Source organism: Anser anser (genome assembly GCF_964211835.1).
Source record: "Anser anser genome assembly, chromosome: 1".
Classification (NCBI taxonomy): domain Eukaryota; kingdom Metazoa; phylum Chordata; class Aves; order Anseriformes; family Anatidae; genus Anser; species Anser anser.
In genome coordinates, this window is record NC_139720.1 from 142,925,014 (window position 1) to 142,985,961 (window position 60,948).

The following is a 60,948-nucleotide window of genomic DNA, read 5'->3' on the forward strand; positions in this document are numbered from 1 at the left end:
CAGGAGCTGGTTTAGCAGATATGTCTCTTTAAGTCATTTCTGCAAATGGGAAATCAGTTTCTCAGCTCCTCCTTTCCCTCTTCTCCTTTAGATTTGTAATAAAACAAGAAGCAGTGTTTAATGAATTCTTTTTTTTTTTTTTTTTTTTTTAAATTGACAGAGAAGCTTATGCAGGCAGGTTATGTAAATATTCCACTCTGGTCACGATCTTAAAATAATTTTGACTGTGCCTTGGTATAGAGCAGTGAAATTTCGTTATGACACAAATGCTTTTATCTCATCCTGGATATTTCTTGTCTGGCAAATAGGTCAACACTGAACTTGAGCAATGGTGAAACAGAGTCAGTGAAAACCATGATCGTCCACGACGATGTGGAGAGCGAACCTGCCTTGACTCCTTCTAAGGAGGGGACCTTAATTGTCCGACAGGTATTGCTTTTCCTTCCCTGCGCAGTGTTGCACCTTTTCTGTGCTCATTAACCCACTCGCTCATTCACCCATGCTGTTTCTACATTATATTCGTTGTTTGTATTATCAAGACACAGCTGTAGTGAATTTCAGATGAGCAAGATGTTTGATGCATGCAAAGAGGAGAGTAGCCTTTCACCCCTTGCTACTGTTTTGCATGCTTTCCAGTGACACCCATGGCAGCACCATGCAGAATACCTCACAGTCTGTGGGAGAGAATGGTAGAAAAGCTACAGGTGTGTGAAGCAGGTACCTGGAGCAAGGAAGTTTAGTTTAGTTTTACTGTAGAACAAAGTGTGGCTCTCAGGAGTGGGGCTGGGAGGGAGTCTGGGGGGAAGAGTTTAGGGTTTTTAAAAAAATTCTTCCAAACCTGTAGCTGAGGGCGTACAGACCACCCAGATCATGCTCTCTCTGTCTCACACACATACACACACACACACAAATTCATGTCACGGTTAGCGTGGGGGAATGGAGAAGCAAAACAGGTGGCAAGGCAGAGAATGTGGACAGAGCTAGAGTGCTGTGTTGTTGCCTTTAATTCTGAAAATACTGCATTCTTCTGCCTGTGAAAGATAATGATTCCCTGCTTTTAAATGAGCTCATGTTAATGAGCATGTTAGCTTATAGGAGTTTCCTTGGTAATCACATTTTCTGAATTTCACAACTGAATGCCAGTTTCTTAATTGAGCCTTCTGGTTTGAAAATTAAGATTTCATGCTTATTGTTTTAAATAGTTAGCTGAAGGCATTCACCAGACAGTCAATGCTCATATCTCTGTAGGATTTAAGTTAGTTTTAAACAAAACAATAGGGCAGAAATCCTCCCCCACCTCCAAAAGTGTGCTTGTCTGCGTTGTGGTGGAAGACTTACCGGCACAGTTGCTCTTCTGTTCATTACTGGAACTGGCTGTGCAAGTCCACCACATGAACTAAGCTTTTGCCTGCCAGAAAGGGTGGAAATTTGCAGAATTCTAGTAGCTCTGCCCACTTTCCCTTTCAATCCAGGCATCAAGGCATGGATTATCAGTTTACTTAAAAACTAAATGTAAAAAGGTAGGAAGAGTGCGAGGGAGAGAAGGAGAGAGGTTGTTAGGGATATAGGCCTTTAAGCAGCACTTGAGCAAGACAAGTGTGCCTGTTTTTTCTACAGAGTACAGTTGACAAAAAGCGTGCCAGCCATCATGAGAGCAATGGCTTTGCCGGTCGCATTCACCTCTTGCCAGATCTCTTACAGCAAAGCCATTCCTCCTCCACTTCCTCCACCTCCTCCTCCCCATCCTCCAGCCAGCCGACACCCACCATGTCCCCACAGACACCCCAGGACAAGCTAACTACTAATGAGGTATGTCTTACACCACAGCTGGCTGCTTTCGTAGGGTTATAGCAGCATTGCCTAGTAGCTAGTTTGCAAAGGAACTCCAGCCAATCTCCCCTGCTTTTTTTTTCTGTCACCTTTGTTCCCACCCCAAAATAACACATTTCAGTTCTGTGTAAAAAGCCCTTAACTCTAGAGCAGTCCCACGCCAAACTTGCCAGTTTACTATTTTTGCTTCCTCTTAGTGAGTCATTAATTGCATGGCATTTGTTTTAAACTAAACTTGACTGCTGTATTTTCTAGCCAATGCTCGTTATTTTTTTAATTCTGTTTTATTCTGGGAGCAGGCTAATTGCAAGCAGTGTGCCTCTTAAAAATTAGTGGTTAATTTTGGCTTTGTCAGTAGAGGCTGGGCTAGTAACTGTGCACGTATAAGGAGCTGCTTGTGGAAACTCACCCTCTGGGAGAGGAAGCTTCCACAGAGGGATTTTGCTCTTTAAAAACTTGCCACGTGGGCTTGGGTGAACATATCAGGTGTTGCCCGGGAGGGTTTTAAAATCCTTGGGTATTACTGTTCTGGAATAACGAGTGGGGAAAAATGTTTGTGCTCTGAAACGCAGCTGTGTAAATACGACTGCTCTCCACCGGTGCTGCTCGTGTCTGTTGGAGAAGCAAGGCTTTGCCACTGGGGAAGCTCCCTCCTGCTGTCCTGGGCCAGTCCCAGGGCACTGCCAGGAACGGTGCCTGCCCTTAGTCACCAAGGTGGGCAAGCCCAGTCCTTCACACACGTAAAGAGGAGATGCACATGTGTGAACGAAGGGCCTCATCCCCCCCTTGCTACTTCCAGCAGTGAGCTGGGAACCCAGCGTGCTTGCTCCGCTCCCACCGGGTCACCAGCCTGGTATTCAGGGAGAGCCTCCGTCTGTACCCAAAACGAGTGGTACAGGGGGAGGGAAGCTTTGTGGAAAGAAGCGGCTGCTTCTCGGGCTAGAGTCATCCTGCCATGTAGGTATGCAAGCGCTGGGCTGAGAAGAATAGATTGTGGTGAGCTGGGTGGGCTCTTGGCAATGCACGTTTTTACCACGGGATGAAAAATGCCTCGAACAGGAGGGTGGGCGGGAGGGTTTCCTCCTGGAAATTCAGTTAGCATAATATTTCATTTTCAGCTATGTTTCGTTCGCCTTTGATCTTTGTAAAAGCACGCTTTTGTGGGTTAGAGAGATCAGTTGATTGATCCACGGATAGGTTTGCTCCTTACTTTGATCTGAGCAATAAATAAGCAGGGTTCATTTAACTCAGTCTGGTAAGTGGAGGCAGCAGCAGCGGCTGGTGGTGAAGGAGCCTCTTGGTATTTAGCTGTGCAGGGGAGTGATGTGCTCATAAGGACCCACCGCTATTTTTTTGTGCAGAGTAGAGGCTTAGAAAGATCAGAGGTTGAAGATTAGTTGACGATGATGAAGTGCCTAACTACATTTGCATAAAGCTGAGCAAAAACCTAGTACTGCTTGGTATAACTCACCCACGTGCACACCCTGTACATATATAATACGATTTTTTTTTTTTACTTGTCCCATTCTGCTTCAGCGTGCAATGTTGTCACTATAATACTAAACTGGCAAGGGTTTTTAAGTCGTTCCATTTCCACTTTTAACAGTTCATTGTTTCACTCGTCTTCTTCCTTTCTTTATGTTTTTTTCATGTTTAGACCACATAACTCAGCAAGCACCAGTGATTTTATCCACTACATATTCATAGCTTCATATCACCGTTTGCTACACCTTCCACACTAATGAGCCCCTTTGTTCGATACAGGTTTAATATTTTGCTTTGTCAAATAAAGGTGGAAGAACCTGCTGCAGCTTTCTGGCAAGAGGCTCAGGTTAAACAAAATAGGGAGAATGAACAGTAGTGGACAGTGAAAACATAAACCATCACAGAAGTGAATGCCTGATCGCAGATGGTTCTGATTTTGTTGCACAAGCCAAGAGATCAAATTTCCTAACTTACTTCATAACTAGCTCATTTTAGAACATGCTTCATAAGTACAAAAGTTGAATGTAGTGGACAGCTTGCAGACGAGATAGTAGGCATACATTTAACTAGATTTTGAAAAAAGAGACTTTCCCTCGCTTTGTGCCCGATTGTAGTGGCCACTCAAAAATCTTCGCTGGCAGCTGAGGTGACAGGGATGGAGATGTAGCTAATTGCATTTCACTGTAACATGTGCAGTGTGCATATGTTCAGGTGTGGTGCCTGCAGTGCATTATGTATCTGTAAATCAAGCTTGGGGAGGCTATGTAGCATAATTCTGTAGTGACTTCAAAATGTTGGTTGTTGTTATCCTTGCTTTTTATTGTCATTAATATTAATAAAGTTGAAATTTACATTGCAGACTCAGTCCGCTAGTAACACACTCCAGAAACACAAATCTTCCTCCTCCTTTACACCTTTTATAGACCCCAGATTACTACAGATTTCTCCATCTAGTGGGACAACTGTGACTTCTGTGGGTAAGTAAAGTAGCTGAAGACGACAATTGAAAAAGGGTTCAGTGACTTCAGTGGCTCTTTAAAGTACTACGAATGTTACCATCATGCTTTTTATTTGATTTGCAATGGATTGCATAGTTTTTCTTTTTCCATTTACATTTCTTACAAAAAAAAAAAAAAAGGCTTGTTCAGTATTCTCAGTTACTGATTTGGGTTGTTTGGTGTATAAGGAATATATGGCCAGAGCTTATTGCATGAGGGATATTACATGCACGTTACTTTTCTTTCTTCAGTAGGATTTTCTAGTGAAGCAATGAGATCAGAGGCAATAAGGCAAGACCCAACGCGGAAAGGATCAGTTGTCAATGTGAATCCTACAAATACGCGACCACAGAGCGATACCCCAGAGATTCGCAAATACAAGAAGAGATTCAATTCTGAGATACTGTGTGCTGCCTTATGGGGTAAGAAAAACCCGTTACTCACTTGCTTCCTGCAGTGTTGAGGTGCAGACTCGCCAGTAGGACCTGCAGTCTTCGAGAACATCTCTCTGAAGACAGCTGTTTCTCTGAATTTATTTAGTGTTTGTTCACTTCTTTGCATTGCAAAAGCTGATTATTATATTTTTATAATATGTTGCTTCTGCTTCGATATAAGTTTTCACTACTGTATATATTCTTCAAATGACAGAGTTCAGACTTTATTCAGCCTACTGTCATGACCTTTTCAGCTCTCTCTAACCCTGACCAGTATATTTCCTGCAGCTTTTGGAAGCTTGTGATGATATTCGTGTTGTGCATCTGATGCACATAGGGTATTCTGTTGGAAAAATAATCATTTTCTTGATGCTAACGTATTATCACAGCACTTGATGAAGATATGTTTCGTAAGATGACTTTCCACCTCAGTCATCAGTTTATGTAGGAAGGAAGAAGGAAAATAGAAGGGTAGGAGGGACGCTTTCCAGTGTGAGAGTTGCCTTCCTTTCTTTAAGGGTGGTTAGTGCACAGAGAAGCTGGGTATGGGATGTCTGCTGATCCTATGTTTCTAGCCTAATTGTCACAAGAGCTAACTTACACCAGTGACAGACAATTAGTCAGAATCCCACACTGGTAAAAGGCATAGGACAGTGCTTGTTGCCTGCTGCCATCTGGAATCACTGCTGCAACACCAGGCTGAAAGCTTTTCTCTGCTGTGTGATTTCTCTGGCCAGGATCCATGGGGCCACCTGAATTTTTTCATTATCTAGATGTTAAGAGGTGATGCTTGTGTATATTATGTAGATGTTTATATAGTATTCTTAAAGTGTAAGGGCATCTAACTTTAAAGACTGTGAAGAAGAGATTTGGCCAGTCCCCTGAGGCACATGATGTGTGTACAGGTAGGACAGGGCACTTCTCTTGTTCCCATTTTCACAGCTCTTTGCAAGGCTTTAGTTATCTTTTGAGCTTATTCCCAGCATTTCTTTTTTCTTGGAACAGCACTGTTGACCTAGCCTTCTTGCCTGCAAAGCCATTTCAGTTAGATAGTTCTTCTGACACTTTATCATCTTCCTATCTGCATTTTTCTTTTTTTCCAAAGTTTACTGGTAAGAATTTTTACCCCGTGCTATTTCTGCATGTATTCATGTGAATAATTCCCTGGTAAAATGAGGAGACTTGTGCAGGTGTAAACTTCCAGAGTCTGAGAGGGTGAAGGCAGAGAGAAGTTGTACGGGATCGGTAAAGATGACTCATAGTTCCTCTGATCTGCCTTGTTTTGCCAATAGCAATTTGTGTTAATGGCTTTACGTTTCTTTGATCTATGTATCCGACTGTTTCATTGATTTAAAATGTAGGTGTAAAATCCTAGAGGTGTTTTATAGCTGTAACAAAGCACTTACTTGTTGAACATTTAGGGCTAAACTGATGGTGGTATAAGCTTGGTGCACATGCTTGTTTCTTGATAAGGTCTAGCTTCCTTTTCCCTTAAGCAAATGAAGGCATTTCGTAGTGATGGTTCCTAGCAGCAAGGAGGGGGCTTGATTTGCTTTGTTTTCCTTTGGTTTTACCAGTGGTAATGCCCTAGTATCTGGTAGGTTGCTGGTTGTGTTAGGCCTGTGATGCTATTTTTTCTAGCATTGTGCGGAGGTTGATGCTAATGACATGGATGCAGTATCACATTTTTTTTACACTCAGCCTCTACAGAGAGCCTATGTTTTTTCAGGAAGCATTTCCATTTGTTAGAAAAATTAGAACGGCTTAATTGTAGGGTGGAGGTAGAAGAGCTTGGCTGGCTGTGAATAAAGACAATGTCTGCATTTTAAAATCCAGGCACAGCTTGCCACCAGCGTTGGTACCTCATTAGTTTCATCCTGAAATGCACATAGCTGAGGGAAGGGGTTAGGGACGGGGCGCAGAGATCAGCTCGGAGCAGAAACAAGGGCGATGCAAGGGCAGCAGAGGAGAAGGGTGAGGTCGGAGGCAGAAGCGCATGAGCCCTGATGCACAAAGAGGGGGAAGAGTCTGTGAGGGAGCAGTGTGCATTTGGCTTTGTTTGAACTGTAAACCACACTGAAAAAAAGCAAAAATATGTATCAAAGCTGAATCATTTACAGCTTTAGTTGCTCTGTCCTGGAGGTGCAGGAATGAGACCGAGTGCTGGGTGCTTCCTCGGCCAGTTTGGTGCTGCTGCACCCTGTGCCTCGCTCTCCCTTCCTCCACTTCCCAGTTTGAGGACGTGTCCCAGTTTGGGAGATGGGCAGTGTGAAACGCACCCGAGGCTTTGGGGTGGGAGCAGGTGCAGACCCGTGTGGGGGATGCAGAGGCAGGAGGAGAGGGGGATGCATCAGCAGCTAAAGGAGGGCATGTAGGGTGGCCGACCAAGACAAGACGAGATCTCCCAAGACAAGCTCCGTGCTGCCTGTGTCCGTGGGCTCTCCTCCCTTTTATGAGGCAGAGAAACAGCAGAGCAGTAAGTTTGAGCAAAGAGGCTTGGTGCCCGTTGGGTTAGGGTGAACGTGCCCTCCCTTTTGCAAACCGCCCCCATGCATGGTAGCGAGGGTGGTGTTTCAGTAGCATGCCTCGTGCCTTGGAGGCGGGCAGCCTTGGTGAGCAATGCTGTTTCTGAATGCTCTGAGAAGGCATGCCACTGCTGTAGGTCCTGAGATGGAGCCTCCTGCGTCCTGGGACACATCCTGCATTAGAAAGACTTCAATATATAACCAGTTTGTACATGACCTTCAGCACCAATCTAGCTATATCTAGGGATTAATTGTCTGCCTAGGGATTAAGGCACTAAGCAATGTAATTATGATTACCTCACGTGAGCTTCTCTTTATTGTTTCATTACTTTATCACGCTTAAGGATACCAAGTTTTACATCGGGATTGCAACACAGAAGTCTAATGGAAATCAAACTGCTTGTTTCCCTGTACTGTATTTTACCTGTCTCTGCACAGTTTGTGGGGTCTGGGACTGAAACACTGTAATAAGTATTGGAAATGGTTATGAAATTTAAGAGCGATAATGTATTTGATGTAAATGATGATTTTTTAAACCTTTTTAATATATTTTTTATATATACTAAAAGAATGCAATTGATTTTAAATACTAAGACTCTGTGTACTCTTGAACAGGTTTCCAGTGGATGTGTGGACTTTTTTCTATAAAGAAACCGATCTACTTACTTTTTTTAGTTTACAGTTGCTTGACCTTTAGGAGAGATCTGTGGAAACATGGGAGTAATACAATTCCTCTAGTTTTAAGATTCAGATGGAAAAGGCTGTTGGGAAGTTGAGGACCAACCCTGTGTGTGTCTTTTTACAGAACAGCTGCACCACCACAATCTGGCCCTCCCAGTGGGGACCAAACCCCTCCCAGTGCTTTATTGCAATGCCCTTGTCTAAAGCCTGCAGTTACAGACCCCCTAATCAACAGCTAACACATCCTTCAGAATATATAATCTTGGGAAGCATGTCATGCCTCATCCCCCCATCTCCAGTGTTTGCGTACCTTTTTGTTTGGAAACTGGTGCACCAGAAAGTTCTTCACGGTCTACCAATCTCTTACTCTCTTGTGCACTGCAATTTTGGTGTCAGCAGTCACAGAGTGCAGGTAACGTAGAGAGCCTTCTAGGTGTGGTTAGGCTTGCTTGAAACAAGACAGTTGCTATGTAAAGCATCGTTTCATCAGAGTACGTGGAAAATCTGCCTACTAACTTGGATCTCTTTTTGTGTTTCATGTAGGAGTAAACTTGTTAGTGGGCACTGAAAGTGGTCTGATGCTGCTAGACAGAAGTGGTCAGGGGAAGGTTTATCCACTCATCAATCGAAGAAGATTCCAGCAAATGGATGTACTTGAAGGGCTGAACGTCTTGGTGACAATTTCTGGTAAAGTTAACTATTCAACATGATTTTTTCCTCCATCTGGTATGGCACAGCAAAAAGCTTTTCTTGGCAGCCTGTGTGTTGAGGGGGAAGTCCTGACTTGACTGAAGTCAGTGGGTTTTCCATCATTTCACCTCTCTTGAGTTTACAGTTTCTGCGAGTGAATCATTTTCCCCACAACACCCTGTGCATGCTTGCCCCTGTCCTTCCTCCTTCTAAAATGTTGTACAGGTTTGGAGAAAACTTCTGGTTCTGTTCAGTGTTTGGGAGCTCTGTATGAATGTTTTGTGAAGTTTGTAAAAATGACATTCTTTCCCTCTGCTGCAGTTATTTCAGCCCGGCATCTTTCTAACCAAAACATGATTTGCTACTGGGGTTTAAAGACATCTTGTGTGTATAAATATGTAGAAAGAGAAATGCTCTTGCAAAGTAGAGAAATAAGGATACCATGGAGAGTGTGTGTGTGTTTGTGTGTGTGTGTGTGTGTGTGTATGGCAGGGCGACTGGAGTGTGTGTGTGACATGGGAATTAACGACATGAGGAGGCAGCTTGGTGCAGCTTTTCGCCTTGCCTCTCACTGAATGCAGCAGCAGACAACTCAGCAATGGGAGAAGAAGGGCGGTGGTGATTGTTGTGTTTGTTTTGTGTGTGCTGATGGAAAATGTGTTTTGTAAAGCTTGAGGTTCCAGACTCGTTGGCTCCAGAGAGTTATTGCATAAGGTTATTCTGCTGTTAAGCAACTTGATGTGGTGCACTGTTAATCTTTCTTCACAGGTGGCGTTGAGCCATTTACATTTCCTTTTGGTTTGGTTTGTTTGGGAAGTCAGTCTTTGCTCTGTTGCGCATGCGAGAGAGGGAATGTTAAATGAGGTTTCGCACACTGGCCCCTGTGTTGTTCATTAAAGCCATTCAAAATTTTGTTGAGGCTCCAGAATCCATCTGACTCTGCTGGAGGAGCTTTCTGGTTCTCCCAACTCTCTTACAAAAGGACACACACCTAGACAATTTAATGCATTAGCTGCATTATGCTAATACAAGTGCAAAGAGCCGTGTGCTGGTATCGTCATGGAGCTTTGTTTCTGTTTAGAATAGCTGCACCTGTCTTGGCTTGTTGCATGCTCAGTTCTCAGCTACAGTTATGCCATGAAATGTGTAAAAAGAAAAGATGAATCAAGGAACATTTTTTAAAAAAACAACCTGTTGCGTGTCCTTTTGATGCTTGACACTCTTAAAAATATAAGCTACTGGAAAGCATCGTTTGATAGAGCTTACTCTATAGTATGCCTTATAAACAAAAATACTGTATAACCCAACTTGTGTAAGATCTGCTGGTTTGAAGCATATCCTATACAGACAAGTGTCTGTGAATAAATCTCATGTGTAATTGTCCTAGGTTTATTTATGTTTGCTTCAGTCACAATCCAAGTATCCTGACACATCCGTCTTCTTTGTTTCCTTCAAAACTATTACTTCCTCCGTTGAGACACGCTACATTAACCCTTAAGAAATCAGCCGATCTTTGGATCTATTTTATGCCTCTGTCTCTGTCCCCATGTCCTGCGTTTTATGGGAGAGTACAGAAGAACAAGGCAGGAAAGAGGCATTTCTGCCCAACCACGGCTCTCGCAGCTTTATGTTCCCTTGTTCCCTTGGCTTTTTTGGGAAGTGGTGTGCTCGTGGTGGTGATACTTGAAAGATGTTATCACACTGTGAGAAGAGGTTGCAGTACATTAGGATGCTGAGGGGATTGTCACCTAAAATTTGCTTTTAATACACACTCTTCTGAGTTTGAAAACCTGAACTCAAATTTTCCCGTTATATATATGTCTGAAATTCAAAATCTTGACCACAAAGCTTTTGATACTGAGCTGATACAGCTGGTACAAGAACACTTTGCAGGTCAAAGCAGAGTAGCTAAACAGTTCATACTGTTGGGAGGCAAAAACATAGTTTTGGGTGCTCAGGGTAGTATACAGTGCTGAGAGTTATAAAGGTGCTGGAAGAGAGATTAACGACGTGCGTACAGAACATGCTCCATTGTGGCTCCCCGAGGGTTTTTAAGCACAACCGGCTGATCGTGGCACTCAGGAAGGTAGGAAAGGTAGACGGAGTAGAAGAACTGGTTGGAATCTGCCTGCTTGGTAATTAAAAACCACACGACAGTACAAATAAAAACTCCATATGGGAAAAGAGACTTTGCATTTGAAATGGTGTCTGTGGGAGAAACAGAGCTGGGAGTTCTCACAGAAGTCACTGCCTGATCGACTAATTTAAAGGCTGGATCAGAGTTTTCTTTCCTATTTCACGGCCATAACAGACAAGAAAAAAAATAAAATCAGATTTTTGAGAGCTGCTTAAGCTAGTGCAGATTTAAAAGCAGAAGGATCTAACCCTCCTCCCCGATATGAATATGAAGAGCAGCATAGCTTGTTGAAATAGATGCATAACAATGTTTATGTAACTAACTGGTTGTGCTTTTTTCATGTCAGCCTGCTGAAAGGCAGAGGAATTTCCTGTCTTGTGACTTTCCTTGTGGTCTAGACACTAAAACAAAATAGGAACACACTTGAAATATTTTTGTTTTGGTTTTTGTTTTTTTTTTTTTTATGTTTCTCGTTGGAGAGAAGTACCCTGGTGCTCATCATGTGAACCGGAAGAAAATAGCCACGTGCTGGGAAGTTCCCATGTGCACTGTCTGGTCTGAGTCTTAAGGTTTACTAAGTTACTGGGAAAGCTAAAATGATGGAAATATCTGGGAGAGAATTTGTCTCCTGGTAGACAGGGACTTGTGGTGCCCCAGCCCTCACAGCTGCTTTTCCCGAGGCGCCTGGCTCCGTCAGGAGTCCTCTGCCATCAGGGCAGGGGCTCGGTACCAGCTGCACACCCCAGGGTGGATCCAGCTGGGAACAGCAGGATGCTCTCAGTGCACAGGCTTCGTGTCCTGCTGTAAGCAGTATCCCCTGATCCCCAGCTCCAAAATGAGATAGCTCAGCTAGCCATGAGCTGGTGCAGCAGTCGGCGTTGTGCTAAAGCTTCAAAGTCAAGTTAAAGACAGTTGAAGAGAACTGCCCCGTAGCTCGATGTGGCTGTCAGGTGGCCCATTCTGCCAGGCGATGGCTTTCTGGTACTGCATCCCTTGGTCAGCCCAGCACCGACTGTGGTACGGTCAGCTGTCTCCTCTCGGCTCCAGGGGCTGAGAAGCAAGTGTCCACAGACACAGGGCATCCTCATAGTGGCTGCTGAAGAGGTCGCGTGGAGCCACTCCACTGACAAATGGGGTCCCTGTGAGCATTTCTGATGTCCTTTCCTTGCACAGAGACCTTATGGAGTGGCTCTTAGTCAGAGCAGAGTTCTCTCTACCTTGCTTCCAGTCTCATCCCTGGGACTCTAGTGACTTTGGACAGCAAAGCAGCTGGAGGAAGGAGGATACAAGCTTTGCATGTCTGCATTAGGGCCACCTTCTTACCAATTCACTGTATGGTTCGTTGGCCATTAGCTGTTAAAGAACCGCTGATAAAATCACTTGTGAACCTTGCTCTGCATTTGAGGAGATGCTTTCGTACTGCGAGTTAGACTCTGGATTGTATTGTAAAGACGGTGGGAGATGTAATGTCAGCTGAAGACAGAGCAGCCTGAGCAGCTGGATCCCTCACCTGGGAAGAAGAAACAGCTCTTGCAGTTTTCTGTGTGCAGCCCTGGAGCAGAAGGGCAAGTCTGTTTGTAAGGCAACTGTTGGCTTTTAGCAAGGGGTTGAATTTTTTGTGAGCCACGGGAAGTTCTGTCACTGCAATTTCAGTTACTGTTCATTTCTGTTTACAGCAGAACTGGTATAAAGCAGTTAGATGCTGAAATTGTTCTTTTGCATACTTTTTGACCAATTAAATAGTAAACAATCATAGTAAAACTTGACCGGTTTGTATCGGAGAGGATGATGTAAGTGATGGAAATGTCCTGGTCACTAACAGCAAAAAAATTGTATAACCCTGTCACCCCACTCTTCTTTGCTTTTTCTTCCTCCTTTCACACCAGCCCTACTCTCTTCTGGCTCTGTAGGTAATTGTGAGCCTCAAATTCTAGCCTGCTGCTCTCCTAGAGTTTTGTGCAAAAAAAAAAAGCCCTTGTTACTCAGCTATGTTTTTGGTTTTTTTTCTTCATCTCCATGCAGGAATCTCTGTTGCTTTTGTTGTGGGATTATAACCTTTTTCACATAGAAGCTGCTTTTGTACTAAGATCCAGACAGCCAAAGAGTTTATCATTTTCAGTTCATGTGGTATTACCCTGCATCTCTGTTATTGATTATCAGGAAAACACATTTTTGGGTGGAGTCTGGAGTAAAGCTGTTGTGGACATAAATACTGGGAGAGATCTCTGGTTGCAGCAGTTTTCCTTTCATTGTTATTTTGGCTTGTTCTGTGGGGCTTTCTGTTTTTGGGGTAGGGTTGTTTTTTTAGTTTTTTTTTGCACTTATCTCCCTGGGGAGATAAACTAACCTTTCTCACTCTGTGGCTAGGTAAGAAGAACAAGTTGCGAGTTTACTATTTGTCGTGGTTAAGAAATAAAATTCTTCACAATGATCCCGAAGTAGAAAAGAAACAGGGTTGGACGACGGTGGGCGACTTGGAAGGCTGTGTGCACTATAAAGTTGGTAAGTGGCAAGTGAGGTAATCAAATTGTCAAGATAAAAGCTGGCTGTGAAAGAGAACTGCAGTGCATGCAGCTTGTGGGTTTAAGATTTGTTTTTGTTGCTGGCTGTCTTCTTTATCCCTAAGCACAAACTTTTCTGGTGAAGTGTCAGAATAGATGGCAAGTTACTGCGGGTTAAACTGAATATGGGAGAGGTTTTGCAACGGGATGCTGGGTTGTGAACTGGAGCAAGCACAGTGTCTTGCTCCAGGAGAAGTCTGTCTCCTTCCCATGGTGGATGCAACCTCCAGGAGAAGGCTGACATGGACAGTGGGGGCTGGTGATGTTTCAGCACCTTTGTTAGACCCTTGAGGTGACAGAGGGACTCGTGTCAACCAACAGCCGTTCTCTCTACCAACAGGTTTCCCTGTTATTTTACCATGCTGAAATCAAATTCTGGAACAGGGTGAATAATATCTCCTTTTTAAAGTAGATTTTTAAGACTGGAGGGGAAAAAAAAAAGAAAAAAGAGGAAAAAAAAGAAAAAGAGTGGGAGGAAAAAGCAAGCCCAGCTAGTGCACGAGCTTTGGGGAGGCATCTGGGAACAGAAGCATATGTTTAACTTCCAGATGATTCATTGATTCCCTTTAGCTCATGAACTTTCCTAATGCTGTCTCAGATCCTCTGCAATGCAGTTATGGGGTTACAGGGATGAAGTGTGTTTTCACTAGGCAGGCACCTTTTGAGTGGCCTTAAGTTTTTTAAATGGGTTTAGATGTGGAAACTTTCACCAAAACTAGTGAAGCACGTCGCGTTTTTGCCATATGCAGTGATCCTGCTGCCCTGCAGGTGGGGATGCAAACTAAGAGCTCTTTCTCCTGGTTCAGTTTCACGATGAATCTTAATGGACCCTGGATGCTGCATTTGATTTGTTTTTTTTCCCTAAGTGCCAGCTCAGTTCCTTTCAAGCTGTGTCAGTCAATGTAGAGCAGCAGCAGTCGGACTGAGCTCGGTCTCCTTCTGTCATACATGTGCTCTTGCAAAAACCTGCTCGTGGGGCGTCATCAATAGCTGCCGCAGAAGTGACTGCTGAACCTCGAGCTTGACCCCAGAAACAATTAATAATGTACTTCCCTGGGATCACACCCCAGGGTGTCAGCAGCGCAATGAAGTGGCCTGTTAACAATACATTAACAGCTATTGAAAGGAGGCTTTCCAGCCGGGAAGTGTGAGAAACAAAGAGCATTCTCTTCCAGATGAAGAGTGATTTGTTGCAGCCTGGCACTGAACTTCCCTCTGAACCAGAAACGTACAGTAGACTTCTTCAGGTGGTGAGGGGCCTCTTTGACAGCTGTGCCTCAGTTCCCAAGAAGGATGAGCCCTGCGAATAGTTGCGCCTGCAGTCTGGTGGCTGCCACCGAGGCAGCTGGCACTGGCTGCTTCCTTGTCTCTTTGATGCAACAGGGGTCTCAGACGTCAGGCTGAAGTGGTATTTATGGATCTTGGTCGCTTCAGGCAACTTTTGGCTCCTCTAAATGATAAATTGCTCTTTTGAAACTTAAAATTTGGGTGAATTCCCAGATAGCACCCAGAGCAAAGAGCGAAGATTATCAAAGGTTCCCTTTCACAGATAAGGTGGTTTTATTCAACACCCCCTTCTTCCCCAAGAAAATATTCCAAGAAGTCTTGCGAGCCAGACAAGACTGAACAAAAGCTCTATTTTTCAGTCGGTACAGCTGTGGAGGTTGAGAGGCTTTTTTTGTCTGCTGAAAAAGTGTCAAGTCCTCTAGCACTTATAGCTCAGTATTCTTGCTTTCCTGCAGAGTAAAAGGGAGCAAGTAGCAGCTTTGTCTCCCTACTGCCTACCAACAGAGAACAACTACAGACTTGTACAATAGTAAGGTACCTAAAAGACTTTAAAATAGTTTTTATTAAAGAAGCGTTATTCTCACAAGTCTGAAATTTTTCGCTCCTGCTCTTTTTCAAAATCAGTTTTGGTTGGGAGGTAATAATGGCAGAAGGTGGAGGTGCAGGGAATTACTCATTGTTTTGGAAAATCATCATATTCCCCTAAAATTTGAGGTAAAGAGAGAGAAGAAATCTCTTGAGCTTTCTAGGTGTCACACAAATAATGCCTTTTTTTTTTTTCTCTCTCCTCCAAAAAGAGCACTAGAAACAGATAAAGAAACCTCAACATTCTGGAAGTCCTCACAATATCTTCCAACACAAACGCAGATGGCAGCTGGAAATACAGATCCAGCAGCATTACGTGAATGGCCATTTCTAGACTTTGTGGGTCCTGTCCTGAAAAAAGTGATAGTAAACAGAGCTTTTTTCGATGGATAAATTTGTCAACTGTTTGAGTGTGGGAACAGAGATATATCTGAGAATTTGCAGATCAGCTATGTAATGACACATTATTATTTCTGATAAATTCTGTGATTTTTTTTTCACATCTTTGCACTAACACTGCTTAGTAACATTTTGTGGCTGAAAAGCAATGATTGCTGCATTTGTCTCTGCCAAAAAAAGAAAAAAAAAAGAAAAAAAAGATTGCTAAGTACTGAATTTTACATCTTTTGTGGGAGAATCTGCTTTTGGGCTTTTGTTTCTGAAATGTTCTAGAGAAACTCCTGACTCCTTAACCCCTCTGAAAACTTTTTCATTCTTTAGGCAGAAGGTAAAATGTGTCACCAGAACTGTCATTAAAGCGATTTGTGCTCTTGTGTTTTACTTGAGAATTAGGGTTAAGGTCAATTAGAGAAAGTTCAGGTGATACAACTTGTTTACATTCAGTCAGCTACCTGTTTCCTTTAAACCATCTGCTGAGGAAGACCTTTTTGGCAGCCACTTAGTCTTTTTCTGTGAAGTTTTTGGAAACAAAAACTTTTTGGCAATAAACAAATTAAAAAAAACAAACAAACAACAAAACAACAGTTGCCTTTTGGTTTTGAAATGGACTTATTTTATTATTTCTTAGCTTTTCATTTCAGTTCCTCCTTTTCCCTCCCTTTCTCTGGGGAATTTTTCCCCCAGCTCAAAATACCACTGCCACAGCGCTGTGATTGTGACTGCCAATAAACTCTACCACAGCCACTGGCTTGTTTTATTGTAATTGTCCCTGACTGAAAACTGATTTCCTGATGAGCAAGCACCGTCTAATGTGGAAAGAAAAGTGTAAATATGTGTGTACTGACTAGGTAATTGAAAGCGTGGTGATGGGTTCAGTTAGTGACAAGAGTAATGATTTTTGTGGCATAAATGTGTCAAAATTCTCAGCTACATAGAATTAGCAATTCTAAAATGCAGTATTACTGAAAACCTTGAAAGGTATTTAAGTAGGGAGAAACACTGTCATTTTCTGCTTTCTTAAAGTAACTGAAATGACTTTGGTATGATTACTGAATTGATTTTTGTTTTGTTTTAATTTCAGTAAAATATGAAAGAATCAAATTCTTGGTAATTGCATTGAAGAGTTCTGTGGAAGTCTATGCATGGGCACCAAAGCCATACCACAAATTTATGGCCTTTAAGGTAACAATATATGTCAGTCACATGTAAGATTTTCACCTACCAAGTTGCACTTACCCCTTTTACAAAACTGTTCTGACATTTTATCATGGCTGTGTTACAAGCTCTTTGGTAAATCTGCCACGAACATATTATATTTTCGTTAAGGGACACGGGGGGTTGGCTCTGAGAGGCAGTGTATACCTAGAACTCTAAGTTGTAACCAAGCATAAGTGAATGATCAAAATGACACGATATCCCAATGCTTTGTTTCCTCTCTGTAAATAAACCATGAGGCCAAGAGAAGTGAACTGAGTTGAAACTTATTCATGTGAGCATCATTAGCTGATGCTCAACATTATTGTGTTTTGAATGCTGCAAGAATGAAGTTAGCTGACTCGGAGTAATTACCAGGCTGATTTGCAGACAATCAGTTAATGCCGGTTGTGCAGGTTGAAGTAAACGCTACAGGAGTGTCAAATGGCCCTGAACTTTGGGGAAAGCAATTCTTACTAGTAAAATGAAGCAGACCAACTAAATCAAACCCCAGGGAAATAGCATATAATAATATGTGGTTGAAATGTAACAGGGTGCTAAGTAAATCTCTCCTTGTCTGTGGAAGATGCTAACCCAACTATCTGGTGAATGGAGGCCAGAGGCATGCTGGAGGAATAGACCTATAATATGTGCATTAAGAGCATATTTTTATAAAAACCCTTGTGGTTCTAAGCAGTAAAGTAAATCTCACTGATTATTGTCTTACAGTCATTTGGGGAATTGGTACATAAGCCATTGCTGGTGGATTTAACAGTAGAAGAGGGTCAGAGACTAAAAGTGATCTATGGCTCCTGTGCTGGCTTCCATGCTGTTGACGTGGATTCGGGATCGGTCTATGACATTTATCTACCAACACATGTAAGAGCTGTTTCTGGGCTGGATTTTTTTCTTTCCTTCTGGTTTCTCCCTCTCTCCCTTTCCTCAGCTGACCAACATGTCTGTCGGTCCGTGTGGATCACTGCCAGCCACTGGCAGTGGAAAAGCAGATGGAGGGGTCCAAGTGAATGTATCTTAGGGGCTTGTGCCTCAATCTCTGTCCTGTCCCCAGGGTCCATATGTCTCCTTGGCTGGGAGCTGCTCACTCAGGTCTGGTGCTGGCCAACATGGCAAGCATAAAATGACTTTTGCCTTACTTCTCTATTTCTGTAGATCCAGAGCAGTATCCAACCTCATGCAATCATAATTCTCCCGAATACGGATGGAATGGAGCTACTGGTCTGCTATGAGGATGAAGGAGTTTATGTAAACACATATGGAAGGATCACCAAGGATGTGGTTCTGCAGTGGGGAGAAATGCCAACTTCAGTTGGTAAGTGCCCTGAGAGAATCAAATACAATTGTGCCATAAGGGAGCGTGAATGTGGGCAGAAGGAAAATGCATTGGGTTTGACTTCAGATTCAGAGGCAACGATGCTGTAATACAGCTGGAAAACAGCTGTACTAAGTGCAGAGAAGTCATATGGATCTATTTTGTGTTGAGTTTTGTAGAACAAAATCCAAACAAACTTGTTGTGGAGTGCAGGAATAAAAAACTAATTTAATAAACACCAGGGCCTTTGTAAGTTGCTACAACAATTTTGCTGCACAGAAACAAATTTATGAAAACCCTTTAGTATAAAGGTATGTAAAGAGGCAGACAGGTAGGATATTATTACGGGTGCTTCTATGTTGATAACAGCCTGTATATCTGATTTGATGGGTTTATTTTAATTTACCTGCACTTTGCTCATCTATCTTAGCACGATACTGTAATCACAGTGCTGATATAGGTGCTCTTGCTATCTGTGCTGCTTTATTGCAGTGATGAGCATAGGATGGGCTGTGATTACACCTTAGTTTTTTGTTCAGACACATTGGGTTTGCTTGTTTGGGAATGGATGCATGTATTAGGAGGTTACTGCTGATAGCTCTTAGAGTAACGCGAACAATAACGGAGGAGGAAATTTAAAGAAGTTTCATACAGTGCATATTCACTCTGCTGGTGATTAGCTCTTGACTAGATCCGAAAGCAAGCAGGTTATATTAAGTGGCAATTCATAGAGGCTTTGGACACTGGAATGCCTGTGAAGTAAATAGCATGGAGGCAGTTGGCATCATCTGAACATCTCATCTGACAATTTTAATAAACTATTTGGTCCACTTAGCACTCACGACATATGTAAAAGTAAATAAATATCCAGCACAATGGTAGGTATGATGGTATAGATGTGCTTTATACTGTAGTAGATCATTTGGTTTAATTTAAATGAAAATTAATATGAAAAAATTAACATAAAAAGGGAGGGATTATGAAATGAAATCTTATAAAAATTTCCATGCTAAGATCTATTGTTATTCTTTTTATTTTTCTATTAAGTATGCATACAAATCAGAGGCAACAGCTTATTCTTCACTAAGTTCCCATATGCTAGTTTTGGCAGAATTCCTAAGACTATCGATCAAATTGCTTGTTGAATATACTTTTTCATAATGCTGGTGCCTTTCTCCTGTATTCAGTTTTTACTGCTATCAAGAACAGATTTTTTTCCTCATTCTAATACTAATCTGTTTCCCCCAGTGATACTCTGAGGCAAAATGCTTGATTTTTTGCTTTATTTATCCAAACTCCTTCAAGTCAGGGAAACAATCCTCTAAGACACCGAACTGATGCTGGGGATGTTCCAGATTGGATAGGCTTAGTCTATTTAAACCTCGGGTTCTGTTTTCTCCTTGTCAACACCTAATTAACCTGTCTCCTTGCCAAACTTGGGAGAAAAAAGACTGTGTAAAACTCAGTGTTCCTTCCATTTAATTGAAGGTTGGAAAGCTTCCATTGTGTCATAAATGCTCAGGCACAAAGTATGTTACTGACACGGAAAGCCCACGTGGAAATAATTTAAATAAAAAAAGGATTTGGGGGCATTGTGAAGATGTTGAAGACCAAAATAGCACTCTGAGTGTGCGTGTTTACTTCCAATATGTACATGCAGGTCATTTCTAAGTAGAGTGTGTAAATATATTCCTCTGCTTTTTCAGTCTCCGTGTTTCCCTCTACCTGTTCTAATGGGCTATATTGGGTTGTGTTTTCTCTCCAAAGCGTATATTCGATCCAATCAGATTATGGGCTGGGGAGAAAAAGCGATCGAAATACGATCAGTGGAAACTGGACACTTGGACGGTGTGTTCATGCACAAAAGGGCACAAAGACTCAAGTTCTTATGTGAACGCAATGACAAGGTATGAGCCACCCACAGTCCCCGTTTCTTGACAAGATGATAAACAGCACAGAGCCGTAATTGCACCGTAAATATCACGGGCAGTGAAGACAAATTGAAGCCTCTGCTGCTCTACCTGTTGAACTTCCCTCTCTCTTTTCTTTGCAGGTCTTCTTTGCCTCCGTGCGGTCAGGTGGAAGCAGTCAAGTCTATTTCATGACCCTTGGCAGGACTTCTCTTCTGAGCTGGTAGAAGCAGTGGGCTGTGGCGAGGGATTGCTGACATCCAGAGTCTGAGATCTTCATAACTCGGAATTATTTTCAACTGGAGTACAGACCTGCACTAATGCAGCAGCACTCTGTGTAAATGTGTGTGCAGGCATCACTGGTGTTAGGTTTCTTTTTGTTTTTCAACTGAGGCTGCAAGGCAGCTGGTGCTGTAAAGATATTGCCATCAGGTGCTACAAAGTCTTTGAGGTTTGGGATCATGCTAGAAAGCTACAGGTCTTTTTTTCCCTTCAGCTCCAGGATTCCTAGGCTTTGAAGGACTCTGTTTGTTAGTGTGAAAACAGAGAGGGGGAAAAAAAAAAAAAGGAAAAATAAACACAGACTTATGAACATGCTGTTGAGTGGACAGGAGGCAGGCAAGAGAAGGTGAGAAGTGGTGTAGAGAGTCAGACTGGCTGAAACAGAGGGCAGATCTAGTCTATCTAGTAATGTTAACAATGTATTTAATTGACATTTCTTTTTTGTAATGTGACAATATGTGGAGAAAGAGGAAGGTGCAGGTTTTAAGAAGTTAATATTTATAAAATGTGAAAGACACAGTGACTAGGATAACTTCTTCTTGGGGACAGGGAGGGTGGGAAGGGGTTGGGGTGGAATTCTTGATTTTTTTTTTTTGTTTCTGCAGTTTTATTTTGGCCTGGCCAATAACTTTTAGTCATTTTCTGTGTACCAGGTATTGCCTGAAACATGTGCAGATGATTAAAAAAAAAAAGGAAAAAAAAAGAAAAAATCAACAACAAAAAATAAAGAAAAAAAAACATTCATTTTCTATAATGATTCTGTGTTAGGCCAGAACTTGGTTATGTCACAGTATTAGCACTGCCTCAGTTAAAGGTTTAATTTTTGTTTAAACCTAGAAGTGCAACAACAGTTTTACCACAGTCTGCACTCGCAGAACTAAAAAAAAAAAAAGAAAAAAAAGAAAAAAAAAGAAATAAAATCCAAACTACATATGTTTATTTTTTGTGCCTACCTCATTGTTTTTAATGCATAAAATAAAAGAGGTGGTTTAGTTTATACGTTTTTAGATGAAAACCATTAATGTCTAATTTAATCTTAATACCAAAACTACCAGATCGAAAGGTTTCTGACTGTTATCGTGTAGCAAGTTTCAGCAGGAGGAGAGAGTGGTCCATTGGGGCAATAGTGGTAGCGTTATGGCAGTGAGACACTGATTAATGTAATTTGCTTACTAAATTTGGAAAGCAAGCATTTTTTGGAACCAATTTCATCCTTACTAGAAGTCCGAATTTAGCCTAAAACCGGAGGTTTCACTCTTCTAACATGTGGGCTTAGTAACAGGCAGGTAAAATAACTAGGCTAGTTCTATAAACTGTTAAATGTTGTAGGAAACGTTTTGGGGCGGTGATGTTTTTCTTTTTTAAGAATGCAATGCACTAAAACTCTTTTAAGAATGTAGTTAATACTGCTTATTCATAAAAAACAGCGTATACCTGTGTTTAGATGTAAGATCCCAGCTCTGGCTTTTTTCTTTCTTTTTTTTTTGTTTTGTTTTTAAGTCAGTTTTATTTTATGAATAAGTTCTGACATTTGTAATAAATGTCTTGAGAGTAATAATTTGTTTAATGGCTACATGTTCATTACTTGAGAAACCTTGAGTGTATAATAATCTGTTGGTGATGTAATAATGCACAGTGTCATGATTCAGCCATTTTTTTTGTTTGGTTTTTACTTTTTTTTTTTTTATTATTATTATTATTATTCCTTTGGTGGGGTACTTTGTTGACAGCTGCCTTAAGCTGTTCATTCAGTGAACAGGCTCTCAGTGTTTCACGGGCTTTGTCTTCTGCTGCGTTTAACTTTCTCTCACGGCGTGACAGGTAGGGCTTTTTAAACACGTCTTCTTCAGTCAGACTCGACCGTTCGAGTGACTGGTCGGTGGCCAGCCGAGAGCACGAGCTGTGCAGAGCTGAGACTCGACCGACCCTTCTTGTGGTATCCAATCCGACTGCTGTAAACCCTGCAAACCCGAGCAGCGCTTCTGCTGAAGACTCTCCTGTGAACATCACAGACAGTTTACGAGTGAGTGGTAAATGCATACCACAAGTGCATGTACACACACACACACACACACAGACACGCTCACACACCCCACACACCAAAAGAATCAAAACTCGAGAAAGCCTTACATTTGCTGGCAGAGGAGTACCTAGAAATATTTTTTTTAACTGTATGACTTTTGGATAGCGTTGAAGGTGAAGGATGTGTTCTTTTCATGCCTGGCACGTTCAGCCAGAAGAACGATCAACTTTTTTTGTACTATAATGAACTAAAAGGGGACTCGGAGAAGCGACGTGGGTGTAATCACACAGCGGCCCCGTAGTGTAGCTTACCGAAGCTGGTTTGATCAAATGTCAGTCTGCGTGATTTAATTCTTCCAGCGCTATGCGGTCCAAAATCAAGTTAGTCCTTGAAAGCCGATGCTATTCTCCCAGAGGAAGATGCTCCAGTACTGTAGGGATTCCCAGGTCACGGATACGTGCTGTTGAAGTTTGGAGGCTCCTGGGGGGAAACTCCTTCGGTCTGGCTGCTCGCGCGGCAGCCTTCGCCTCCGCAGAAGTGCCAGGACAGCAACATGGCAAGGTAAAAACAGTATTACAAAACCACTACATATACAGACATCGAACTCTTCAAACAGTGCTTTTGTAAGCAAAGAAGAAAAGAAAAGCTCCTAGATTTAGTTTTAAGCTTTAATAAGTAATAATTTTCTGTATCTTTAAGTCAAAGTAACCCTAACTTGTATGACTGCAGTGTTTTTATTTTTTATCTTATGCACATGTTATGTTGGAGAAAATGTTTACAAAAATGGTTTTGTTACACTAATGTGCATCACATATTTATGGTTTATTTGAAAGTGATTTTTGTGGGTTTTTTAGTTTTTCATAGTAGTAGTACACTTTTTGTGATTTATAACCCCAAACTCTGCTGATTATAAAGATGCTAAACAATAATACAAAATGACAAACTGCATTAAAATTACTAATCGTAGAGCTGCAAAGCAGACTGGTGACAAGTAAAACACTCAGCCTTTTTTTTGCAGTGCTATCTAACTTGTCTTCTGTGTATTATGGAAATTACTGTTTTTTCCCCGTTTTTCCTTAAATAAAGTCAAATTGACACCTATTGTATGTGGAAAGTATTTTGAGTATCTCTTGGCTGCAGAAGTCAAGCTGCATGATGCCTAGTTGCATGTATCGTAAGAACAAAAGCCTTATTGTCAAATCTCATCATTTTGTAGAGACTTTGACAGTAAACGTGCTTTTTAGGGCTTTTGTTGTTGTTTTTCTTTTTATCTTTCAAGACCTGTTTCCTGGTGAAGTTGCTCTTTTGAGAACTATGGTTTTCCTTTAAAAAGGAAAAAGAAAAGATTAGGAATGTTAGTAAATGGCCAGTGGCTCAGAAGGAAGAAGTTCCCTCAAGGAGAGCCTGGAAGTGTTGTGAGTGTGCCCTCCCACCTCCGTCCAGACCTGATTTTTGGTGGCTGAGATTACTAACTGCTAAGAGAGCACCGTGAGCTGCACTCCCGAGCCAGATTCTCGCATGGTATAAAAGCGCGGCTCCAACAAAAATCAAGACTTTCCAAGTCCTAAGCCATGAGTACTGAGCAGGTTTGATACAACGCCGCTGCTTGCACTGGCGGAGTTCTCGTCAGCTTTTGCACGTGTTTTTCCACCATGGGCTGTGTCTGTTTTCTTCAGTGGAGATAAGCAGTAGACGTTTCCTTCCGAACAGGCTGGTCTCTGCAGGAGGAGGAGGAAGCACATGTTCCCAGCCTCCTGCCTTTCTTCTCACTTTCGTCTTCAGAAGGCAAGGGCTGAAACTTGTTTCATGGTTTTACCTGCTTCCTACAGACAAAGGTATCTGAAATCCTTGAGCCCCGCAGCTTTCTGCCCCTGCAAGTACCAGATACCAAGGGTAGCTCAACTTAGAAAGCTAGCGGGGCCAGCAAGCTGCTTGTCCAGCTGCTGCTCAGAGCTGCTGGTTTTATCCAGTCCTCCTGGACCTGTTGAAGACTTCCCTGAGTTGGAACATCCTCTGGCTAGTCGAGCACCTGAGCTAGCCACCAAGACCTGAGCTGTTGCTCATCACAGGCAAAAGCAGGCAGTATGCATCTGAAACCAGCAATCCCGGGGAGGGGTTGTAGGAGTGTGAGCTTCCCAGCGGGTGCTAGCAGAGGGAATGGAGAATGTGCAAAGCCTTCACCCTCCTGGGCAGAAATGCACAGCTGCAGTGATTTACGGGAAGAAGGAAATAAAATCAGAGCGTTTGAGCAGCAGGTCTCGTTCTTCTGTGGGACTTGTGCAGGTGGCAGTGGTGAGGTGGGCCTCAGTGAGTTCCTCGTGAGGGCAGGAGGGAGGAACACGGGGCAGAAAAGAATAATATGCAAAAAAGCATGTGCATATTTAAAACTGACAACTGCGGCAGTAATTATCGACTGCAGTAGTCAGACCAGAGAAAGGAGTGATCAGACACCAAAAGGAGCACTTTTTTTGTTGTTACAAAGCTTTTAAATTTGTAAGTGGAAATATGAGCAATGAAAAGTAAAGAACACTTAAACATGAGCTTGAAGTTTTAAACGCTGCAAATTAGAAGAGAGAGGAGAAGCAGCCTCTTTTTTATTGCTTTGCTGAAAGACATGATAGAGAATTAGGATTGTGTGGGACCTTAATGAAGGGGGAAAGCTGAGTGTTGTGGGCTGCCTATTGTGCAGAGAGCTTGTTCTTCAGCTTGTGTCTGTGCCATTGTCTGGGAGTACTGTAAAATTTAAAAAAATAAAAATAAAAGTGGATGTTGGAGGAGAAACAATTGCAAATGGAAGAGAAGAGCCTGTGGGAGAGCACATTGCATTCAACGCAGGATTGTGCCACATGAAAATGGTTAAAGGCAACAAATTTGCTAATAGCAGGGCGAATGCATTTCCACTGCAGTCCAGTGCCCTGTCACCCACCTACCTGCCTGCGAGCTGTAGCAGCTCAGCCCAGAGCTGTTTCTCTCCCCCAGGCACCTCCCTGCATCGCTGGAGAAGTACCGGCACTGACTTGTGGCAGTGCTGTGCAGCATTGATTTTCCTTCCCCCCCCCAAACCACACGCAGCCCAGTAGGGAAGCAATCCTGGGAACTTAGCCGTGAGAAGGCTTGCTTTGCCACGTGAGAAATGTGCCTCGTAGCCAGGATCTCAGCTGCACGTGGTGGGCATCCCTGGCCTGCCGGGACGTCGTGGTGCATTGAGGGATGGAAGCTCAAAGAGCCGCGTGTGTGCGGAGCAGCTGTAAAAACTGCAGCTCTGCTCCAGTGGGGGCAAATTCGCTGCTGACTGCCAGCACCCAGATGTTGGCCGGTTTCTAACCCGTTAAAGCAGCAAAGGCTGGAAACAACGGTCATGTTTAGGTTTTTCTTCTTTTAAAAAAAAAAATCAGTGTGGTATTGTGCTGCTCAGACAGGTACGGCAAGGCAGGTTCCTGCCTCAGTGTGAGCTGCTGTGGAAATTACAGGATGGGGGAAGCAAAGACCATCAGGGGCCTGCAGTCACTTCATTTTCGCTTTGTGATCGTCTGGCTCCATGCAGCCTCTGCTCCCTTAAAGGGTAAAAACTGCTCTAGAAATACCGAGATACCAACGGCCTTCCTCCTCCTTTTTTATCTCTCTGGTTTATCCTGCGCTTGTTCTAGGCAATAGTAAACTAGGGAGAGAAGGAGAGAGGAGGGTGTTTTGTTGTTTAAGCAAATACATCCCTGACTCAATAAAAATGTGCTCAGTCCAGTTGAGGAAGTTACAGTTTTCTTTTTTTTTTTTTTCCCCAGTTGTTAAATTATAACAGGAAATTGAGTTTAACGTTTTATTCTCAGGCTCTGCTGGTTCTGTGGGGCAAATCCGAAGCATGGGAAAGCAAGATTAATTTGTTCCAACTGCTGTACACAGCTCAAATATTACTTGCCCTCCGTGTGAAATTTTTATTGCACAACCCCATTTTGTCATTCGACGCAATTTGTCCATTAAAAGGCAGTATCACGCCCCAATTTTATTTTAATATTTGCATTTCCTAAGTGATTTTGTTCATACTGTGTTAGCCATGGGAAAAAAAAAATGCTTTTTCGGCTGTGAAACAGCCATTGGAGTGATGGGATTATAAATACTGTTTGCCTAGGCTTTTATCAGAGAGATTTCAGGCAATTTTCAGCAGAGCCCCGTTGGAATAGTTAGCAAGACTCTGGTTTTATGAACAGGCGAAGCTGAAAGACAGAAGAAAGCAAATTACATGCTTGGGATCTTTTAGTGAGCTGGGGATAGAGGAAGAAAATGGAGGTTTTGGTACGAAATCTTTCACCTCAACCATTAAACCCACTTAGCCCCTTTGGATGGTGCAATAGCAAGGTGCAGGGAAGGTGATGCTTTGCAGCCTGGGGTTCGGGGTGCTCCCGGAGCAGCAGAGCACAGCGTGGAGAGCAGGGCACCCGGCACAAGGAGCCGCAGATGGGCTGAGCTTGTCTGCTGCAGAGCTGGGGCAAGCAGGGGAGGAAAGGTCAGAAGGGAGAAGGGCCTCAGGATGGTCTTTGCATCAGATTTTGTAGTCCAGAGCGAGCTGCTGATGAAGTTGTGCCGGGAGAAGCCAGGACTTTCCGCACCTTCAGCCCTTCTGGAGCTCCTGGTCCAGAAAGGACCGTCAGGTTCCTGTGCTGAAGGTCCACTCTGAACTCTGCATTAACTTGTGTTTCTTTAACTGTAGCTTGTAAAAGGCCTCCTGTGATTTGATTTTATTTTTTAAAGGTCAAATCTCATACAGTTCCTCTATTTTAGTGCTTAAAATGCAGACTACACAGAGTGAGTGGCTGGCAGAGCTGGAGCTGTGTGAGCCCAGAAGCTCCGTCCTACGAGCTGGCTCCCCGGACTGCGTTAAGACCCAAGCCTACCTTAATTCAAACCACGAGAACTTCTGGAAAATCCACGTGGAAATTTTCTCAATGTTTCAGTAATAAAATTAACTGAAAGATAAGAGGAGAGCATGAACTGGCATAGAACATTAAAATGCAAAGTATGTAATTACAGACTCACAGTTGTAATGATTCTAATGGATATCAGAGACGAGTATAAAAGGAGAATAAATTATTTCAGGGCATAAAGAATCAGTTATGGGTAATTAAGCTGCAATTATCATTACTGCGCTGCTATGATAGTTTTTTTTTTTTTTTAAACTAATTTTTCTAAAATAGAATAATGCAAGTTAAGCATGATTTCATCTATTGTCTGCCATTCAAATAAAAACATATTTTTCCAGTGTTTTTCAAAATGTGCCAGTGGAAAGAATCTCAGTTTTCCACTAGCAAAACCACAATTATTATTATTATTTTTATTTTTTTTTAATGAAGTAATGTATTTCACATCACACAGCTGTTCAGTGGCAATGGCATCATTCAAACGTGGGCTCAGTGAAGTGTATAAAACCGTACCTACTGTCAACCGCGTCAACCAGCAATCAGCTTCAACGGAGTTCTTCACATGCTTAAGATTAAGCAATTTGGTAAACTGGTAATTCAGGCCTCTAATTCAGAGCAAGAACAACACAGTTTAGAGTGGCAAGCAGCGTCCTTGGTTCAGTCCACAGTGCTCAGGTGGGTGAGCCTGGAAATCAGCTGCTGAAGAGTTTCAGTTTACTGTATTGAGATGAAATGTCATTGATGGCAATTAGCCTTAAAAGGCCCCTTGTAAAGCATGGTAGGTGACCAGCTGGCTCGTGAGCATCTCCCTGGGAGCCAGGCGTGGTGTGCAAAGGGGCAGTGGTTCTGCTGATGGAATCGGAGACCTGGGATGGCCGTGTCCTGCAAATCATGAGCCGGTGAGGCAGTGGGCCACCTTCTCTTCCTCTTGAGACACTGGAGGCTTCGCAGCTGGTGAGTAACTCCCTACTGGTACCAAATTGCAAACCCAGAAGTTACACAAAATCCAAATAGAAGTTAACTTTCCCTATATTGCACGGTAACCAGAGCAGAAGGGCAAGGAGATGCATTCTAGGTTTGCTCTTAGCACTCTATAGATGCCCCAAAGTAGTCAGGGCTGCTTGCAGAGGGATTCCTCTGGATGCCTAAAACCTGGATGCCCTTTAGCATCCTGGCTGTCTTTCAGCTGCTGCAGAGTATTTGGGATCTCAGGACAACAAGGTGTCTCAGGTGCCATGGCCATCGGGAAGGGAACTGGAAGCTGGTGTTAGGTACCTAAATCCCGTCAGATGTTTTAACACGTTTGTTGTGACGTCGGAGTCTTCAGTGTAGGGCTTGCCTGTTGCGTGTTTCTGTGTGCCACCTTGCGTAACACAGCCAGTTGATGCTGTAACACAAATCTTTAGAAAGAAGACTATTTTAACAGTGCTAAAAATTGAAAAACACCAGGCTTTAATGTACCAAACTTGAACTTAACCCAGACACCTTTTACTACTGTTGAGCATTTAATTACATTTATATAGACTTGTCTTGAAGTGCCATGCTCACTCTACAACAGATGGTCCTCATGGGAGGGAGAAGTGCTCAAAATCTCTTCATCCTCGTTAATTAGCGCTGGAGCCTTATGTATATCTTACTCAGTGCCATCCAAAGTGCTCGTTTTCTCATACATTGTATCAACATAATATGGTTTCCAAATCCTAATGAACCTCTCTACGTTTTGTGTGTGTCTGTGTTATGTTTCTAATATAAGAAGAACTGCAGCAATATTTTGGCTGGCCAGAGCTTTCAGTCTTCATGTGCTCCTTGCCTTGCTGCCTGCCCCAGGTGAGCAGCTCCTGCTTACCTCCAGGCCACAGCACCCACAGGGTTCAGCTGCAGACTTCCAGACGCACATGTTTTGGATAGGTGCCTGGAAGTGATGGTTTTTGTTACAACAACTGAGATTTGGGCTTCTTCAGGTGCACTATGCACAAGGGGAGAACAAGTCCTTTGAGTTTAACCATCCGCATCTCCAACTGGCCGAGGGAAAAAGAGAGCTTGCTGTAGATGGCTGTTAATTACAGCGGAGATAAGCTGGGTATTTCCTAAGCAAAAACAAGTTCCCAGTCGAACAAAGAGACATTCAGCCTGAAAAGGAGGAAAAACGCTGGTTGTGCTGTGCTATAAACCCCATGTCTTCAGTGGGTCTCTGATTTCTGGTGTTTGTTTCTCAAGGTTGTCTTTGGAAGATGATTTATTGTCTGTCTTTAACAATGTGTCTTCTGCCTGAAAGTGCATACAGTGATCTTGTTTTTGTGAAGACAGCGTGAAATCAATTTTTCCACACATTCCCCTTGGCAGGAAACTTTTCCCCTTGCAGTATGGGGTCTTTTAAAGAGAGATTCATTGCACCGCTTCATTGGGAGGTGGGCACCAGCCCCAGGCTGCAGCATATGGGGAAAAGGAATAGATTCCCTGTGCTCCTTGTTGCACATGTGCATGTGGCTATAAATCACGCGGAGCGTTATTCAGCACTGTTGTTCACGCTTTCTCAGAGACTGCCTCACAATTGTGTTTCTTAACTGAGATCAATCCAAGATATTGCTCCCCTGGGATCCGTTTGCAGCTCAGATTCATTGCAGCAGAACATTTCTTCCTACAAGACCAGTCAGAGTAGATGGTCTAAAGCATGACTAACGGTTCAAACTTTCCCTTGTGTTTTCCAATCAGAAACATTGCCTGGAAGTGAAATCCGTGAATCTGGAATCTGCAGAAACATATGGATGTAGCGTTAACTGGAACAAATCTGGAAATTTCTGCTCCTCTCTGGAGTCAGTCACATTCCAGGTACCTCAGAACAATGAAAATTAATTCAGACAAATTGTGAGGTCAATGAAGAGCTGGTACCCCTCTACTGGAAGGGGTAGGCGATGAGCTCATCCCCTGCTCTGATTCTTGTGCCTCCCTCCGTGCCCATGGTGCAGCAAGGGATTGCACTGCAATTACTTCTAAATCGGCCTGTGAGCTCCTGTTGGCACTGAGACGAATGAGCAGACAGCCCCACAGCCATCCCCGTGCCCAGGATCCACTGACTTCTGCTCCCACAGGATGGACAAACCTTTACCAGACCCTGCGGATGCAGATGCGGATGCCCAGCCACCAGCAAGCACACCTGGGCCTTTGCTGGCCCTCCCTGTGAGGGTATTAAAGTGCTCCGTGTTTCAGTTGTCTCCTTGCATGTCGCTACCACTGTGGGTGACCTGGGCCGGAGCGAGGGCCCTGTCTTTGCCTCAGTGCCCTGTTCCCCCTTGGAGCTCAGCCACAGAGAATCGGAAGAGGAGAGTGTGGTCATGAAAGCAGTTGAAGTGAGGTTGTTGATCCCTTATTTCTATAAATAGGCTACCCTTTTGGTTTCAGTTTTATTTCTAGTCGTGGGGAAAGGACCACATTCTCACTTCCATTACCAAAATGGCTGGCTTCAAGGTCTCTTTCCCCTTCCTTTGTGATAACAGCACTGCATGGAGGAAGACATGATTTCCCGGTGGCTGGGAGATGTTCGCGTGGCGAGACCAAAGAAATGAAAGCTAAAGTTCTTCTCCTGACATTTGTAGGGAAGGGAATAGAGATGCCAGGGACTGCAGGCCTGCTGAGCTGGGTCTGGATGCTGCCATGGCCGTGCCCCTCAGCCTGAGGGTTCTGGTGAAGCTGGTGAGGCTGCCCAAAGCCCCATCCAGCCTGGTCCTGAACACCTCCAGGGATGGGGCATCCACAGCTTCTCTGTGCAACCTGTGCCAGGGCCTCACCAACTTCTGTCCTTCCTTAATTTCTGTGTCTCCAGAGTTCTTGTGCCATTCTAGCATAAGAGTGTCTGAAAGAGCAGCTATCCTACTTCTGTTTCTGTCCAAAGCAGTGTTTGTTTTGCAATGCAATGGGCTGAAGCAATACTCCAGAGGTTTTTCAGTGAATGCAGCTATCACTCCTTCTAGCAAAAGTGCAGCTGTGTGGTACTGGGTTTGCATTTCTGCACGACAGTGTGTAACTGGGATCTTATTCCAGTGACAACTGTCCCGAGATAGGATGACACTCTAGCTTTTAATGAAGCAGCTTTGGGCTAACATGGAAATTTGTTCAAATAACAGAGGATTTGCATGAAGGGATGAGGCTACAAAAGAGGTTTTGAACAGGCCAAATCCAATTCTGGCTTTTAAATTGGCCATCTGTTTGCAAAATATATAACAGCAAATGCTATAATTTCACGTACGTGACTTGGTTTCAAGTTGACTGTGGTAACTCCGAGGTTTGACTAATAGTTTTGTAATAGTCTTCTTCACTACTTACCCTGGAAAGCGTTTTCTGTGCTGACATTTCTCAGACACTGAATGAAAAGGAGTTCCTTTTGGACTTGAAATAGGGTGCTATTAAGCAAGCCCGTTTTGCAAGCTCTAATCTCACTCCAGCAAACGCTATTCTCATACAGATGTGGCCATCAGAAAAGTACATCCAGTTTCCTTCCAGTAAGATGTGTGCTGAGCTAGTACCTCTCAGCAAGGATGCCGACTGCCTGCTGGCACGCAGGGTAGGCTCTTGTGGGAGCTTTGTGCAACGACAGTAGGTTGGGAGATGCTAAAAAATCTGAAGTGCGCAGAGGCACTAAATACTTCTTGAAGGTCACAACGTGTCAGAGATAAAATATAAAGCATTTCTGTTTCCAGGTGAATAGCAGTGGTGCTGCGCATGCAAATACTTCTAATCACAGATGGGCAAATTCAGCCTCTTGCAACAATCCTGCCTGCTCTGCACGTTGCCAGTATTTCACATTTTGTCACTTTTTTTTTTAAATAATAACTACATTAAGATAGTCAAGCCACAGTATAAAGAGGTTCACATCTCAGACAAAGAATGTTTTGCTGATATTTCACAGTGAGACTTTTCACACCAGCTGTGGAGACCTGAGAGTTGCGTGGGACTGGTGGTTTTGTTATCAGGGTGTACGACATCTGTAGCTTACAGGCAGGAAGAGGCTGCGAATCTCATCTTGGAAAGTTTTAATGATGGCAGTATTTATTCTTGGATTCATAAGATTTTTAACTTTTAAACCTACCCTAAAAGACCGCCAAGAAAAACAAAACTTTGTTTGCCCATGGTTAGAAAGCAGTTCCAGTAATTCTGGCACTTGGGATTTGTGTTGTGGTTTTCCTGGGGTAGGGAGCTTGTCCTGGAAGGACCGCTGAGGTTGCTGCTGTACTGAGACTTTGACAATTAACTCAAGTAAACTCCTAATAAATGGAATGTAATGATCTCCTTACTGTATGTTTTTTAAGACATACAGTGGCAGAAAATCTTGAGAAAGTGCCGTTAACCATGCAAACCCACCTGTGGCTCCTTGTTAAAGCTCATATTTTCCCTATCTTGTCTTTAAAGCACAGGTGTAGCCAGGTAAGGGATTGGAGGGCCATCAAAGCCTGCAGAAGCTGGCAGGGAACAGTCTCTAAAGGAGATGCTGGGTAAGGCTGTGGATATACTTTTTAATTTCTCCTTTATGTTCTTATTTTTGTCCTCTCAGTTTTTTAATTATTATAATTATTCTTTTTAAATCAAAGTTTTTGTCTCAGTGCTATCATATAAACATGTTATGAACTCATTTTTGTCTCCTTGTTAAGAGATTAAAATTCTCGCTTCACTACATTTAAAAGACTCAGACTAGTTCAGCTGAGCACGATTTGAGTGTCAGGTCAACCCATTTTAGAAGAGTGTGATGTCCAGTTCTGTTGAGGAGAGCAGGCAGGCTCTTGATGCGTTGACTCGATATGTTGTTCACAGAATAATATGGTACCCGAGCACTTGCTTTGGCCGAATGCTTGGTAATTGTGTTTCTTCCTGATGTGAAACAGAGGGTTTGTAATCCATTTTGCTATCGCTTACCAGAGGAGGTCTCCCTGAGCTACAATGATTTTGTGTTGTGTTCTCTGCTAAGTCTCTGATCTCCAGGCATGGTAACTAGCATGCCTATCATTTCTCAAGAACTGTAAAAATGAGAGTATATGATTTCAAAAGTTAATTTTAAAATAGCCCACTGTTTTTTCACATAGATACATTGCACTTCTTAAATCGCTTTGATTTTTATAGTTTTTTTTTTAATTGCGAGAAAATTGTTAATCTTTATTATTATATTTAAAAGAACACTTTAGATGTTGCAGAAAAATGAAAATTCTGCCTTAAATGAACCTTGTCTTAGAAACCTAGGCTCATCCTCATTATAATAATGGGTCTGAACTGCATAAGGCACACAACAAGAACTGGACTTGAGGAGCAAAACTGCTTGGCCTTGGTTGTCCGAGCTTGAGACACATCTTTCTGAGGCTACATCAGATTCAGGCGTTGTCATTCCCCAGTTTTGAGGTTGTTTATGTCAGGCGTGTCAGTTTGAGTGATCTCTGTTTAATCTTTCTGCACAAAGGTGGGTGGGTATGTGGTACATGAATGGACTTTTTTCCCCTTCGGTCTGTGCTCATGGGTTGTGACTCAATGAAACTGATGGCCTGAATGTTACCTATTTGATCACTGCTGGGAATTATTTTTAAAAAAGTGATGCTTTTGAGTCATATTTAAAGAAAGTATGGCATCCTTGGAGTGAACAGTGCATGATGTGAGAAAGGAGAGAAGGGAACAAGCGTCTAAAAACAGAGCTTGTTAAGTTAGCAGTGTAAGTGGCATTATGCACAAACAGATGGGTGCCAGCTGTCTTTCTGGTAGAAACTGAGACATACTGTATGAACTGGGGAATGAGAATGTACGTTAACTGAGCACTGCTAACCTGGAGAATGAAAAAGATCTGTAAAAACCTTCATGAAACCTAGATGATTTTTTTTTCTTTTTTTCTCTGAAATAATTAGGGCCATATTTGGTGTAAAGTTTTTTTTTAAATTATTATTAAATTAAGAAAAATATTCTTGTTTGAATACTAATTCAAATGGAAAAATATTTCAGGTTGTAAGCTGTCAGTCTCTAGAGCTGCTGCAAAACCTCTAGATACATGATAAAATGAATATTTATTGTGTATCACAGATGGAGAAGGGAATTGTTATTTCTGGAGCCAGGATAAAGGATACATGTCTTCTTTTTGTGAAATGTTCATTAAATCTTTCAGGAAAAGACAACTGGCAGTGGATCAAAAAGAAGTTCAATGCTGGCCATTAGAATCTATTTGGTTTGTATCACAAATTCAAACTTGACGAAGTGGAGAGAAGAGTTGATTTTTTAAAAAAAAAAGGGGGGGAAAAAAGAGAGAAGAGCCAGGGCTGAAAGGAGAGGTAGGTTAAATACTGAAATGACAAATTGCTCCATGTGACTGCTTCTCCAGCTTCTTTTCCTTCTGTGCTGGAGCTCATAATAGTTAGATTTGTTCTGGTAGGATGCACAAGGTCATTGATTCAATATTCATAACCTTAGCAGCAGGAGTCATTAGAAAGCAGGATGTTCTTTCAACTCCAGCTGCTGAAAGGAAATATTATATACAAAACTTGGTGTATCATTTTATCAATAATAATAATAATAAATAACTGAAAGTATCAATGTTGTCTTTTTATTCATGTTGAAATGATCCTGCTGCCATCTACCTTGGCTGACAAGAGTTCTGGGTCGTATTTAGGGTAATGTTAGGGTCCCTGCAATCCATGTTAAATCTCATGGCTCTAAGTACTTCTGTGCAGCGTGCAGTAATGACCAAGGTCATAAAAAGGAAACACTTCCAAAATCCACCTGGATTGGAGAAATGTGGCTTGGAAGAATCCCACAGTATGGAACAAGTTCCTTGTCATATTTGTTAGGGGGGGAAAACACGCAGGTGATGCTAGTCATAAAAGAAGTCTTCCAGGATGCATTATTTATTTAAAAATGAACATATACATCAACAGCCAACATTAAACTTTAAGACACGAGTTATTATAACAGCTCTTTGGCCTGATATCTTCCTGGACATATTTCAAGAGGTAAATTCTCATTGTTCTCAGGTGCTTTCCTGTCACCTTGTTCTTCAGCGTTGCTGACTTGCCTTGGTTGAAAATTGGATCGTGTCAACAGGGTAAGCTTTTTATTGCCAAGTGAGCAGCAAACTTGTCAGAATCAGCTTTGTAAAGAGGAAGCGAGTTCGAGCCTCTTGGTGTGTGGCAATTCTTCCGGAACAAGGCAGGTTACACGCAATCTGGGATGGCCCCGTGGAAAGCAAATCAATGAATACTTGCACGGAGACGTTGCCTAAGTAAACACAGTCACAGGGTCTTATTTCACAAGAATCTCTTCCTATTACTTGAGTAGTAATAGGATGCTTTTTGTAAAGTGAACTCTGGGCACCTTACCTCTACCTTGTTAACCTAGAAAACCTACAACTTTATGGCCCAGAGTACAAAGCATCAGGTTTTCCTCAAAATGGATGCAGGGGTTGAATTGTTTTCAACCGTGAGGTTGCCCTTGGGTGCACTTTTACATTTTCAGCTGCGTATTTGTGCCGGAGCTCCCTACGGTTGCGTGAGCAGTGCACGTACAGTACGTGGTGTTCTGCAATCGGTGTCCATAGGCTTCGTTTCACCCTGTACGTCCCGCATGAATTCCGATTGCCTGTAAGTGCCGCGAGTTCTGGTCAGCCAACTCGTCACGTATTTCTTCAGAGCTGTCCTGGATGTTTTCAGGAAACACGCACATATTCTGCACAGTGCCCTAGGATGTCTTGGACCCATCACTGTCATTCCTGCACTCCACTGCTCCTACAAATGGGTGCTTTTTAAAAATTCTGCCTCATTGGATGGAAAAAACCTTGATGTACTTTGCAGTCATTGCAGTCAGGCAAATAAACAGGGTGAGAAGCTGAATCTGAGGGTAATGAGAAAGATGTAAGCAATCAGTCAGCTAATCCTGCTTCTAGAGAAGGGTCAACCAGCAGTGCCCAGCTAGTGGTCATGGAGGGCAGTGTCAGAGGGATGGGGTGGCAGGGAAAGACCTTCATTACATCAAACACCACTTGCCTCAGGCTGTGGGAAGCGCTTGTTGCAATGGCCTGACAATACGAGAACCCCTGGCTGTAGACTTTGCTCTTTGCAAACTTGTTGTCTGTTGTTTGCTAACCCACTTGGTGGATGATGATGATGATGCATGATGGCTAATGTGCAATGCCACTGTAAAGTGCCTTTGCTCAGTATTAAGACTAAGAGGCAAATGGGAAGTTGTTAGTGACTAGGCATGGCTGGACTGCTGGGGCTGCATAGTGCTGGGTTCAACAAGTAGGAAGAGAATAAAGGGCATGAGAAAATATTGATACAGTCCTTTAAAAGTTCATATTGTGTATGCAAAAACTCTGGTGATCCTACCTCAAGAGGGGTATAAAATTACAAAATGTACACAAATGGGCAGCAGAAGTAACAGAGGACCAGGACCTGCATCCCTCTATGGCAAGGTTACGTGCTTGATAGCACAGAGAAGAATTGGCAGCTGGAGGATATGGTTAGGGCTAGAAGTCTGGGGTAGTATGGAAAAGGCAAATAGGGAATGGGTGATTGCCAGTCCTCATGCTACCAGCTCTAGAAGGCATCCCCTGAAATTATCAAACAGTAGGTTTAAAATGTACATAAAGGAGTAGTGTTATTCTGTCAAGAATATATTTAAACCACAGAACCCATTGCCATAGGGTGTGGTAGGGACTGAATTTTTTCATGGATTCAAGAAATTCCTGGAAACCAGCTGGCCTTCGGAACAGCCCTTTCTGGAAGCTCTGAAAGCCCTTAATTGCCGGTTGCCAGAAAATACAAAGGTGAAGGTCACGCTAGACCTGCTGTGTTCTTACAGCTCCTTAAACATCTGCAGCAAGTTGCTGTTAAGATCAGAAGATGTGCTACTTGGACTTTCAGCATGACCAATGATTGCTCTGATATTCCTATGGTTTCCAGATGGCACGAATATTTCTCTGTGACACTGCAAGCCCTGATCTGTGGCTGTTGGATGGCCTGTGAAGGGTCATAATCATCTTTATAAGATCTGGAGGTGTTTTCCACCACTTTGTCTATTAAAAAATCTTTTCACCATACATGTATGAGTTTCTCTTCTTCTGTCTGGAAGAACACCTCTTGTCCTTATCTAACAAAGTCTTTTACAGGCAAAAGAGTTAATTATTTATAAATATAAACAGCGAAATGTGCATTTGCAGGACTGAAAGGTAAAGAGTGGGTCCTGTGATCAAGGCTGAATGTTGCTGAGAAACATCTGTGTGTCATGGGAGCTGCTGGCTGGGATGTGGGCAGCCTTCATGAATTAATGAGCTGCATGGCTGGGAGGCCTCTCTGCAGTGGTGCAAAGGTGGAAAACGACACAGGCGGATTCCTTTTGGCAACAACAGCCTCTCTTGGATTTGTATCACTCTGTGCACTCTGTGTCCTAGGCCTGCTTCTGCTCGTAACCCAACTTTTGCTGTAGCAGGATCAGCAGGTAACTTACCTCTCTACAGAATAAAGCTTCTTTTAATGGCATAGGATAATTAAGTCCAGCATCTCAATGTGCGATCTGGTTATAGCAGCCTGGGCATGACTGATGGGGCACTGGGAGGAGGACAGAGGTCTGCAGAGAGGAGAGGGGTATTGAGGAGAGCAGGCTGAGACACGGGCTAGAACACTTGTCAGAGGCCACAGGGACACTTGTGTCCTGTCTAGGAAAACCTGTTTTTGAAATGGGCTTGATAATGTGAATAAAATACTACAGGATTTGAAAATGCTGCATTTTGTTTGTTGACTATGAAGCAGCTGAACTCAAAGCAACTCAAGGTTACCCACCAGAGATCCTGAGTCAGGCTTAAGGCTTGCTGAAAACACAGCCTCCTTAGTTCATTATTCCTCTTCTGCCTGAACATCTGATGAAAACCCCTCTTACAAAAACATCCAAGTTGACACACTAGAAGAATTCTTTCTTCAAGGTGCTGTTTCTTCATCTTCTCAGAAAGCTCAGCCTCAAGGGACAGCTCTGCCAGGCGTTTTTCTTCATTACTTTACAAGGTTTTGAAATGTTCATTGAAGTGGGCTGTTAAAACTGGTGGCTGCTTGTATTGTTAAGAAAACATTGCACATCTCCCTTTGGCAGACTGCAGTGCCAGAAAATTTCATACCTCTCTGCTGTTCCACCAAGACTTCATAAATAAATTTTGATTTGAGGATATACTAGAAAGTTATTGTCTTCTGCTATAGTAGTGATGCTCGAAAGTGAAGAAGAAAATTAGCCCTAAGAGACAAGTGGTCTGAGCAAGCTCTTGGAGTGGCATCTTGGATCCGATGGCTCCATGAGAGCCCAGTTACAAGAGAGAGGCTGGCAAGGGTCTATCAGCTCTAATAAACATGATATCACCAGTAGCTCGTTAGTGAATCTTGACCTGAAACAACACAGCACTGCTGCTGCCTGTAGCTAGCAGGTCAAGGGAGGTGATTCTCCTCCTATACTCTGCTCTCGTGAGACCCCACATGGAGCCCTGTGTTCAGCCCTGGGGCCCCCAGCACAAAAGGACATGGACCTATTAGAGCAAGTCCAGAGGAAAGCCACGAGGATGATCAGGTGGCTGGAGCACCTCTCCAATGAGGACAGGCTGAGGGAGTTGGGGTTGTTCAGCCTGGAGAAGAGAAGGCCTTACAGCGGCCTTCCAGTACCAAAAGGGGTCCTACAGGAAAGCTGGGGAGGGGCTCTTTGTCAGGGGATGTAGTGACAGGACAAGGGGTAATGGCTTTAAATTAAAAAAAAAGGGAGATGTAGATAAGATGTTAGGAAGAAATTCTTGACTCGGAGGGTGGTGAGGCCCTGGCACAGGCTGCCCAGAGAAGCTGTGGATGCCCCATCCCTGGAGGTGTTCAAGGCCAGGCTGGATGGGGCTTTGGGCAGCCTGGGCTGGTGGGAGGTGTCCCTGCCCATGGCAGGGGGGTGGAATTAGATGACATTTAAGGTCTGTTCCAATCCAAGTGATTCTGTGATTCTCTGTTTCTACTGAATATTTTAATGTAGAACTATATAAAATAAATATGTTTTAATTTAGTCTTCAGGTTTTGAAATGCATTTAAACATCACTAAAATGCTGTTAGTTGTGTTATAATAACAATACTTTTTCTGGCTCGGGTTTTGCTGTAAAATAATTTTGAATTTCCCCAAACACTTTCCAGTTTGCCTCAAGCAGTTTTGGTGAGATTAGTCTGGAGTCCCTGGGTGAGCACAGCCAGCATCCTGTGGCTGGTCCACCTTGCATGGCACTGTGAAAAATCACAGCCAAGCAGGGACAGAAATCCTTTGGGGCTTTCATTTCCACCCTTCTTTTGGGGATTTTTGCACTTGAAATGAAACCCTTTCCTCTCTGCAGGTGGCAGCCTCTGTCTTTCTCCATGCATGGGTATGTATATTTCCCTAAATATTTTTTTTCTCTCTTCCTCTTGATCTATGTATGGAGGGAAAGAGATTTTCTGAGTCTAAAAATTACCATCGGAGTGCCAAGGAGTAAGCGCTCTTTTTACCATGACTCTTTCAGGGTTTCTCCTGGATCTTTTAACATCCAGCAATAGATCCCATGAATTCTGTGGGGATGTGTAATTACAAGCCACTCATCCCAGGCCAATTTCATAAACATGTCATGAAGCAGGCAGCAGATCTGAACCTCTGAGGAGCAGCAAGACAGCCTGTGGCTGAGAGCTGTGTCCTTGCCGTGCAGAGCTGGCCAGTTGCAGCTTCAAGGCAGCCCACGATGGTTAAAGTTTCCAAACAGCACTGTCATATCATAATGGCATTATATGGTTAAATTCAGTTCCCCATTTTTTTTTGTTCCAGTAACTATGTTATCAAGCCAAGATCTGTATCAATTATTCATACACTCTGCCGGAAGCCACTCTCCCTGGCAAGGCTATTCACGAAAACTTGTACTTTAATCAAAACAGTGATCTGTAAAGGTCCTGACATTTTTCAGCTTTCCGTGAAGACATAAGGAATGGCTCAACACTTCTGAGAAGGTCGGGTTAGATGACTTGTCCTTAAAGACAATGCAGGTTTCTGCCGGGTCTCCAGCAAAATAACTGCCCCTGAGATAGCAGATCCTGGAAGCTACAGCCAGAAGGACCAACGGGGATCTCAGTTTTGCTGGGAAGCTCTGAATCGAGGGATGTTCTGGAGGGAAAACAAACAAACAGACCACCACACGCCACAAATAACATATAGTCTTGATTTTCCATCATGTGTAAAATCCTCACTAAATCTTTAAAAATAGTTGCTGAAATGACAACTTCCCTTTTCAGCTGCTGCAGAACATGCTGGAGAAGACCTTAGCTCAGTGCAGTTGAAGTATGAAATCATCCTAAGATTAATTTTGGTGCCCCTTGTATGTTTATACTCTTCTCATATAGTCAACCATTGTGAATACAACAGAACCCTCCAAGATCAACAGATGATAGCTGTTTTTATTAAAACAAACTTGTTTATTAACCTGAATTAGTGGTACAAAATCTTATTTGGTGCTTCGCAGTGTACGTGCACCAATTGAAGAGATGAGAATTTGCAAGCAAATGTGATCTTGCAGCATCGCTTTGGCTTACTTTTGAATTTCTGCTTCAGGAGTGCAGTGATCTTGGGATTTGCTCTTTCTCTTCTGAATTGACTTGATCTCTCCTGTATTCAAATATTCTGATTTTTTTTCTCCACTTGAGAATCATCTATTTATGTTATTCATTTATTTGTAACCCTCTTTTCCATGATATCACCAATCCAGAATAAGTCTATCTTGTTTCATTTTTCTCTCAAGCAACTCTTGCTGTCAGTCAGAATTGTTGACCATCATGACATAAAACACAGGGCAAGTACTGAGCAAAAATGCAAAATACAACTGAAACTTTGGCACCTTTATTTCCCTATCATCTGTGTTTTCATATGTTTTGCACTGTGACACCCCACCCCAGTCCCACAAAACATTTTGTGAATGAATTACACATCCTGGTTGGAGAGTAGGAAATAAATATCATAGGTAACTGTATCCACTAAGAGTATTTCATCTTTCTGCTTCTTAAAACAAGTGTGTAAACTATACTTGTGTGTCAGAAGGATATTAAAACTAAAAGATTTACTGTCTGCATTAAATAAATGACTTCATCTTCTGGGTGAGACAAAGATTTCATTCAGGAACATGTAATAAAAAAATGAATGGTTAGTATTACCCTCCGAGTGCACCTACAGTAACCACTACTATGGATCAACACCAGCTCAATTTTTCCCTACTCTTAGAATATATGTTTGTCACTGTTTTTCAGAACTAAAGTGACATTTTACCAATTAAATTGAAGTTCAGCCAGCAAGAACAGTAATCATGAACAAAAAGCTCTGTCATCTGTTTTTCTTTGCTTAGCGTCTCAAATTCATTGTTTTCTGGATTGACTGCTTGAACCAGCCAACATAACTGATTTAGAAATCTTATTTTATTCCTGTTGTTCTGGCTCTTGTAACTCTACATGACTTCATGCTCCTCATCTGGTCACAGTTCATCCCCTGCCTGCTGTTACCATGGGCTTTTCATAGCCACTGCCATGTATTTAAATCCCCATACAGTTTTCACATGCAAGTCCGCAGAGTACATTATGTTACTCCATACATAAAAAAACTGTTCGTGGTTGCAAGCGTCACATTTTGGAAGTGCAGGGGAAAAAAAGCTGCTCAGCAATCTCAGGTTTGCTTTCGCTAGCTTTCAAACCACGTCCCCTACTGACTCACTGCCTGCGGTCTGAGACGATGCCACGGCTGTGGGAAGAGTCTGCTGGCTGCTTTCCTTGGCATCGTTTGCTCACGCTGGTCAGCCCCAACACGGTAAGTGGCCGTGCCTGTGCTGCAGCTTTGCTTAAAGCCTCGCACAGAGGCATGGCAGGTAATGTATGCTACAGGCTTGCTCCATCCAAGCAGTGGGGATGTCTGATAGCTTGGGAAAATGCTCGAGCAGAGCTGCCAGTTGTGGTCCACCTGCCTCGTCAGCCATCAGCTGCAGAAATGCAAACAAGTACAAATGCATCTGTGCTTGCGTGGCCCTACTGATTTCACTCTCTGCACTGGTGAAACTGCCCTTTGACAGTCCTTGAACACAATTCAGCATACCTGTTTGTAATTTTATCCATGGAAGAAGGAAGTAAAGGGCCTTTTTTCCCCCCACTCTTACTGTAATGTTTGAGAGGCTTTCAGATGTGGTGATGGTGAAACTGTCACTACTTAGCAACTTAGGTTACCATTTCGGTGCACAGGAACAGAGACAGCACTTCACTTCTTCAGCTCTCATCAAGCTCAGCTTTGCAACAATCCACCTTCACTGCTTACCCACATTGTGCCGTATGTCATGTAGACCATGCCCAAGGATGGTTTTCTCCCTTAAATAAAAAGCCAGCAAACCCCGCTTTTTTAACAATCCTTTCTTTATTTCATCATTCTATGGCCTACAATTTAATCTGCCACTGGCAGCACTAGTGGGCAGGATGAACACCTTCCTGCATCCCGGAAGGGGACTTGCAAACTGAAGCAGGTCGAGGCTTCTCAGCCAACCCTCCTCTGTTGGCTCAGACTCCGTTTGAGGGCAGAGGAAGCACTGGAGAGGATAAACACAGCCTCCTGTTGCTCGAGGTCCTTCTGGCTTACTGCTGCTGGCTCTGGGCCTTTCTAGCCCTCACTTAGCCCCTTGCAGCCTGTTGACTTTTGCAGTAAGGGTCCCCTCCTCCTCCATTCCCCTTCCAGCCCTTGCCTGTGTAATCAGTCTTCACAGCCTGTCGGGTTGCTTTTGCAGTGAAAGGAGCTGTTGAAAACTCAGGAGCCCGTGGGGCAGCGGGGAGGCAGCCTGCAACCAAGCTGTCACTTCTCTGGCAAAGCAAGCACCCCCTCGTGACAGCGTGTTTGTTTCTTGGCCCATCTCTCCCTGTTTCTCCCATATACCAAATACAACTGGTATGTGACAGCACTTACTTCTCTGGAAAACCCTGCAAATTCCTGTATTCTTGGCATCCGTTGCACATCAGGCTAGTCCCTCTGCTCAGTTTTACTCTTTCTGTCCCTTTTATTTGGTGTTGCTCAGAGCTGGATAGCTTTTCTTCCCTCTCCATTTCAGTGCTCCCCAAGAGCCCATCTGGGAACTATGCACAAGGACATTATAAATTATTAAAACCAGGTCTGCCCATATCAATAAGCCCAAGAACATGTGTTGTTGGTGCAATAGCTGTGGTTTACTTCGCATCTTCTTGCCAGTTAGCTTTCAACATTCAATATTTCTTAATGTCTTGCCACCTTATTCTTATGTGAACAAGAGAAATTTTCTCCTATTTTTAATCATGTGAAGCTGGCTCAGCCAAACTGAGTAACAGAACTAATTAGCAAAATCCATGTGAGTGCAGTCCCTGGACGCCAAACAGCATCAACCATAGAGCAATTTGAATGAGTTCCCCCAGGAAAGACGGCAGAATCTGGGGGTCACCAGAAAAACCTGGCACCTTTAGCCGTCCCTTATTCAGATGGCCTTATCCCCACTTCATGACGCCTGAATTTCTATGTCCCCTTCCATGAACTACAGATCATGAGCAGACATCTTGCTTGTGAAGACCTTTTGAAACCCCTGTTGGAAGGGACTGCTAGAATGCTAAATATCTTCTGAGATTTGGGATTATTTTATTGGGATGTCCTAAGAGAGAAAAATCCACCCAACAGCAGCAAGGTAGCTGCGTGCAACCCTGGTGTGGGAAATAGCTCTCCAGTGAGATGAGCAATGAGTGAGACATATGGGGAATAGCCTGGTCTTCAAGTCAGGAATTTCACAGCTCTGCTCCAGCATCATGAGCAGTATAAATGAATCATCTGCACAGCGAAACCACAGAAAGACACCAGCTTCCCTAAAAGTGCCTCTATATATATAGCTGCTGGACTTGCACATTTCTGTTTATAAATACTCAGTAATAACTGACCGCAAAGTGACATGGTCTTCTCAGCAGACAGCCCCTAAAAACATGCATTTCTTCCCGAGCTGTAGGAAACCGGGCTGTTGCACTTCCAGATAAAATATTTTGACTTAAAATCCTGGTAGTGGTGTGTGTGATCACGACGTTTTATGGGAAAAAAAGAAAGTTGGTTAAAATCATTAATCCTTGTTAGGTGCATCTGAAAACATCATATTATCTGTCAACTGCACTGTTACTCTGTAGATATTTGGTTTTAGTCTAGTTTTCAAAAGCAGGACAGCACATATTATTCCAGTATAAGCTCACTGAATCTCGTAGCCCACTTTATGTTTTCAGAGCTTCTGAATTTGTAGAAGTGTGAGGAAAATTGGTTGGCCATGAGGGAAGGCCATGAGGGGAGAGCTGAAAGGGCTGCAGTGGAGGGGTTTGTGTGTGTGCTAAGGACACATATCTCCAGAAAAGCTAGCGATGCTCATTCTGCTGCTCTCTGAACAGCTTGCGATCAGATGGCTTCATTCAATGAATGCAATGAACGTGTTTGCAGCAGTTGGTAGGTGTGATCGTTTCAAAGACACTGTACCTCATTTCCTGCAGTTTTGCTCTTTTTGAGCCTGGTAAATGTCTGGGTTTATGTGCTGGGAACTTGTTTGGCACCTGTGGCCAGGGTTGCCATTAGAGATACCCACCTCCCTTGCATACGTGAAAAGACTGTCACAGAGTAGCCTGAGCTTAGACCTCAGATAACATCGATCACCTTATCTGACGGTTCTTCTGTCGGGCATATGACACATCCCCAAACACTGCAGTATGTCAGTAGATGTCATCAGCTATATGTTTCTTCTCCCTGTAGAAAATGGCAACATGGTCTCAAAAACTGGCAATTTTTCCTCTCTTAAAAAATATTCGAAGATCTCCGGTATAACTGAGGATGATAGTAGTTAAATAAAGAGTTCACAAATTATGTTAGGGATAAAATAATAAATGGTACATGAAGGATTCGTATATCCCTACTGCAATCAACGGTTGCATTGCTTTTATTTCTGAGTCACTACTTGGTTAGTGGCAGGACCACGAAGCCTTAACCTCAAGCTGGGATCCTAGTGCTCCAGACCAGGGCTGCTCAGCTGAGGTCTGTGAAGTCTTGGGGAGGGGGCATTTTTGTGAGGTCTGTGGGCAGGGATCTGCGTGCCAACACCAGCCCTGGGAGGTCAGCAGGACACCACACAGTGCCTTCCTGGGCTAGAAGTGACGTGGTGCATGACAGCTGGTCCCTGAGGGACAACGAGGCTGGAAGAAGTCCTGGATTGCCCACAGGAGACATCACATGTCAGGGCAAGGCACGGGAAAAACTGACTTGTGGTCCCGCTCCCGACTGAAGTCCTTCACGTGACTGCCCTCTTCCAGACAGGCAGAGGTCAACATTACCACTGTTCAAAACCCATTTTTTCACCCTTCTGCTTGTGAGCCTGGAGACCGTAGCATGCTTGCATCAGTTAATTCCTTACACCTCACCATAAAGACGGTCTTCATGCAAAGCAAGAAACTGAGATGGTTGTCATGGAAGAAGAGAGGAATAAACCCATTCGTGGTTCACAAGCTATATGAGGAATCACAAAAGAGGAAAAACCTGCCATGTTTTCCATACAAAAACTCATCAAACACATTATGTGAAGAATGCAATTGTCTAGCTGCTGACCATGCTGCAGGACACCGTCTGTCACCCATGAGAAAGTTTGGGTTTAGGTAGAGCGTAAAATAGTCATGTGAAGACACGAGTGCATGTAAACTGCCATTCGTCAGAAAAAGGGAAATTTAGTCATATATTTAGCAGTCATTTCCCCTTTTTTGGGAAACCCTAATGCATATTTTTGCTCTCTCCCTGTCTCTATTTCTCTCGTCCTCACTCTACGGAAGGAAAGAAAGGTGGGTCTAAAATGTCATTTGGTTTTGACACAAATTTGATTGGGCAACGAGCGATAAATTTCCGCTGTGTGTCGGGCTAAGCTCTATATAAGTATCTCACCAGCGATTTTCAATGTTACATCTTTTCACGAGAAACTAATGGCTGAAAGGATGCAGAACCACAGGTAAGTGAAGCTTATGGACAACTGGGAATGAAAGCTATCCCTAAAACCTCAGTGTGTGCAGGGGCTTACAGAAAATGCTAGATACTGCACTGAAGGGACTGGAAACCTCTGGAAAAAAAACAAGTATTTTTGTCAGGCAAAGATCTGAAGAGATCCTTTTACAGGGTATTACATGTGAACCATTGGCACTGTTAATGCAGCAAAGACACTAGCTCCTGATCCAGGCATAGCCATGGAAGGGGATACTGCTCCATGCCAATGCGCTGGAAACACTTGCATGCATCACGGTATGGGAGCCAACCTGTTGTTATGAAATTGTATTTGTTGAGCAAGAGGTTGGCTTTGTAGTGCTGTAAAGATGACAATAAGCTGGAGATAAGTTATTACAGTCAGACTACCAGATGTCAGGTAAATTTAGCCATTAGAACATGGAGAAGTTTGGATTTAAAACACATAAATATGCACATGATGGGATACACAGAAGGTGCTTGCAGGTAAGTACCTATGAACACGAATGCATTATACTGGTTGAAATACGTTTTTGGTCTGGGATAAAACTTGAAGCAGTTGTCTGGTCATTTAATATCCATCTTATGGGACAGTCATAGTGTTAGGCTAATGTTAAATGTATGCAATTTGCATTTCTGTACATAATATGGAAAAAGTGTGCATTGTGTGTGTATGTGTACTGTATTTATGTATGTACACAAATACTTATGTACAGCATAAACTGATGCCTATCTATAGCAGATTTAATGCATTTCTGAATGTTGTACAGGGAGATAATATGTGATCAGCCAACTGAGTAACAGCAATTGATATCTTGTGGCAGACCAGGTAGTGACCAGTGATGTACACAGATGCCAACTTGCCCATCCAGGTCAATACAGATGACAGTTAATGAATGACCAGCAGCAGATAGTTCTGTTTTCAGAGACGGTTATGGTGTCTGCACTCTGTACTCACTTGGGTATCAATAGCAAGGTGGCTGTGCATGCCATTGGAGTCAAAGTTGTTTCAAGAGAAAAATTTGTTGGGGACACTGAGAGCTTGGCTCTGGTTATAGCAAGTTTTTGTGCTGTCTGGCCTACTTTGGTAGCCATAGTAGGGAAGATGGAGTCACACAGGATTTAATGAGGGCATGCAACCTTGACAGAAACCTGAAGGGACTGCTTAGAGAGCTAAATCTCTGCTGCACCTTTTCTCCTGGGCTTACCCAAACGAGCTACACTACAGCCAACTTGAAGTGGCTGGCCCATGCCTCTGTCACGTCTTATTACCAAATACACAGAGCTGTATTTCTCTACCCTTAGCTATTGCACCAAACAAAACAAAGCAAAACAAAAGCATGGGGACAGCAGCATCTTGTGGTGTGTTGTTTGCATCTCCCAGAGTGAAAGGAAAATGACAGAAGAGAAGTGTTTGTGCCAAGCCAGATGCCAAGCCATAATTTGGGGGTGAAGAAGCCCATCTGTTCACTAAGGAGAACCAAACATCACCAGTCCTGGTGTTTGGAAACGGGCAGTTAACTCTGCTAGTGTTAATGTTGAGTATTTTAATTGTATCTTTTGTCTCCTAATAAACTTGCCTTCAGATTTCAAGACACTTTCCCTCGGCCTTCTCCTTCCCATTTCCTCTGGGAAAAAATGCACGGGCTCTTCTTTGTCCTGGTTACATGCACAGTGGGTGCCTCTGCTTTCAGGCTCCAGCAAGGGAAAAGCACAGGTACAGGCATGCTCCTTTTTTATTATTATTATTATTTTTTAATTTCCTGTGTCCCTCTCCCCTCTTTTTTAATGTGCCTGGCCAGCAGTAATGATAAAATGTCTCTGATTTATACAGAAAACTGCCCAGATCACATCATCTCTTTCCAACACTACTATGAACTTCATGGAGAACCTGTGGTTCTGAAATGCCCTTCCCCCAGATACAAACATCTGGATTTTTCTTCCTTGACCCATAATATCACATGGTACAAAAATGATTCAAAAACCATGATATCAGGAAGAGATGAAGATCCAAGAATCTGGGCAAAAGGAGATGCACTCTGGTTTTTACCAGCAAGGCAAGAAGACTCAGGAGTGTATGTCTGCACAAGAAGGTAGGTACTTAAAAGAAAATTCAGTGTACTGAAAAAGGTGACTGTGTCTAAAATATATTAGCTTGATTCTAAACACCATATGTCTTCAGAGTGGGTTTGGATAAGATCATTTCCTCACCAAATTTATTAGAGAAAATGTGTGGGAAGTTAGAACTTTTAAATATGTTGTGTCTCCTCTCTCTATATATACTGAAATCTTGATGCATCATGGCATGGTATTGCTACTCTACGATCTCACAAGGAAATAGTGTACATGAGAGTTTGCTCTAGCTTATTTTCAAGTCAATCAGGGATGCAGCAAGCAGGGGTGTGTTGCAGACAGAGGACACTGCATAATGCAACCCGTACACCACAGCTTTAGAGAAGCAAACAGTATTGTTTGCGGTTTGGATTGCATTACAAAGTGTATACCAAAAGAGAGTGGCTCTGAGGTGGCTTCCTTCTTCCCCGTTCCTTTTCCCTGATCTTTACTTTTCTTCTTTTGCACATTGTAAAGCAGAATTTGATTGCTTTGGCTTTGCTGGAAGATGTCACTTGAGACCCAATGTGCATTTACTGGGCTGGTACTAGACCTGTGATAATACAGAGGCTTGCAGCAAAGGCTATTTTCAATCTTACTGGTCATTTCTTTTCTGAGAGTTTATGGTCTTACAGCCTGCTGTAAGAAAAGAGGAACAAGGATCTGGACTTGTGGTGGACTGAGGAAGGCAAAAGCCACCAGTGCCATTTGGGCCTGAAATCCAGAAGGCGCCAGGGTCCTTGCCCTTCCTCCAGCCCACCTCCCAGCACTGCCTGGCAGCTGGCACCTCGCTCTGGGGCCCCTGAGGTCCATACCTGTCTGCACATCCCAGCAGCTGGGGCTGCCTCTGCAGAGCTCAGTTTCCTTGCAGAAAAGCAGGCAGAAAACAAATTAATAAATTATGCTCAAATTATTAGGGTGGCCTTTTTATGTGTTAGCAGGGAACGCAATGGTGGGGCAGGAGAGAAGACTTCGGTAGTGCGGCCAGCATTAGAAAAGGTTGTAAATATAGAAGTCCTAGAGCAGAGCCTGAGACACGGAAATTCTGCTTTTTATCCCTTTTTTTTGGACACTTCTGCCTCAGTTCCTCAACGCCTCAAAATGTGGCAGTGTTATTGCCAGCTATAAGAAAATGCTGTGAAACCTGTTTGAAAAAGATATGCAGGGGTTGAGTGCATAGCTTCATTGTTAACATTATTACAGGATTAATGGAGTACAAACAAATTGTATTTCCTTCTCATATCATCCCATAAGGATACTAGAACATGTCTGCAGCAGTCTGTGAAATGAGGGTGGAAGCGAAGTATCACAGAACTCTTAGTCTGCTGAGAAAGAATTTGGGATTTGGGCATCCCACCGGTCCCAGTGCCATAGGGGCAGTGAGCCCATCAGCCCACAGATGCACGCCTGGTTTTGCTGGCCCCTTCAGGGTCTGAGCTTTGCCCTGGGGGAAGGCAGAAGTAGGCTTTCACAAACTGGAGAGGACACAGCTCAGGCATCAGCCTCCCCCAAGTGATTTGTGCATTTTGGTCCTTGTGACTGGAAGTGATTGCTACTTGGGGCTGGGAAGAAAAGCTAGATACTGTAAAACTTTCAAGCCTTCTTTTCTGTGTAAAATAATATGTACTCACAGAAATGCCTACCAGCTGTACAATAGTAACTGCGGATGTATTTTCATATATGCTTTAAACTTCTTATTTCTTCCTTACTTTGCAATCATTAGGGTTTTCACAGTCAAGACCTCTTCCAAGGAAATGGGTGGAGGGTTCGTGACACGCTTGCCACTATTCAGATGGGCGCGTTGCCCCTCCGTGCAAAATCAAAGCCATGGCTTTAGCCTGAGGGTGTGCAGCAAACTTGGTGTACTAGTAAGAAGAAAAGAAAGCTTGAAACTCTGAGGCAAACATGTGTCAGCAACATGTTTAGATCGTGCCCAAAACCACCGCCAGTGATTCCCCAGGATCCCTCCTGGTAGGATCTCAGTCTCGGCCTCCTAGAAAGGGCTAAGGAGGGAAACAAAGCTGGGAGGAATCAAACGGCACAGACCAGAGGCTGCATATCAAAGGATGGATGGCCGTGGAAGTGAGGGCACCTCTCAGACCAGGCTGGGTGGTCTCCTCAGGTCTGGAAAGACAGGCGTAGAGAGGAACACCCCGATCCAGCTCACACACACTCAATTACTGCAGAGAGTTTCAATGCCTGCTCTTACTGGCTTCAAACCAGCTTGAGTTGTGGCTGCCAGCTTTCAAGTTCACTTGCCATGGATTTGAAGGGTGTCACTTGGGCTCCCCCATCACCTGCGGGTGCTCACGTCTCCACGCTCTGCCCGCAGGAACAACTCCTACTGTGCTGAGGTGTCCATCCACCTCACCGTTGTGGAGAAGACAGCTGCTCGGGACATCGCTTATATGCAGGTCCTCTTCACTTTTACCTCTGGAAAGATCGTTTGCCCTGACCTGTGGGAGTTTACATCGAATATAACCAGTCTGGAGCTCAAGTGGTACAAGGTAGAACTTTACATTTCTCTTTATGCAAAGCCTAATCTCGTCCCTTTTGTAAACAATCACTTATCTCACTTTCTGTTTCTCCTAAACTCCATGTTGTTAAAGTCAAGAGCATTTTAATGTCACAGCATAATATAATGCAGACTACAATATTTAGAGGTGCTGGGAAGAGATTGAATCAAAGTTTACAGTGGTCTCTTGCCTATCTTGCTAGTCCATGACTTTTCAAGTAGGAAACCCTGGTTTTGCCTGTAATGTTAAATATCCCACACCTGACCATCCTCAGCTCTCCACTGCACAGCATGGGAGTCTTCATATATTTTTCCCATGCTTCGTTTTAGCTTTTATTTACACTCCCACTGTTACCATGTGCTCTGCCTCTCGCAGCTATCGTTCTTAACATAGGATGTCATTCCTATGCTGGTTTCACACAGCCATGCCGATGGTGTGATAGATACTATGCCAGCAAAGTGTCTCTGCTCAGGTTTTCCTTCATGAGCAGGCTATAACTGACTTACCTGTGTGAAAGTCCTTCCCCACAACGTGCTTCATGCCACAACTGTCAGAAAGAGCTATCCTGCCTTCATCGAGAAAGAACATAACTGCTCTTAGCGGGGCTCCAGCCCTTGTGTGAGTGTTAGTGATACAGAGTGAGAATTTGTCACCATTTCTGAGATTGTGTAGGGTCAGTAATAGAGTTGTGAAAACCTGAGTGATTACTAAAATCTGTCTGTCTTAGAAGAGTGCCATAGAATATGACTCTTATAAGGACATGTATGGAAAGCGATCACAGGAAAACCTTCCTGTTTACTGAAACATATTTTTCTTAGAAGAATGTCTTAGTTGATTACTCATAAGAGGACTCAGGAAATAGCTTGGTATATTTTTCCATCTTAAAATGTAGCTTTACTGAAAAGTTATACACACACATTATAGCTATATTAAAATGACAATTCCTCACACTTCATAGAGTGCCCCAGACCATTTTGGAGAGGGATGTGCATTTGAAGAACTTGATTTTTAGTGGGAAAGTGGAGCTGGGTGTAACCACACCTACCGGGGACATAATACCTATTATTGCCTATTATTTCTCCAGGATGCCCTGCCTTTGGAAGACAACAGTGAAAAATTCGTGTTTCTGAAAGGCTCGAATTCCCTGATCTTCACGTCTGTGTTACCAACAGACTCTGGCTACTACACCTGCAAGATGTCTTTCCCCTATGAAGGCGTAACGTACAAGATCACCAGAACAATCAAGCTGGAGACAGTCGGTAAACACTGACCCCCCAAAACAGCGCCGCGCTGAAGAAAGCTCTTTGCCACAGCTCTTTGCTAGTGAAGCTCAGGAGGGGAGCTCGCATCTAGTGGGGGAGAGAACAGGGGTGCTTGCTCTTGGAGGTGGTGCAGCAGTTTCTCACAGCACATCTGGCACATCTGGCACAGCTGTGCGGCTAGCCGCAGCGCTCGCCCTGCCTTCGGCAGCAGCCTTGCAGGAGGCAAAACCCAACCCTCGACGTCCGAGGGTGCGGGAGGTCACTGTGCGTGGTTTCGGGGGGCTTGGGGAAGAAAAGAGCCTCCATCCTCGATGGGGCTGGGGGAAGGCCGCTGCTTCGCACCGCCCGGCGGGCAGCAGAGGGCGGCCGTGCGACGGCGACGCGGGCGGCAGCCTCCGGCTTGTCAAGGCTTCTGCCTAAATCCGCTCCTCCGGGTTCCAAAGGGGCATCACAGAGCCACTAAGGCTGGAAAAGACTTCTGAGATCGTCTGGCCCAACCGTCCCCCTAACACCAATGTCACCCACTAAACCATGTCCAACCCCTCTGGGCGATGGAGCGCCGCTTTCCGCCGGTCCGGGCAATGCCCAGATTTTGCATCGTGCTAGCACTGACGCTCTGTTCTCTCTCTCTCTGTCCAGAACAAGAAAAGAGAATTACCCCGATAATCGTGTATCCAACTCAAAAGACAACATCAGCTGCTCTTGGTAAGGCTCAGCGTTATTTTCGGGAACGTCTAATGAGAAGAAAATTAGAGGAGGTTCCTTTACAGTCCAATTTGTTGGCATTTATTATTATAGTTCTTTTGATACTGGTTATATCAGGTGAGAGGCAGTAATGTGGTAGTTTTTTACTTCTTATTGCCTACAACTAGGTGCTATTTTCCTCATAGGAGAAGCTAAAGGAAAACTGCTGTAGATTTATCAACAAAGCATTAAAAGTATATTCGCATCCTCAGATCTGCTGTTCAGAGCTCCCCCTTCACCAAGACCATTGCCTTCTCACTATTCCCTCAGACAGCTCTAGGTTTTCCAGTGGCTTTGAATGAGCCATGTAGCTCTTTTGGGAGGAGACATTTTTCACTGCTTCCTAAAGTTTCAATTGGGTAGTTGTCATTAGTTAGAAAGTACCTTGACAGAAACTCATTTTTTCTTTGAAGATTATGTTATGACAGCGCATTTCTGTTACCTTTCCTCATTTTAGAGAACAACAGGTATATTTTACACTAAGCTCTTTTAACTTGGATGATCTACACACTGTGGTCTTAATTTTAAATGCCACTTTTCTTTCAGTCAATATACCACTAAGCTATTTCTTTGCCTATCCGGTCCACAGAGAGTATTATATCGCTCCGATCGCCATCAATATAATAACAACATTGTATGAATATCGAGCCATTTGTTTTCCACATAAAATAGCTATGCACTAGTGTTAAGGCTCTTTATCATTAGCTCAGAGTTGCAATAATTATAGCAAAATTTCTGAATTTTTGCATCATCACATTGGCCCTGGAGGTCCCATTTTGAACTGAATGTCCTTGCCTGCAGCATCTCTGAGGGAGGCTGTACTGCTGCTTAATGCAGTTGTTCCAGAGCAGTAAAATCACACTGTGCCCTTTTTGTCTCCTGAGGAATATGTCTAAATCAAAAACAATCTGGGGCTTAACTTCAGTTTTGAATGTAGCAGTGCTTGACGTGTGTGGGAACTTGATCTCCCACCAGAGACGTTGGTTTTCACTGAGAGAAAGTAGTTCTCAACATGTATCTGAATGCTTTTTAATCTTTCACCAACAGGCTCCAAGATGACTCTCCCTTGTAAAGTATTTGCTGGACCGAGCAGGCATATCTATACTGACGTGGAATGGTTAGCAAATGACACCATCATTGATGTGGTTTACAAGCAAAACAGAGTTACAGAGGGGGAACGACAGTAAGTCAGGCTGAAGTGTTTTCTTGTGGTTGTTGTCTTAACCTGCAGTGTTACAGTAGCTCTTAAATGAATGCCAGGTAGTGAAATGGGATATGGAGAGTCCAGAAGTAAAAGTAAGAGCTGAGAAAACAAACAAACAAACAAAAAGACAAAAAAATCCAAGCATAATGATTATTATTATTATTATTTTTAATCTCTGGATTTCTTTCATATTATACTGTAAATGACCCAGCTCAGAGCCTTACACTTGAAGCACAGTTTCATAGGCAGCTGGGCTGATATAAGAGTTGACTGCAGCGGAAAGCAATGGGCCTTGATCCTTCCCAGTGCTTCTCTTATCACTCTCCTTGTCCAGTGCCAAAGAAATGGCACCACCCATTCCCCCACACCAGCCCTGGCATTCATGAGATACTTCACTGAGCCTCTGAATACACTGAGATAACAGAAGGCTACCCAATGGTTTGTGCCTTTTATGTTATTTTTTTAAATTGTTGTTATTTTAATTATTGTTGGTTTTCCCCTTAGGGTTGTTGTTTTTCGTGTCAGTGACTTAAAAGTTAAACTGACTCACTGAGATGCCCAGGGAGTGCTAGAGCTGGCGCCAGGGAAGCACCAGGGGGGATGCTGGTGGAGGGAAGGCAGGATATCCCGCATCCTCTTGCCCTGATCCATTGTCTCTCCCCATCTTGCGCAGTTCTGAGTTGCCTCATAGTTGCATGCCTCCAGGCTTCTGTCTTTTGCCTATGCTGTTTAGTAGCCAAACTGGTCCCTCACCAGCTATGACATTCCCAAACAGCTCCTGGCTAGGGATTAAGACTTGGCATGTGGCAGAGACCATTGACAACGGTGTCTGGGGGTGTGGCATCCTTGTTCTGAGGGACAAGAGTGTTTAACAGTTATGGATGTGGGCTGTTTGCAGCCATGTGGCTTCAGTGCCAGATAAAAACCTGGCCGTGTTGAGTTTATTGCACAGTTACACCCAGAGGTAACATGAAAACTCAGCTGGGTTCCTGAGTCTTTCTGTGTTTTGGTATTCCCACCAGCCTGATTTAGACCATTCATTCATAATGTTGTTTCCATGAGTGAGAGAACTTAAATGCATTGTCAAGCAACATAAGACATAATGTGGAACAGCTAGAGTCTCTTCAGGATTTAGAATAGAGCATCACATGTGCTTTCTTACTTAGACTTTTATTAATATTACTATTACTACCACCACCACTACTACTAATATTACTAACATGACTATTAAATATTACTATATAGCTGCACATGGAAAGAGGCAATGCCAGCTCAGGGTCACACAGAGCCCATGGTGTGTGAGATGTCTCAGCTCTGCTGGAAGCCCTCAGAAAAGGCAGCAAGTCATATCAGGTCAAATACCACAGGGAAAACGTATTTCCCACAGAAATTTGTGGCAAAGAACTCACTGCCATGTTGCTACCTTCCTGCGGTACTGACCCCAGAGAAGTCCATTGCCGCAATACATAGCAGACTCATGAACAAATCATTGCAAAGCAGCTGGACAACTTCTCCAGCAGTGACTAAAAGGTACCAAGAGACAGTGTTTGCACCTAGAAAACCGCTTTCAAATAGTTGCACTCATGAGACAATCAGGTTGAAGTAAGCTGGAAACTTTCTCGACAGTTTCTTGTGCTGAAGTCTTGATTTGAGGTGAATGATAAGCAGGTATGGTGGCTCAGTTTGCTAAGTGAGTGTTTGCAGATTTATGTTCTCCATGTGTACTCTTCCAGCTGATAGTAAGAATTTCAGAACCAAATAGCTGGTCAGAAAAAAGGAACTAGGTCCTTCCATGATGCTCTGTGGGGAGCTCAGTTATACACAACCCTGTTTGCATTTCTTCCCTCCGTTTTCTTTATTTTTTTTTTGCAAGACAAATCTAGATCTTCGTTTTTTTGTGTGTGGTTTTTTTTTTTTTCCTTTTTTTTTTCTGGAGTGCAGCAAGGGTACTGAGAGGAATGGAGACTCAAAGAGCTGGCAGAGCTGGTCTGGAAGCCACCGGTGTCCTGTAATGCAAAGGGGCTAGTTCAGAAATGAGCAAATATGCAATGCATTTTCTTGCAGAATTAACATTTGAGTTTTCTTTTTCTTCCAGAGAAACCACAGAAAATGGTGAGAACTTCATTGAAGTGCCACTGATTTTTGAATCTGTTGAAGAAGTGGATTTTTATACAGACTTTAAGTGTCTGGCACAGAACAGATATGGATCCCAAGTACTGCCAACAAGGGTCAAGCAGGAAGGTAATGAGCTTAACTGCTTATCTGGGGGACAAACATTCTATAATTGTTATAATTATTCTAAAACTGAATTATCACCAAAGTCTTTTACACTTTCCAAGTTAGTATTGAGATGGATTATTACCTGGGAAAAATTGATTGCCTCTTTCAATTGTAGATCTAACATGCACAGTGTTTTAGAATAGTCTGTTCACAATGAACACATTTTATGGGTCCATTATTGACATTTTCCACAGGCGAAAAGATCTGTGCTGGAATATATCTGTTCACTGGATAGGGCTCAAATTTAGATAAGCTTTGTGAAATGATGGCTCCAGTGAGACTACTGGCAAACTCTCTTTGGGTGTAACAGGGCCAGATCTCCCTCAGCTCCTCAGAAAGTAGGAAAAAAAAAAGACAATAGCAGAATAAAGATCAGAGTGTTCCTTCTCCTCGTGCACAGACTATTGCCAAAATAACAAGAGGTGTAAATTATGGTGGGTGTTGTTATTTTGGCTTCTAGTGATGGGAAGAGAAGCCCAGTGCAATTAATGTTGCAGTGTGATAGACCATTGGCTAAGAACCAGCTGTAAAAACAATGTGAAGCAATGCTAATTGTTTCTTTGCGTGACGTTGATGAATCACCAAAGTTTGCTCATATCATCTTAGAAAGGAACATGAACATTTACAGTCTTCATTATGAGTTATAATTCATGACTCACTCCAGCATCCTGTGATGAGGGTTTTGTACTCATTTAGCTAGATGATGTGCTGCTCATGTCTTCTGTGAGCTACACAGGTATTGCTAAAGAGGAGGCAGTCCATGAACTGGTGTAGGCCAGCATAATCCAAAATGGTCTGGACAGATGCTCGTCTTGGAAGCTAGGTGTATTTTGGGAAGAAGCTCACAGTCTTGGCTTGATCATTAGTAATTTATCGGGTGGTCTGTATGAGAAAATTCTTCTTAGAGCTTGAGTGTAGACTAGCTGTTATGTACTCCCTTTCCATGTGGTGTCTTTATTTCCTGCTTGGATTGTCGCTGTGTTAACCGAATTAAGATGTGAAGCACGTAGCCACTCTGAGCAGGGGCTGGGAAGAGCCATGTGTACACAGGAGGACTGAACTTTAAATTCTCACCTCCTATTATTTTCCAATATTTTCCTCCCACCTTGACAAACCCATTTCCCAGAGCACTGAATCAACAGACCTGTTCCTTTTGCAAGTGGTCAACCCTGCTGGAAGGTTAATTTGCAGACATCCTTTTTATGTGATTTCTCCTCTTCCTCCTTGAACTTAGAGAATTAAATTTTCTGACAATATTTCATTTCTTTACTTTTCCAGCTGTTGGCTTGTCCTGGTACACTGCAGTGATTCCAGTTGCACTGGCCTGTGTCATCTTAGGGGCGATATGCGTGCACAAGTGCTGGAAGCAGAGAGCTGATAAAGGATACACAATAGCAAAGGTTTAAGATCTGCTTTATTCTCCAACCGCCAACAGCAAAAAATTCACCTTGGGTGACTTCCACGTGAGACACAGAGAGATGTTTCAGACTAGACGTACTGCTTTCTCACTGGATGGATATATATCAGCTTTTTTCTTCTTCTTCATGTCTTCCATGAACTGATTAAATTAGAAATAAAAGTTTGTGTAAAATGCTGCCTAGATGCAGGAAACCCACTTCTACCATTTTGCACCTAGACTGTGGTTTGTAGCGTTTTGAAACATGGTGTCCCAGGAACATGCCCTTGTTATGAGAAGAAGGGTAAGAAAAAGGAGATGGTCTCACACTTTGTAAATTCAATAGCCTTGTCCTTTGAAAAAAGGCAAAACAAAACAAAACAACTAGAACCTAAAAAATAGAAACTAAGAAAGCTTGCTCCAGAAGAGCTATTCCATGCCAGAGTGATAGGATTTTTCCTTGTGCACCCAAACTCAATTTATTTTTCTTCAGTCTACAAAACAGCTGTTTTTTTCCATTTTCTAGAGCCAAATTCAGTTGTCATGACAACTGTACTTCTATGAACTTTTCCACAGAAAATCTCTCTCTCTCTTTTTTTTTTTTTTTAACCACTTGGATTATTCCTTGCTTAAATGGGTGCTTTCAGAATACCCCTCTCCCAGAGATAACTACCTCAGCATAACAGATAATTGTACACAGGAGAATTTGTTTCTGTTTTATCTACCAACGTGTCATGGCTAGAAAATTGTAGGCAGCTGTAACATGTTATCTTTGCCAGGAAAAGTATTTGGAGGATGTTTTAGTGTTTTGAGAGTCATTTGACTAGTACTAATAAAGTTTTATTCCTGGAAGTGATTCAACAGATTACCAGTAATAAGGTACAGTCTTGCTATTCTGTGCTTCTAACTTTTATTGCTGGCCGTCTCCTTCTCTCTGATATAAGTATAAAAGTATGGAATAGATTCCTGTAAACAATGAGTCTGCACCAGTCTCAAACTGGTGTAGGTTTGGGAACCACGTATCCTCTGAATTGAAGTATGCAGTTTGATTAATCATGATGCAAAATGGTGCCTATTTATTTTAGTCTAACTGGATTCAAATCTTGACATAAATCAGAAGGGAGCAATAAATAAACAGGTAATCATGCTGTAATTGAGGATCAAAAGGAGTGGAATGCCTTGGTTACTTCCTCTGCCAAGCAGATAGTGGAGAAATAGTTCCATCGTACATAGTGCATGTCTTCATCTGTATAGAAGGGGAAGAGATCCAGCTTTAAGGTTTAGTTTGTTACAGATCCATAACTGACACTTCTCACAGACACTGAAGAAAAAGCTTTTTCTTTAGGAAAACCAGCCTGGAGGTTTTTTGATAAAATAATCAGGAAAAAAATAATCAGGAAAAACGTTGGCTCTAAAGAAACAACTTTGTAAAGTAAGAATGTTAGAATTGTGTGTAGTCCCTCAGACTAGAGAGATGAACTACTCTCAGACATCTGGGAGAAGCCATTGACAATCTCCTTTCCACCATCACTTACAGCTGGTTCTGAATTTAGCCCAAGAAATATTTGAAGAATTTTAAAGACTAGGATGTGGCTTGAATTAGGAAACCCTTCAGTCTATTAGCAAGAAGCTTTGCAACTTATGAAATTTAAGACAAAATATCCCTTTATATATTCTAAATGTTTGCTGAAAAGATACAGGAGTTGTATTTCTGACACGGTTTGAGTCAATGGCAACCAGACAAGACAACAGGAATTATTGTTTCCAAGTGCAGGATGTTAAAGATGGTGAGAAAAGATACATAGATTTTATGGGCAGATGCAAAAAAGGTGGCTGATTGTGTCGAAAAAAGTCAGCCCACTTGGATATCTGTTCTTTGAAGGAAGAAAAATACTGAATGTAGCTGGAAGGAACATGAAAAAATGAGAAAGTTTTAGGTACATCAGGAATCCTCCTGATTTTATTTTTTTTTTTAATTTTTCAGCAATTGCTATTCTATAACTAGAGAACAAAATAGATTTGCAAATAAGTGTAACCTTTCAAAATGTGGTTTGCTCTTCCCATCCATTTGTATCCTCCCAGAATAGCGTGACAACACATCTGGCTGCAGGAGCAGGGTTGGATTTCACTAAGTAGTTGAAAAGAAGTAGAACTTTTTGTATATGGAGTATTGATGCCAAAAGAAAGTTAAATACCTCAGATCCTCCTCCACACTAGAGAAGGAGAAGGAAATGTGAATATGAGATAAAAATTGGGCATGCAGAGAGCTGCTCCTACATACTCAGTGGTGTCTTGAATACAAGGGGAATGTAAAGAAACAAAGATTTACTCTTTTATGAAGTAAGTGATACCCACTTCTCTAACTACTGATACAGTAATTTTCTGAAGGCTTTCATGATAGCTAGACTTGTTCAAATAAAATACATACTGTAAATATTTTACAGGTAGATTTGTTCAAATGAACTACACGATGTAAATGTTTTACTTTGATTTTGTTTTGTTATAAGCACGTGAAATACATTCTACAGTGTTCTTGTAAATACTACATGAAAAAATAAATAAACAAAACAAAAAAAAACCACAAAGAAATTAAAGTGCTGGTGTTTGAGTTGGGTGGGAAGGAAGGCTTGAGATGGCTGCTTGGGGGTGCTGTTTTCCAGCACCTTTCTGGAAAGTGCTCACCCCTGGCAGCAGTGTCCCCTGCTCCGTGGGCTGCGGGGGCTTCAGGATGTGCTCCATCCTTCAGCCTACCTCTGCTCTGTCCCTGCAGTGCTGCCTTTTCACACCAAAAGGAGAAGAAATCTGGACGGACCAGGTTCCTTTCCTGATTGCTGCCACAGTTATATCTGTCCCTGCTCCCCAGCCCCGCAAGGGTTTGGGAAGGGTTCTGGGTGATCATTCTCTCTCCAGCTACCAGAGTTTGAAGTACTGTGTCCCCTCATGCCTTCTGAGGCTGGAAATGTAGGCTAACATAGACTGTTATTGTGGGGATGTGAATTTAGTACATAATCCTTAGGCAGGGAGATTCGTCTTATTCATCTTCCCACTGGTAACTTTTTTTTTTTTTAGTAAAAATTAGAGTTCTAGTTGTCACCATATGTATAGATCTTTGGGTAGGTCTCTCCCAGGAAT

At 42.9% G+C, this 60,948-nt stretch overlaps 2 protein-coding genes across 4 annotated transcripts in view; both read left to right on the forward strand.

Annotated features, from left to right (window-relative positions):
- The window catches only part of MAP4K4 (mitogen-activated protein kinase kinase kinase kinase 4), a 149,033-nt gene extending 125,581 nt beyond the window's left edge, over positions 1–23,452 (forward strand). The window contains 11 exon segments of the mRNA XM_083839719.1: positions 309–429; positions 1,618–1,809; positions 4,175–4,292; positions 4,565–4,735; positions 8,497–8,640; positions 13,148–13,282; positions 16,694–16,794; positions 17,536–17,685; positions 17,977–18,136; positions 19,904–20,043; positions 20,190–23,452. Of these exon segments, the coding sequence (XP_083695845.1) occupies positions 309–429; positions 1,618–1,809; positions 4,175–4,292; positions 4,565–4,735; positions 8,497–8,640; positions 13,148–13,282; positions 16,694–16,794; positions 17,536–17,685; positions 17,977–18,136; positions 19,904–20,043; positions 20,190–20,273 (1,516 nt within the window). The 3' untranslated portion in view covers positions 20,274–23,452.
- Positions 23,453–32,335: 8,883 nt separating this feature from the next.
- Positions 32,336–60,394, forward strand: IL1R2 (interleukin 1 receptor type 2). 3 transcript variants are annotated; one of them, XM_083820590.1, is made up of 9 exons: positions 32,336–32,747; positions 47,889–48,019; positions 48,137–48,395; positions 50,747–50,921; positions 52,015–52,189; positions 52,832–52,897; positions 53,984–54,119; positions 56,236–56,381; positions 57,699–60,394. In XM_083820590.1, exons 1-9 carry the CDS (start codon positions 32,527–32,529, stop codon positions 57,824–57,826), a joined length of 1,437 nt encoding a protein of 478 aa, XP_083676716.1. In that variant the 5' UTR covers positions 32,336–32,526; the 3' UTR covers positions 57,827–60,394. The 3 variants fall into 3 exon arrangements, with proteins under 3 accessions (XP_083676716.1, XP_083676717.1, XP_083676718.1); XM_083820591.1 differs by lacking the exon at positions 32,336–32,747 and adding an exon at positions 46,051–46,130; XM_083820592.1 differs by lacking the exon at positions 32,336–32,747 and adding an exon at positions 46,145–46,294.
- Positions 60,395–60,948: the final 554 nt, after the last annotated feature.

Coding starts and splice junctions, on each gene's coding strand:
- IL1R2 (XM_083820590.1), top strand. CDS start 32,527: ATGGAATGTAATGATCTCCTTACTGTATGTTTTTTAAGACATACAGTG. Junction 52,190..52,831: donor AATCAAGCTGGAGACAGTCG/GTAAACACTGAC, acceptor CTCTCTGTCCAG/AACAAGAAAAGAGAATTACC. Junction 56,382..57,698: donor AACAAGGGTCAAGCAGGAAG/GTAATGAGCTTA, acceptor TTACTTTTCCAG/CTGTTGGCTTGTCCTGGTAC.